Source organism: Bactrocera oleae, chromosome 6 (genome assembly GCF_042242935.1).
Source record: "Bactrocera oleae isolate idBacOlea1 chromosome 6, idBacOlea1, whole genome shotgun sequence".
In the NCBI taxonomy this organism is placed as follows: Eukaryota; Metazoa; Arthropoda; class Insecta; order Diptera; family Tephritidae; genus Bactrocera; species Bactrocera oleae.
Genome location: NC_091540.1, coordinates 64,019,855 through 64,091,943, shown reverse-complemented (window position 1 = coordinate 64,091,943; position 72,089 = coordinate 64,019,855). Strand labels below are relative to the sequence as shown.

The 72,089-nt window shown below is 35.7% G+C and overlaps 1 protein-coding gene across 1 annotated transcript; it reads left to right on the top strand.

Annotated features, from left to right (window-relative positions):
• Positions 1-49,996: 49,996 nt before the first annotated feature.
• LOC106627410 (uncharacterized) lies at positions 49,997-71,085 on the top strand. Its single transcript, XM_014247508.3, has 3 exons — positions 49,997-50,897; positions 54,950-56,139; positions 67,383-71,085. The coding sequence occupies exons 2-3, from the start codon at positions 55,491-55,493 to the stop codon at positions 69,035-69,037; spliced, it is 2,304 nt and encodes a 767-aa protein (XP_014102983.2). The 5' UTR covers positions 49,997-50,897; positions 54,950-55,490; the 3' UTR covers positions 69,038-71,085.
• Positions 71,086-72,089: the final 1,004 nt, after the last annotated feature.

Here is a 72,089-nt window from a genome sequence, read left to right as displayed (position 1 = left end):
ATACCCTATAATATATATATATACATATATATATATATATATTGTATATAAATGATTAGCATGACGAGCTGAGTCGATTTAGGCATGTCGTCTGTCTTTCCGTATGTTTGTCTGTATATACACAAACTAGTCCCTCAGATTTTTAGATATCGATCTGAAATTTTACACATGCCTTCATCTTCCCAAGAAGCTGCTCCTTTGCCGGAACCGTCGATATTAGTGGTCCTAGCCAACATATACCTGCCATACACTATAGCATATACTATACCATACTGAACGATCGGAATCAAGTGCTGGTATGAAAACCTTTTTAATTTGACAAGATATCTTCACGAAATTTCCAATTCCCGTCGAAAAGACATTAATAATGATATTTAGGAATTTTCTAGATTCTTGATCCTTTTTCCTTTTCTATTTATGGTAAGTGAGTAAAGCCTGTGGAGAGTCCAGAAAGTGTAAAGTTGCTTCGGAATGTCTTTTCTTTCGACAAAAGTTAGCTCGGAGCTTTGTCATTGTAATTGTAATGAAAAACAGTTCAAATTCTGATTTCAGATATATAAAAAAGTGTATATACATACATACGTATGTACATTGTAAGTATACGATAAAATATTCTCACTGACACTATTCTAATGACACTGTGAGACTGACCGTAACACCCTCTTCAAAACAGCAGCTAAATCGATCGTGCATTACTGTTACCTGCAGTAATATTACCTGCGATCTCGCTGCGTTACGTTTAGCGGGACAAGGTTTGATATGTGTATATGTGAGTGTGTGCTTGTGGTTAACACTTGATCGATGCCAGATGTTATGAGAAACACAAACAATTAAAATGCAATAAAAACATAAAACAACTATTTGAATATTGTTCGCGTGGCTTCGGAATTGAAGGATATGCCATACGCAGCAGGATAATTACGATTGCGAGTAGCCGAGTGTACAATATTTGCCTATGTTTAATTTAGCCGCAATGAGAAAGTGTTTTTTGTTTACTTTGAATATTAACACAAATAAATAATCGTGGGCATCGCTCTGTGCATTATGGGAAATGTTGAGTGGTACGAACAAAATTGAGTTTTCGTAAGTAAACAACGCAGAGCACGCCGCTCATTAATTGTAGCATGCAACATTGAGTTTGCTGCTGGTTTTTGAAGTTTTCGTTGTAATTTCGTTTGTGTTTTTTTTTTTTTTGATAACGGACAGGCGTGGGATAGAATTGAATTGAAAAAGATGTAATTTGATTGACACTTGCGCATAGCTACGCATTTCCTCGCCACTCTTCTCTGCTGTCCGGCTGCAGTGACCGTTTGTATCAATTTCACATTCGCTGTGTTGGCATTTCCATTGCTTCCACTCAAGTTTCCGGCGCATCACGCATTTTCATTTCAAGTTCATGGGAAAGCAAAATGATACCCGCCAGCGAGAAGCGAGTTCGTTCACATAGTTCGTGAGTCAGGCACTTGTAAGGACTCGTTACAATTTAATGGGCTCAAATTATGTTTTAACGATTGCTCTAAGTTCTGTGTAATTTGTATTTTCGTATTCGAAAAATTGGAAAAATTTAAAGAGCTTCATAGAAACTGCAAGATATTAATTTAAGTGCAAAACTTTTGAAGAAATTTGAAATTTGATCCAGAATATCAATCATAAAAAAAAAGAAATAATAAAAGAAGCCTTTCATCACACAATAGTCTGGCGGATGTCTAAACACTTCTTAACGCTGCTTCCAAAACTACTGGCACACAGTGGATTTCTACAGTTAGAGGCATTAGTTCTTTGTTACAGGAATTTTCCTCCTCAGAAGTCCAGAACCGATTGCCAGACTTAGGCGGCTATGAGAAGTTGGAAGTTACTTCCAATATCAGCTAATCAAAGTTTTAACTGTAGTTATTGGTAGTATAGTTCAAAATAAAATATCGGTGAGGTCTACTTATATAGGAGTCGTCTGTATTGTCGTCTGTCTGTATATACGTAAGCTAGCTACCCATTTGGCGGAACCGCCGATATCAGACCACTATAAGATATATCTGTCATCAAGTCCGTTGTTTTTTTTACAAAATATCGTCACGAAATTTGGCATGGCTTATTTTCAAAGCCAATGGTACAATCTTCGAACAAATTGTTCTGATCGGACCGCTATAAAATTCAGCTAGCTTACAAACTAATCGGTAATCTTACCTCAAACGACAAAATATTTTCCATGGAATGCAAACCATTGGGCGTCGAGTCTGCCCTTAAGAAACGGAGCGAATTTTTATTCGTCTATCAACCTAGCAGTATTCTCTGCAAATTCCAAATTATTCTGCTGTTATTTGTGGTTTAATGGTTTAAAACGACAAATGAAGGATAATACAGTGTTTAAGAGCTTCTGTTTCAACTTTACGAGATCTTTGTGATGCCACAAATTGTCTTGCCATCTATGCTGAAAAGATTTTAGACATTTGTTTATGATAGAATTTAAAATCTTTGGCACCGTTTTTTACTGTAAAATAGAACCGAAACATTATACTGATATATATAAGTATTTTCCAAGCATCGCCTAACAGAAAATAGATAATAAGTTCCATTTAGAGCATAGTATTTTCCCCTTCCGATAAACTAGAGCCAAGCACTTTACTCCTAAACTTTAACTGCTGCAATATAACACCGAAAATATAATATGTTACAATGGATTACCTCTGGTTTAATCACCATCCATGCCACCACACCAGTATAATCAATTAATACAACAGGAGACTGCAATGCGTTCGACATGACATTCGGCCGAAATTGGTCAACATAAATCGAAGAATCAGCCATTTCGCAACATTAATTTTACACATACGACTGCAATCTTACCTCCATCCTATGCGGCATGCAACACCTACGAGTATACCGTTTTATTGTACGATGATTTGTTGGTTGCAGACGCATAGCACAGCACCAAGCCATAAAGCAAATGTCCATAAGTCCCACTAAACCGAAATGGTAAAATTAAATTTTGATCTATTATGCAAAGTACCCAACTACACATATACACACATGCATTTACACATTTACATTTACATTTTCATTTACAATAACGGTGAATTGGTGTGTCTTGTGCAGCCGATTTGTTGCCTTTCGGAATCCTTCTTTTGTGGTGTTGCTTATATTGGCTTAAGCCAATCGACCAGCTCTCCTATTTGGCCATGCATTGATGTCTATGGTATTTCGGCCCATTCACCGTTACTGTATGTATTTGTTAGTGTTGGTTTTGCATACACTTGCGGCAAATATATGCATGCATACGTTTGTAGGTGTTGGTCCAATTCGCCACGCTTAACTGGCCAATTACTGATGCAATTCAAGAGTGGTTATGCAATAGCTTCATGCGACACGCACACATACATGTATATGCAAATATACATATATGAATGTACATTTGTGTGCATTGCTGTTGGGGACATTGCGTTGGTCCATTATTCAAAATTCTGCTGGCAATCATAACATTCCACTGCGAACGAACGAACGAAGCTCGGAAAAGGCTTTTGCTGGTGTTGGCATTGGAGCCAGTCAAGCGCTGAGCCTAGCAGGGACTGTTTTCTATTTGCAACGAACAATTTACTATTTATTGCTCTGATATTTGAAGGTGAAGGCTGAGCAGTATTTGGAAGCAACAGCTGAAACCCAAATTTTTGCAATTTTTGTTGAGCAGAGAAATTTTGTGAATCAATATTAGCTGTAAAATAAATTAGAATGCAACTCTGCATTTTTCAACTGGTTGCTATCAAGTCTAAAAGGCGTTATATTTGTGGTAAAAAAGTATAACATGAGACGAATATGAATGCTTTATGAGATAAGATCCACTTGTGCATTTCAAAAAAATATACTTATTTTGGCTTATATATCGAATGCGCATATATTTGAATATATTCACCGAAAATTTCGATTTATTCCGGTAAATAAATAATTTCGGAGCAAAGCATTTTTAACTGTGTAGTGTAATCGGCTCCCAACACCGTTTTTCTCGAAAAGTTGTTGTCAGAGCCGGTAAAGAAAGTTTGTTCGAGACAGCTGGACCGTTGAAATTTTAACGCGACCGTCTTAGATATATTTGTCAGGTAATAGTCGAAGGAATAGGAGTTTTAATAATGATTTCGATTTTTTATGCCACTCCGAAGTGCAATTTAACAGGAAACGCCTTTTTTTTGGGATGCCACTATTTAATCAAAAATCAAATTTTTACTAATCTCTTAGTTTTTATCTGTTTTCATCTAATGTATTTACATATATTTTTGGTTTTTGGATTTGAGATAAATTTGAGCAGAAAAATCTATCCTACCGCCAAACACCTCTTTTCGGAGGTGCTCCCGGGACGTTTTTTCTGACTGATAACCGCTTAAAATCGTCAACTGTTTCTTCTAACTCGACCCCAAAATACCCGATTTTATAACTAAAATATTTTCTATAGAGGTGACATTTTTCTGCTATTAGTTACTCAGATCAAAAATCTGCTCCAGCTACCCGATCTAAATTGGTGATTACTGAACAATAGAAGTAGCATTTGAATTTTACACTAGCTGAGACGATGCCAATCGAAGTTTCCGGTAGAGTAACTCCCTATCGTGCGACTTCTTCAATATATTTCTGGACAAAATAATACGAGCTGAGGAGCTAAATAGAAAAGGGACAGTCTACCATAAGAGTGTACAGCTGCTGACATTGATATCATTGACCTCAATAACCGCGCCGTTAGTTCTGCTTTATCCAAACTGGATAAGGAAACGAAGTGTCTTGGTCTCTATAAATTGTGTAGATATAAATGATCAGCGTGACGAACTGGCTCGATTTAGCCGTATCCATCTGTATTGACTCGAACTATTCCCTCAGTTTTTGAGATATCGATCCAAAGGTAACGATAAAAAGAAGCAGCTTGCGCCAAAAGCCGTCTTCAAACAACTATTTATAAGAATCAAAGAACCGCAACAGAGCTAAGTGATTTCATCTGAACGTTTTCAACGACATTTCTACACGTCATTTGTAAATAGACGTAATAGAAATTTCTTGGTCATCTCAATGCAGCATATGATGGTTTAGCAAGTCATACTATAACCGGGGGCTCTAAAAGTAAAAGCGTGAAACTTAGTATGGCGTTCATCAAAGAAATGAGAGCTATGTCACTTTATTATCAGAGTCTGAACGAGACTTCTCTACTTCCCAATTAAAAGCGATATATGACCCGACTAAAGCAGTAATAGCCAAACCTAAAATCTTTTTTTTTTACAGTAAAGAAACTGTAAAAATTGCTTTGCTCCAAAACCATAAAGAACTTCTCAACCTACCCTCATAATAAGTGTTTAAGAATATTAAACCTCCATCGCTTTACTTGATGCTGTCAACTTAGATCCGCCGACGCATCTAGGTGAAATTTATATTGCATTTAAATTTAAATAAACGGTATAAGATTTCAAAACAAAAATAAATTAAATATTTTTCCACAAGTGGAATGAGCTCATCAACACAGCCAAAAGCAACTGGTGCCGCCCGCGAAAAGTAGCACAAACGCGTCAGTTCAAACAACTGTTGCAGGTTATAAACAGTGAAACGCTCGGCTACGACTAGGTTATTGCGTAAAAATTAGCATAAAATTAAAAAAGTTTCGCTTACGCAAATAGTCAGCGTCTTTGTGTGTGTGAAAGGGGGGCGGAGGGAAGCGAAAGTCAAGCATTGAACTTGCATAAGTTTAGACAGTTAATTCGCATTTCAAAATGAATTTAATCACACTTTTGTAACGATTGTTGTCGGAGGTGTGTAAGCGAACAGATAATTGGCGTGAAAGCTCAAAATGTTGAAAGGAAGTGAAATAATGAAAAATACTTGACGCGCTTAACTTTCTTCTTCCTTTTTTCTAGCTGGCTTTGAATAGCAATACATAGGCATCAGACTTTAAAACTTTTCCAATTCTTTGCAAAGCTTCTGAAGTCGACGATTAGGTACCCTAAATGAAACAACTTTGTCAGATGAATGTTGAACAGATTTCCTATTTCATAAGCTGATTCCAAAAAAAAACCACAGTAATCAGATTTGAAACCGATTATATTTGGTTTGTTGAATTCGGATGTGACTTTGACTGCTTCAAAAACCCAGTAAGCTGCAACGAGAACTATCAAGGTTATTTTAGAATACTTAATCTAAAATTATATGTAGGAAAAACCAATCAGTGTGGTCAAAGAGAATTTGTGAGTTTGTGCAAATGGTAATTTCGGTATTCGTTTAATTTAGGGTTCGAGGATCCAAAATTAGTTCATGGAAATCCTTGAGAATAATGCTTTATGTCTACGAGTCGTATATAGTTGACTTCATGTTGAATGCAGGGGGTTAGCATGAAATCTATTAATAAAATTGTCACTCAATATTTAAATAGTAAGCAAATACTGACTAGGCTGAAAGGCCTTAGTCTTACAATGAAAGAACGATTTTTTTAAATAAATATATGTTTTTATTCTTTCATATAACTGTAATATAACAGTAATGCCTTTTTTGTAATGGTTTACCAACATTCGAAGATGCTCGAGATCTTTAAAATTCCTTATTTACTCCCTCATTTGAGTTACTTATAAATCTTCTTCTAATGAGCCTCTTTTTGAGAAAAATAAAACAGTAATTGAGGGGTCACATCCTACGTAAACGTTGGTTGGGAGGACTCTTTAATAAGACAATCCCTTAAATTTCTACAGTCGAATGAGCCAGAACATTGTCTTGCCAAATAACTTGGATGAAATGTTAGGAAACTTTTATAGAATTCTAATTATAGTTAGGCCATTTTCTATCGAGTACAATTCTCGACTGGCGAACTTTGAAAATATTACTTATTCAGAAACTTGCTTATGTTAGACCCAAACTTAGTTGTTCATACACTTTATATATATTTTTTTTTTCAGCTTTGTCGAACAAAAAAAAATTATCTAGCTTACTCTTTTAATATTATTTAGTATCATTTTACGACCGAAAGACTGACGAGATAAAAGGAGAAAATCGATGCCATCTACTAGTATGTCTTCAATTTTCTATTATTAATTCAAACATAATATAACTTGACTTGTATTGAAAACCGGTTTCACACCCACTGGTAATTATCGACAAGGCCTACAGATGCAATAGGAATCCCTATTTTTTACCCAGATTGCCTCCCGAAAGTGTCTTAAAACTAGAAGAGTTTTGGGTACCAATTCTTAATGTACATATATTTTTTCAAAGATGAATCTTCAAACCTTAATAAGTGATGGTTTAATAAATTTAGGACCATCAAAATTATATATTCAACACCGTTACCTTTCTTCTTTAAACTTCTGCAAAATATATTATATTCTTATTACTTATTTGTATAAGCACGTGCAGCATTTATATGACACTTTTTCAAATGTTTGCATGCCATGCATTCGAGCCTCGCGCAAGGACACTGGAAACGCAATACCATTTCGCATTGTCTGCAATGCTACGTGCCACATTTATCGCGTTAAATTCCCGCACAGTTACTCCATGCTGGGGCTGCATGAAACCCATAGCCACTTAAGCGTCCTATTATGTAAGTAATCGCTTACAACGGCTAAGTGACAATGCATTTTTCAAAGGATTTGCCGGCAAAGCATGTGTTAGCGGTACTTTTCACCCAACTTTCATGCAATCCAAGCTAAAGGTCAGCGCTATTTGATATTAGTGAACGCATTTAATTTAAAGGTGGGGAATTTCAAGGTCAAGGTTTTTTGCATATAAGATTTTCGCTGATGCCGAGTTATACAGTATCTACGATTTATGGAGGTTTTCAGCAGAACGTGTATTTTCTATAATGTAGTCTTCAAAAGATTTGTAGTATTTAATAAAATGAATTTTGATTTCGAAAACAACTTCGAAAAATGTCAGTTGCGAGTCTAACAACTCTAACTACTTCGACCGTCTGGTAATGTAGCCTGGTTGTTTGCTTAAAATAAGTGATTTAAGTCCACACTAAAAGCAAGTGACCAAGTAAGAAGAACTTTTCTGTGATCTAAAACTCTCACTTTTTTTTACTAGTAATACTCTTTTGAGCTAACTTCTTAGGTTCTACCTTGCTTGTCAAAAAGTTTGTGTTTCAGCGCCCATATTTTTGGAATTTTGCCGACTTTTTTCTGATAAACCAAGGCTAAATTTTTTGAAAGATGTCTACTGACGTTCAAAATATTAACCTCCATATACAAGTAAAAATTAAATACACTCGGGAAATACTTGCTCCACTAATGCAACTATTTTTTTATTTTTTGATTGTAACTTCATTCTTCCCAAGTAGGCGGAGGTTTTAAGATCGTTTCGAAAGAGAAAACTTTTTAAATATGTTTTTAGAAAAAAGTACATTAAAAATATTCTAAGTACATATAGCCATTCCATATCATCATCAGGTTGGCAATACAACCGGATGTCAGTCTTGGCCGCAGCAATAAGCTAAGACAGTCCTCAGTTGAGTCGTGCATCTGAACTTGGGTCAACCTTTTCTTTGCTGCTGGAGAACTGCAAACATTATCAGACGAGCAACACTAGAGGCAGTCTTCTCTAAGTAAAAATCAATTCGGTATACATGAAAAGGTTCCACTGGCCACGAGTTAAAAAACAGAAGTCACAAGAGCTTCTGAAATTGAAGAAAACACAATTCTCTGTGACCGTTAAAATAAATGAAAGCCACAAAATAACAAATATTTTAATATTTACATTTCGCTTATATAAAGCTTTTGATCAACTTTTTGTGCGGTCATGCTACACGACATCTCAACCTCTTTAATTCATCCTAAATGTAGGCATTACGTTTAAATGAAACATGTAGCCTACATTTAGGCGTACAATAAATTTAATTTTTAACATTGAATAAAATTTCTTACTATAATATACATATTAAAATCAAACGGAAACACCAAAATAACAATAAATCTTATACGAAAGCATATCCTTGCTCCCAAAAAAATTTACAAATATGTTTTTGTTGTTATCTTTTTAATGCAAAGCAACCTGCTTTCATTGTAATTACTTAGACAATGGCCGTCAGCGAATATTTTGACGTGTTTTTCACATGTCACACTTGTGGAATTTATGACAGCAGTTGACATAGAGCGTACGCAAAGTTCTTGAACACACACACATCTATATGTGTGTGTACTACTAGAGACCACTCAGCCATAAGCAAAAAAAACAAACGCGCTTATTTGTGCCTTTTGACGTCAAGCACTGCTCCACAATTGGCTTTGGCATATCTCCTTTTTACAAACAAGTGAAAAACAACAAAACAAAATGCGCACACGCGTTTGTCATTTGCATGTATGTGTGCGTGTGTTTACATCCTTACAGCGGATAACAGATAAGAAAATTAGTCACGGTAGTGGAGTATATCAGCCAATAAGCCCGACTGTCGCCTACAACGTCCAACCTCTACCCGATTGTCTGTCCGCCCTCCTGCCTGCCTGCCTGCCGTCGCCAGCAGTGAGCTCTTCGGCTTCCGTTAAGTAGCACAGCTTTGCCGATAATTAATCATTAGTTTTGTTGGATTTATAGCAAATACTTTCCGCGCCTTATAAAAGCCTGCCTGCGAGTGGAGTACATATGTCGGTGGAAGTGTAGAAAAAAAGATAACTTCTGATGGCTTACAACAGTTCGCAGAAAATAGAAAAACATTATAGCGATAGCTTGGCGATGGCATGTGGCAACAAGCAAGTCATTCTGATTGTCAGTGATTTTTTTTCGGTGTTACTGATGTGTACACCACTCGCCTATTGTTTAATATGTAAGTATTTCGACAGTACAACTGCGTATACTATTTCATATATACTTTAATTAGGGTGTGCCGATTTGTGTGCCACAAACTTTTTCAAAGATACACATTCTACAAAATCTAAAAATTTTAAAATCATTGGCAAACCACTTCTCTGTGTGAAAGTTCAAATTCTCTCTGTATTTCGTCACTTAGAAAATTTATTAAAACGCCCAAATGTAGGCAATATTTTATTTTTATTCTCATTTACTTGGAAAAATTGTGAGAAACAGTTAAGAAATTCTATGCTTTTAGAGTATATTCGATTTTCCCGTCAATCGGCGGCACGCAAGTCAAAGCCAACAACTCTACAGACTTCAAACAAAGAATTTAAATGTCTGAAGAAATTCATAATAGCCCACCCTAATGTACAAATACATATATGAAAACGCGTCTCCGCTACTATGTACGAAATGTATTTATAAATAAAATAACAACAATTTGCACACACAATTATTTGTTAGTAGTTTTTATATATACTCATATTATTTAGCTCTGATAACAACTCCGAGCCGAAGAACTTTGAAGAAAAAAATGAAAACGTGGAAATCCAGCAGTCGAGTGAAAGTTTCATTGACTTTGTCATAGAGCTTAGTGTGTGTGTGGATGTGTGTGTGTGTGTATCGAAATGAAGTATAACAGATTGGCATGAAGTTGCCTGCCACCAGACCAAAAACATCTTGTTTTTTCCGCAAATTACTTTGTTTATGGCGGTTGCGTCATCTTAAGCCAACTTAGAATTTATATGAGCGCTTATAAAGCTCGAGCGCTCGAAAAGTTCACATAATTTATGGCTCGATTTCAATAACTCATACCACTAAAGCATTTCCGCCACATTCATATCCACAATCTACAATCATCTCAAGAATTACATGGGACAGCGCTTAGACTATTGTTGTTACTGTACACGCTTAGGCTCGGCGTGAAATGAGTCAGAAATTAAACAGCAAAAACCAAAAAAAAAAACACAACAACAGCAACAAAACTTGTGAGTTCTGTGTTCTTTTGCCGCTGTCCCGTCTGTTATTGGCCTACAAATCTAATTGCTAACGAATTGCACTTCTCAAAACAGTTTCTAGCACTTTAATTCTTTTTTCTTCGCGGAGGTTGGGGTTGCTGAGCGCTTGCATCGCCTCTCGCCTAAGGGTGGTGGGGTACAAGCCCGCAAGCTGTTTCGGATATTTATTTCCTTCTTGCCTATTTTTGATAAGCACTCGTATTTTTTTTTTTTGTATTTCCTTGCCTTGGCAACCCAAAAAGCGTTTTATTAAATGACTTTCACGGTTTTTCTTTAATAATATTTTTAAGTTTGTAATTAACGTAATTGTTGTTTGGCGCTTGCTTGCCTTGCTGGCCCAAAACAAAGTAACAACAATAACTACACAAAACATGTGTAATAAATAATCAGTGTAACCAGCAGCTGTAAATGGCCAGTAATAAATGTGGAACCATTTCGGACAGGCTTTCTGACGTTTCCACTCGCGGATACATATGTACATACTATATATAAATGCAATATCCTATTTAGTTTTGTTTTTGGTTTCCGTTAACACGAGTAGCTGTGTGGAAGCCGAACATATAATATTTTTCCGCATTCAGTCGAAATCGGCACCAATCGCCATTTATATCAGAACGATTGGACAACCAAATTACGTTTTGAAGCCTACAAGATGTGTCCGGATAGAAAAAAAATTGAATGTAAACTCGCTCATAGTAGTTTTTCACTTAAGTGTTCAACTCCCATTCATATTATTTTAAAAAAAAACTTGCTTTCTGCTTTGGCGGTGTACTCGGAATCTGCCCTGTACAGAAAGAAGTATCGAACAAGCTTCTATTTACTAATAAAATGTTGTCCAGAACAATGATCTGAATAAATACGAACTATAGCAGTATTAAGACCATGAGTCTTAGAAACGTTTGATTTGTTAAAGCAAGAATTTTTCCACTTATCTATGCCAAAAAGATTCCTTAGCACATTTACTCTGAAATACCATAATAACAAAACACAGTACAGGCACCTAGAGTAGAGTAGAGAGAGAGAGAGAGAGGAGTTATGTTCACTCTTACTGAAATATTAGTAAAGACCCGGTTGAAGATATATTTTTTATACACTTCTAGGAATAAAAGCCTTCATAAGAATGGTTAAAAATGCGATATTTCACTGTGGCTTTTGTGGTTTAAGTTTCTTGATTTCGCCACCCTAATAAATATCGATCTACAGGTAGCCTTCAAAACCAGCTACAGATCATATTTAGAACCGTTAAATGACACTTTAAAGTAAGGAAGGGTAATTAACCTGTATTTTAGTAGCTTTTTTAGCACAAGAACTCAGCTATGCAACCCAAAGAAGAAGAAGTATACATATCGGCGGTCATTCTGAACAGTAGGAATGCGATTGGACGTTAACTGAAATTTGTGTGAACATTACTGACAGCCCAAAACATTTTAATGCAAAAAATTTATAAGAGGAGATTAACTCTTGTAGAGATTGAAATAATGGCAAATGGGGAGCTCCAGAGCTCGATTCGACTGTATGCAGACGAAAGTGAGATTTCGACCGAAGATGATAAACCTATATTAAACTCATTTGAATAACTAAGTAGGATCGATTTTAGCATTCGATCGTATAGAAGTTTTTTATACTTAATATGTGCCGCTGATGGAGTAATACTTTGCAGAAGGCGAGGCTTTGTCAGATGATTTAAAAAACCCGAAACATTCGTTGAAAATTTTTAGACAAATGCCAGTGTACTGATTGGTATTTAAGTATTTTTATAGCAAAATCAAAGAACAGTTTAGGCGCATAAACTTTTCATTTTAAGACAGGTCTTAAAAGTCTCAATAAAGTTTTCGTTGGTGGTTACAGATGGCTAATAGACTTCTGTAGTCAAAGTGTAGCTGTTGATTCTATATTCATCAAACGCAGCATTACTGGTGACGAGATGTGAGTTTATGTTATCAAACTATCCAACTAACTAGCGAATAACGCTCCAAAAATGAATTGAAACCGAAAACACCAAAATTCGCTGAAGCCACTGAAGGCCATTCCTAACTGAGGCTTATAACAAATGTATGGAAATTTAAGCGTTGGCATGCTTGTGCTAGCTTTAACGCAGGAGCCGATTTTGAAGGCGATAATAAAGATTTGTATTAAAAAAACAAACGTTAAAATATAGTTTTTTGTTATGTCAGTCCAGGCCAAATTTGATCAGATGGTGCATACCTGGAATAAAATAAAACTTAAATTTAGGCAAGAAAATGAACATGGCGTCTACAAGTCTTTAATAAAAATATGTTTTAGGCCGGCAATATTTGTAATATTTTTTCGTTTATTTTAAGAGTCAACCAATTGCCGTTATTGCGTTAAGACTATAGCATGACAATTTTTATTTTATTGTCCCCAACTTGGTCTACAGACATAAATACCACACACAAAGCAGAAAAGCCCTTAACACACACACACTGTTGCAAGTGCATATATACAGTTATGTGTAGTTTACCTCAGTACTATTTCGTCTTTTGCAGCCTATTTTTCGCCGCCTGTTTGTTTCCGCTTTCTTAGCAAGTTTATAGTGTTCGCTCATATTTTTGGCCAACTGTGGCATTTACCCTTTACGTAATTCGAATTACGCACACATTTCATTTCATTGTTTTCGGACCTTCATTCGCAGCCGATTCTCCGGTCCCTGGGGCGTCTGGTTGTAATGCATTTATCATTTCAATATTGAATTTATTTTTCTGCAACGGTCACCAAAAAATTATTTCTCCACATGTTTGATTTTCGTTAAGCATTTCATAGCTGTTATTGTTGTTATTTGTATTGCTTATGTATTTTATTTCATTACATTTAACGTGAATATGTGCAAATACAAGTGCATGTGTGTGTGTGTGTTTGTAATTGTAATTTGTTTTGTCCAATTTATTTTGCGACGCGCACATACTCATGCACACACACACACACGCACATAAATATGGCGTGAATTGTTGCTGCGTTACTGTTATTGCTGCAACTGTGCCCAAATGACCCACTGAACTCGATAGCCAAAAATGCCCAAATTCGATTGCAACATAATATTGGCCCATTTCGTGCCTTTCGGCGGCACCGCGCCTGATCGCCACTTTCATATTGAAATGTGTGTGCGTGTGTGTGGGTGTAACGAATGCGCACATGTTGCTGACAGTTTCAGTTTCAGTTTCAATATTTGCTGTCAGTAATGTAGATTTGTTAATATTTTTGCGCCGTGGAGAGTGAAAAGTGCAGTGAAAATAATATTATATTTGGTTGATTTTTTTTTTGGTTATGATTTGTATGTGTGTGTGTGTGTTGTGTCGGAAACGAATTGACACACGTAGCCGCTTAATACGCCTATAGTCATAAACGAACACTAATATTTATAAATTTATGTTAGTAGCATGTATGTATGTGTGTATATATATAAGCACCTAATAAATTATAGGTTGCTTATTATATGGTATGTACACTAGCACTCAATATATATACACAGGAAATAGTTACTGAAAATTCCTAAAATCGTTATGTAAGATTTCGACTATATCCACATGAGCGCTTATGCAGCTTTTATTCAGCTGACTTTTCTTCCTCTTCTTTTTGGAGTTAACGTTCAGCAAAATAACTAAGAAATTCGAAAATTATATATATATATTAATATTATTTTTCGACTAAAGCTCTAGTACCAGGTTTCGTAAATTTTTTGATGTTCAACAGAGATTGTGAGTGACTATATGTTTAGAGATGTCATTGAAAAAAGGCCTATTTGGACTACTTTGGAAAACTATTAAATAGCATATAACTGCCTAATATGCGCCGACCTTAAACTGGTAAATTTTCTTTCGGGTTAACAAGGCGGATATACCAAATACCCTGTTGCATGTGCTTATGGGATAGCCGAGCCAAGACAGAACACTGGACTAAAAAAGTTTGACCTTTGCGAGTGAATTTAGTACCAGGTAGTATCAGTGTGATGATAGCCCCTCTAGTAGCCAGAGACTGCATGATTCATATAAAATTAGGTCTGATAAAACAGTTTGTAAAATATCTAAACAATAAGTTGTAAACATGTAAGTAAAATATTTCCGAAGTTGTGCACAGAAAAAATTAAAGGTGGTATTTTTGTTGATCCTCAAATCAGAGAACTTATAAAGGACCAATATTTTTTGACAGATAAGGAGAAATCTGCATGGATTGAAATTATTTAGGCTGTGCAAAATTTCTTATGAAATAAGAGGAATAAGGAGGAACATGGAGAACGCTGGCATCAGGATACTCGCAGTATAGATATCACTTTTCGTCGACCCCACCAGGGTCGTTGGAATGTAAATATGAAAGCTGATTGCTGCTGGAGCATTCAAAACAAGACTAATGTTTCTACTCATGCAAGAAAAGCACGTAAAAACAGTTTTTTATATACCATATCATAAAACTGACTACAAATTTGGAATCAGCGTGGCAAAACAAGAAACGTCATAAAACGGAACTACTGTTTCACAGTGTTATCACTATCCTCTCCAAAGTTAACTATATTTTATACATTCACGTGCTTAACCTATCCATAACACTTCCACTTAGATATCTTGTTTTATATCTGACCATTTTCGAACTCCTGCAGAATGACTGTACCTACATCTTCTCTATCATCGTAATAATTTTTGACTTAATATTTCATATATCGACAGATACGTAACAAGTCTTATTGGAAGTAAGTGAGTGTATTTTATAATAAGACTTAGTTAGCAAAATATATGATATTTACCAAGTGTATTCAAGTAATAGGTGAATTTGCTTGCATTAGAAGTCAATTTCGATTAATAATTTCTTTTTGACAATAGAAAAGGTTAATCACGTTTTTGTGTGCTCTTCGATTTTTGATTTTTGAAAGAAATCTATCAAAGAATATATAATATATTAAATTTTGCGTTAAAAATAACATAAAGTGCTTTAAAGCATTTCAAATGTTGCCTGTGGCATTCGGTGAGTCCACTTTTTTTTTCAAAACAGTGTTTATAAGAGGTACAGGCGCTTTACAGACCGAGGCCGAGAAAATGTTGATGATGCTGAGCATCCTGGAGGTACGACCACATCAACAAGCGAAGAAAACATTAAAACAGTGAAACAAATTGTTCTTGAAAATCGTCGAATCTCTATTAGGGAAGTTTCAGAGGATGTTAGCATATCAATCGGATCATGCTATTCAATTTTCTCGAATGTTTTGGGCATGAAACGTGTGGCAGCGAAGTTTGTTTCGAAATTGCTAAAATTTGGGTTTGCTCAAACGAGTCATAGCTGGTCCCTGCGACTTTTTGCTACTCCCAAAACTGAAGAAACCAATTAAAGGAAATCGTTTTACCACAATTGATGAGATTAAGTCAAAATCGAAGAAAAAGCTGATGGCCATTTCAGTAGTACTTCGAGGATTGGAAAAAGCGTTGGCACGAGTGTATTATATTCGAGGGGGATTACTTTGAAGGGGACAAAATTGATATTGATGAATAAATAAGTACTTTTCAAAAAAATTCAAAATTCATATTATATTTTCCTTTGAATAAAGCTCGTATATCCCATAACAATATCTCCTTTATGACTTTTACTATACATTTTCGTTAGCGACAAGTATCGCAATTAAATTAATATTGTTCCGAAATTTCTCACAAAACTAATATGCTGAAAATATTGACAACATCTTAGTGCGTTTAACTTCAAAGTAAATACTTTGTATCGTAAGCAACCCTGAGCTAACTTTTTTTTGGAATGCCCTATTAATATTCTCTTTCAAATAAATATATTGACACACAATTCGCTTTAAAATGGTTCTAAAAAAAAGTTTATACACACAAAATGTTCAATAGAGTTTGGATCTATTTGGTGTATTTATAGTTACTAGTTACTAGTATATATGTATATGTTTTGTGCAGCAATTCACGCACATGTATTCTCACTCCTGCTTGATATTTGATATTTTTTTAAATTTTCACTCTTTTTTATTATACCTATATATTTGTTGACCAAAATCAATCAAGCGTCAGCAACAAAAGTTAAGCGTCCACCTATTAACCACTTCAGTTTCAACATTTGGGATTGAATAATTGAATGGGGTGGGGGTGTTCTTTCATTTTGCGAAATCAATCGATTCAGCAGATTGAACCAATGAGCTCCTTAACGTTCTCTGGTGACAACACATGCGTGCGTATGTACATATGTATGTGTGGGTGTATGTTTTTATACATGTATGTATGTGTGCCTACTCTTGCTGCATTTTTTGCTGTGGTTTTTATTAAATTTGCACTTGTTGTTGTGACAATGGCGATACAAGCGCAATTTAGGAGACGAGCGTACATATGTATAAGTATATATGTATGTATGTGTGCATATTGAATCATATATATGTAGGCGAATGCGAAGGTTACAAATATGAGCAATCTGCTCTGCTTCACTGCTGCCCTAAAGCGTATTAGTGCGTGTTTAAACTACACACTCATACATACATACATATGCACAGGCACATATTGACCAACTATTGTTGGCTAATGCACAGCGACGGACAGCTGTTGCTGATGTGTCATTGTGTGAAATTTGTTTGTTACGAACAATTTCCATTTTTATGCTTCTGTGACCAGACCGAAAATGAGCAAAGCAAAAACCCAGTCAAGTTAATAATACGCGTCAGCAGCAACTAAGTTCAGCAATAGCGGCGTGTGTGTGTGTGCGTGTGCTTGTCTGATGCGTGTGTTGGCTTAGACCTTGGCTCAACGGTGCGTATGAGTGAAGTGTGTGTAATACACTCGTGCTCGCCGCGTCCGTCCATCGCTGAATTGCTGCTCGTTGCGCTTACATGAGTACATGAGTGCTTAGGTGAGTATGTGTGCATGTGAACAAGCATTTTCCTGCCAAACTGTGCATAAATAATGCTCAACAATTTGTCAAACTAAATTGAAGGCAATTTTTATATAAATATGATTTTTTAGTGCCACTTAAGGCAACAGTTTGTCATTGCAGGCGAAACAAGGCCAAAAAAAATCAACAACAAAATAATGGAAAATATTGCTTAGAATCAAAATTTAAAAAATTAAATTACCATTAAGAGAATAAGAAACGTTAACGTTGGCTGCACCGAAACTATAATACGCTTCACGTGAGCATTTCTTATAAAAACTCTATGTACAACTAATACTGAAAACGTAAGCGGCCATCTAAAGGAAAACGGAAAACGTTTTGTTAGTTCTCTTTAGCCACGTTGTTTTATATAAAACAATTTTCAATAATTTCGAATTAAGTTTATTTAATAAGTACAAAATATCTTTAATGGAGATCTTTATCTGGATTTTGATCGGCCAGTTTGCATGGCAACTATATGCTATAGTGGTCCGATTTGTACAATTTTTTTGGGGATTGTAGGGTTGACTTGAAAAATAATCCATGCAAAATTTCGTGAGATATCTTGTCAAATAAAACCTTTTTTTTCCATACAATGATTTCATTCTGACCGATCAGTTTGTATGGCAGCTATATGTCATAATGGTTCGATATTGACGTTCCGACAAATGAGCAGCTTCTTAAGGCAAAATAGGACGAGTGTGAACCTGCAGATTGATATCTCAAAACTGAGAAACTAGTTCGCTTATATACCAACAGACAGAAAGACATGGCTAAATGGACTCAGCTCGTCACGCTTAACATTTATATACATATATATTTTTTAGGGTCTCCAACATTTCCTTCTGGTTGTTACAAACTTTGTGGCAAACTTAAGACACTCTTTAGAGTTTAAAAAAAATTTTCATTACTTTAGTATAATAGATAAATATTATTGATCCGAATAATTTTCCTGCTCTGCAGACATATATTACAATAGTTTAGATTAAAGTTTAGACATTTAAACTTTTCTAATAGTTTAGAGGTTTAAAATTTAATTTCAAAATTAATAAAGTTAGTAGCAAACTGTTATATTATTGGTTGTTACAAAATAAATTGCCTTTTGTATGGGATTTGGGCTTCAAATTCCAGCCGAAAAAATGCTATCCGAAACATCTGATAGGACTAAGCCCTAAACAGTCTAAGCAGACAGCATCAGCTTTCAAAAGCTTTTTACTTCAGTAAATTCCTCATTTCTGCCTTAACCTAACTTTTTTGAACGGGTTTCGAAATTTCGAAACACGGTGTATTCAAATTATTTAGTGTATGTATAGATAATTGTTTGATCCACATACCATTTTATGAACAAATGAGTTTTCATAGTCGCTATCACATTTGCGAACTTTGGTTTTTGTCCAGACTGAGATCCAAAAATCTATCAATAACTATTCCGAAGCCTGTTTTATATAAAAAGTTTCTAGCTTGGTAAGCAACAGGATGAAATCGCCACAATACCTCACCTTCGACATTGAAAATTCATTAAAATATACTAAGTTGTGTGTTTATTATTATAGCTTGCATATAAGTATATGGTTTTCAAGAATTAGTTTTGACCAAATATCTCAAAGTATTTTTAAGCATTTAAATATGGTCTCAAAAATAATGGTTTACTGGCCAAAATCTTAGTATTCACACAGACTGTGGCACCGCTTAAACTGCCTACAATAAATCACAATTTTAAAAAAGTCTCTCAATGCAATAAAATATTGGAAAGCGCAAAATCCTAACACAACACCACGGCTGGACCAAAATGGATCCAACCTGAAACAGCCGCGTGTGTGAGAAAAAACAACAGAATTGAAACTCGAATTCCGTTATGCGTACGAAAGAAAAAAGTTGGCAAATAAAAGAGAAAGTTGCCGGCACATTCACCAAAATCACCTATCCACCAGCAAGTGATGTTTGAAATTGGGTTCTGCGCTAAAAATAATAGCTTCAGCGGCAACAACAATTACAAAAGCGAGCCATGCTACCCCCGAAAACAATGACGCCGCCAACTACAACAAGTTGTGTTTTTTATTGGCGTTCATTTTAAGGGTCAAAACGACATCAATCAAATGGAGGAGAATGCACACAAAAGCCGAATAATAGAAATAAAAAAATAAAATACAACAAAAGAAAACTTAAATAAAATAGACGAATAAAGCGACGATAGCGGCGAGTGAGGGATAAGTTCAAAACGGAACGTGGAAATAGCCTATTATAAAGGTTAGACTGTTACGCGTAAGTCAAAGCTGCGGGCGAAATTGCAGCGATAAATAAGTGGCTAAGGGCTTTTGAAATGGAAAAATTAAACCGAGACGAAAAGCGAAGAGAAAGAGAAGTGTTTAAATCGTTTGCACGACAGTAAATAACTTATTGGTCTGCGCATTATTGTAGTGAAGTCGACAGTTGTACATCAAGCTGATATATTATATTATATAATAATCTCGAATATCCGAAGGAAGCAGACAAATGTCAATCAGTCTGGAAGATTTCTACGTTATACTTTTATTATACGTAATTATTATTAATTTATTATATAGTGTAACACGCGATTACCAAACTTCCCCTTCTTCCTCTTTCATCTTCAACGGGGTCTCTCAGATGTAACTGTTTGAAAGTGAAGCAATTGCATTTAGTTAAAGCTTTCAAGGCTTTCTTAGCTCAAATAATCAAATGACGAAATTCGTTTGATTTGGGAGCAACACAAATATGTATATCAATAAACGCTGCAATATCAACAGATGTCTTCGAAAGATTATGCAGGTTTCTGGCCAAGTATTGTCAGCAGTGCTAGCCTCTGGGCTCCAAGCAAACAGCTATCGGTTTATCTCGACGCCGTAAATAAGATTGAATTGGTTATACTTTGCGCAAATCACACGACGACATTGCCAGAACAGCGCTAAACTAAAACCCTCAAAGAAGTTGAAGACGCCGGTGACCAGACAACACATGGAGACAGGTAGTCGAAGCAAAAACGTAGAAAAGCGATTATTCGTGAAGAGAAATTAAATTTTTAGTGATAAATAATAATGATTGTAATTATTATTTTTTTTGTTGTGGTCCTATGTCCCATCTAGTGAAAAAAAATATCTAATATTCATATGTAAATCTAAATAACAATTCTAGCTCTGATGTGCATTCTAACTACATAGAAAACATATAATGGTTATACAATGGTTTGAAGTGCTATCTATGACAGCATCAAGAGCAATGATGTGTAGATAGTATTCTTGATTTTTTCAACTGGATAATATATCGATGGTTCTTGAAGATGTAGTTGATCTTTAACTACCGCTAGTTGTCCATAGCCAAGTTTTCTCTTTACATCTATCTTCCACAAAAAAGCGTTCGATGTACTGTAAAAAATTTAAAAAGAATTTCAGAGAATCACATAAGTTTCAAATAAGAATGCAAGCCCGAATCAGAACTTCTCATATATTTTCCTAACTTTTTCATAGATTTGGGAGCACAGTGAGTAGCGCCAGAAGATACGTCAAAATTACCAGAAGCTTCTTCCAACTGTTTGATACTAAACGAAATTTCGGATAGAACGACTCGCTGAAGAGATAAAAATAGTGCTCAACTTAATGAATGTTTTAAGTTTAGATTTTTACTTATCAACCGCGTACGTTACAACAATTTAATATACATTTTATTTGCGATAAATCGGCATTTTGCGACGTCACTTAAGCGAAACTCCTGCCAAAATATATGCGTGATTGTAAAGCATGTTTAAATTTATACATTCTACTAACCGAAAGGAGAGTAGAGCATTAAATGGGTATACGAATGCAGTATAAAGGTAATGAAAGGTAAAACATAAGAGCATACTATGCTGTGGCATTTGTTTATGACATCGTAAATCGTTATCAATGTGACGACACTTTGGTCGATGGAAAAATGATTTTGCAAAGGTAAAAATATTATACTCAAGTACAAATATACACATATGTGCATATGAATATATATATATATATGATTCTGTGTGTATGTTGAATTGTGGAATATTCAAATGTACGGTAACAGTTCGATGTGTACGTGGTCTTTTGAAGAAAATATTTTAAAAAGTAGTTGAAATATGTAGCCCTCATCTCTCAATAAACTCCATTTTAATACTATACTTTTACAAAAGATTTTTTTAAGTTTTTGAATACCTTCCAAACAACTAATTTTCAACAATTTTCGGGCACTCTTACTCCTAGGGCCATATCTATGAAACCTTCAAAGGAACTTTATCTTTATAGTTGGCGTCTGGATAGTGTTGGCTTAGTATTTCTCGCAGCAGGTTCAGGCCTCATCACGGAATTGTAAACATCTGTTTCGGGCAAAACCATTTTACACTCTAGTATCGTACAGAATTTACTCGCAATTTCAATTATATTATATAATTTCAATTATATTATAATATATTATTATTCCTATTTACCATACACTTTAACTATGAACCTCTTATCGAAATAAAGTATAACTAAATATACGTTTTGATTCCAGAGAGTTTCCCTGTCAGTTCAAATATCCTTAGTTATACTTAATTGTTTGGACTGATTAATGATTTCTCTATACTTTCATTGTTATACACATTTTTGTAGTACTTAGTCTTTCTGTTTGAAAAATTCTGTTGGCGGATGTTAGCCACAGAAAAGGCACATTTTGACTTGCTAATAAAAAAATTTAACACCAAAATGGCAAATTTGTAAAAATTTTGTGTAAAATTATTGCGATTTTCTTTTCAAGTCCTCAAGCTTTAATAGCTTCTTCTTAATGTTGAGTTTGTACCACAACTCAAATAAATCTACACGAATTTTTCTGCCGATGTACATTTTTCTAATCGTTGCATATATATGGCAACGCTTTTTACCGAAACAACCGTCTTTGTAAACATGATGAATGATCGATCAAAGTCAAGATAAAGAACTTTTTATATCCTTTTATGCTATAAGAAATTCACCTGTGAAGCGTATTACAGCTTCAGTGCAGCCGAAATTAACGTTTGTTCTTGTTTTTATAATATTATTCTCCGACTGCGTATTATTCCAAATAGCCCTACCCACTTGAGATGGAAATTAGTTATTACTTAAGAGTGGAAGTCACATGAATGTCTGATCGCAATTAGCCGCCTTTGAGCCAGATATTATTGTCAAATAATCTAACTGCAGATCAGAGGTCTGATCATAGAGAGGAATGTTTATAAGTTGAATTCAAGAATCGATACATTGACACTTATGTTGGAGTGAGTAAAAATAGTCATGACTTACAGTACCTGAAACGTTTATGCGACCACGAAAAGTTGTATTTTTTTCTCAAGCATATCTATCAGCTTTTAGACCATATTTTCTTGCTCAAAATTCAACGACTGTCAAATTAAAACTATTTTACTTTCTTAGCTGATTCAAGCTTTGATAATTGTTCAAAGCTGATAGCTAACAATCACGGTGTTGTTTTTGAAGTTAATCCACGCTTATTCTCAACAAATACCGACTTATCCAACTACCCACGTACATGTTTAACTTCTCACCTTCGTACAACAGATTTAGAGAATCCTTAACATTATCTCCCACCCACCGGCGATCTTTGCCAAAGCAATAAAACAAATAAAATGAAATTAAAAACGAAGTGGCAAGAAACAAACAAAAAACAAAAAATAAAATAGAAATCGTTTATGGCCACAAATCTTTTGCGGCTGTGGTGTTGGCAAGGTTGTGGAAATTTGCATGCGTCATAAATCCTAATTTTGCGCCAACGCCAAGGCGACTCGACAGCAACAAATCGCAAAATTATTGCCGACACAAGTTTTGAGAAGTGTCAAAATACGCAAAACGCAAAACGTGGTAACGCTCCGTGTTGCAAGCCTCATGATTTAGGAGTAATATATGTGCATATGTATTATATATAAGTTTACAACTATGTACTTGTATGTATGTGAATTCGAAGGCTTTGCCGTGGCATGGTTTTGTAAGAAGCCAACAGCGAAGAAACCACAAGAATTGTGGGTGTGAAGTATTGTGGCAAGATGCTTTGGTTGTCGGTCGGTTGGCATCGTAGTAATTTCATAACTACCAATGCAATATGTGCTCTCTGCCAACTGCCAAATGTGGCACTTATACACACACATAGATACTTAGGAAATTGTAGTTAAGTACACTCCTTCATGTGTGGAACATAACACGCTTTTGGCTTCTAGGCAGGCCGCCAGACAGTTTGTTTCCATTTCGAGTTTGGTGAATTATTCAGTGCAACACACTTGCTGCCTCATACCTTCGCCAAGCAAATACGAACCGGTTTACTTATGTATGAATGTGTGTGGCCACCATTTTGTCGCATATATATATGTGTGTGTGTGTGCGATGAAATGCCTTACTACTTAGCTACACCCACACAAACGCAAATATAATATTAAAACGCCGTTATTTATTGTAGCACCTCATTTCGTGACTGACGCCCGCTGCCCTCTGCGTAACCTCATAACGCTTAAGGCCGCTATTTATTCACTGCTTTTATGGTCTCAGCTCTCTAACTGCCGCCAGTAGTCGGCGTCATAAACATCTTCACTTGTTGTTTTTATTAGTGGACGTTGGTGAAAATTTTACATAATTTTGATTGCATTTTTTATTATTATTTATTTACATACATAACGGTAACTTGTTAATATTTACTTATAACATATATACTCGCATTTGCATTACTATCAATGTTGCTCATGCGATCGCCAAATTTTTAACCTGTCAGTACGCTTGACCAAGCGAAAGCGAGATAACAACTGGCTATTATTGCTATACCTTGGGAAATATAGCTGAGTCAATATTCTAATTTCCTCTTCTGGTTTTGTCATTGATTCTAAAGTAGCCTCACGGATTTTGCTCTAGTCCACAATGACGTACAGAAGCAGCCAATGAAACCATGTTCTTTTCTTGCTGGAAAGTCATTGGTGTTTTTCTCTGAGAAGATATTGTAAAGTATTTGCCTTAATTTTTAGTTCTGGCTCCTCACTCACTAAACCAGCATTCATATAACACTATTTAGTCCTTGCACAGAACTTTAAAACTAACTTAAGATTAGCATCAATAAGTCCTCTGAAAGCAAGTGGTTGCAAGGTTTACTTCTCTTCGATATAGAAGCGGATTTTCCAGGCTAAGAATCGACTATTCTTAATGTCACGTATACGGTTTTGAGAAATATATATGTATAAGTGAGTCATACTGGCGTAAATGCTGGTTAGTGCTGCTCCCGTATGGGGTTTCTTTCCGATGGAGGAGTCCCCTTCATGCGACCTCCGTCGCTTGACTGAAGGTTGGGTTGAACCCCCTCGCCCGCACTAAGCATCCTTCTAGCCCTCAAGTGTGCGGGCGTGCTGCTCAGATTCCTGAACAGTTTGTCTGCCACCGTCCTGAGCTATTATCATTCTTCCTTGCTGCCGACGCCAGCTTTTTACCGGGACTTTTAACGTTTCCTGAGGTAACCGAACCCCCCATGAATATAGCAACGGCTCTTCTGCTGGTTCGGGTGATTTCGTTTCGCAGCACAGGCCTACCAACGTTTCTAGCCGGCTTGCTTTAGCTAACTTACCATTCCCAGCACTTTTAAAATGTAACTTTCTTCGCTGCCAATTGTGGATGATGATTTCGTTGCCCCAGGTAGTGACCCACCCGATACAATATCCAATTTCAATGTCGGTTCCGGCCTACTTCCATCCACATCTATTTATTTATTTTTTTTCTGTATTCATGTCTGTTAACGGAGTTAACGCACGCCCTTATGAGCCACTGTGTACAGAACCAACAAGTTCCAAAGAGTTCTCTCAATCCATACCTACCACAACAACATAATAAGGAGTAACATACGCTGAGATCGTCTAGGTTTTTTCTGCAGGGTGTCAATCACACATACTCAGGTGGCAGAATAGCTTGTCCACCAGCCCAGGGCTCTGTCAAATCCAAAAAACTTTAGTCGTGAATTGTTTTTGATTATATTTGCGATATCTACCAACAATTCTCAAGATTAGAACTACAGCTACATTTATATACATAATATTTAAGCCATCATTTTGAGTCGAATACAATTACTTTGGAGTAATAGAGCGTATCTTATCCACTTCCAAAGACAACCCACTTCAACAGAGGGTTAAGTATACAATTAATTACATTTAGGGAAGAGACCTGTAGATAAATTGTGAGATTTCGTTAATATTTCAAGAATTTGAAAAGTGATGAGCTAGCTTTTTAATCATGTGTTCTATGGGGGGTTAAAAAGGCAATCCTACCATTTTAAAGTAGAAACCAGCTCAACAGATTTAAAACACTTAAAGCTGAACTGAATCTGAAAAATATTTGTAAATTATATAAACGATGGCTTCTTTTTAAATTCGCTTTAAGTCATTCGCATGTGTTTAATACTACTTATTACCTTTAATCACCCATAACTAGCGCAAAACCGATAAATTATATTTTTGAAATACAAGAACTGCAAGAACTGACAAAACCGGAAATTAGGCCACATGAACTTGCAACATTCAATGCCACACATACACACACACGCCGCCGACATACGGCTAACTGCACACAAAACCGTTATCCGAAATGTCCTTCGCACATGTAGACAAAGTAGAATTTTTGCGGTCGGCGAAGTGTGTTGTCTCACACTGCACGCGTCCGCCTCTACCCGCCCTCACTATGAGCGTGAAACGTGAAAACCACTTGATGTGGCATGTGCTATGAATTGCACACATCGCTGCTAGGTATGAATTTCTGTGGCATCAAGTGCCCATATGTTATTTCTCATTTTCAGTTTGGCGTCCCGTTCAAATGGTGGCAAACTTTCGGGTATTAAATTTCAAATTCTTAACATGTATGCAAGTGTAGCATGTGTATGCGGGTGTGTGTGAGTTCGTTTAGGTGAAAAAGGCATTTGTCTGACAAAAGCGGCATAACCAGCTAAATGCCTAACTGCCTAACGGTCTAAATGCCTGTGTATCATAGCTGATGGCATTTCCATTTACTTAAGAAACAAAAGTTGTTCTCCCGCCACAAGCACCTCAACCGCCACTTTCCGCTCTTAAGCTCATATATATTGCCGCATTTCATTTTCACCACCAATACCCCGCGGTCTCTCCGTCCGTCCGCCCGTTCGTTCGTTCGTTGCTGGGGGATCGCAATGGGTGCGCGTTGATTTAGGTGGCCTAGAAGGTGGCGGTATTGCGTGCCGCCTGATACCGTTCGGGCTTACTCATATCCAAATTCAAGTATGTATATATGTACATTTATATGTTTAGGGTATACTTTTGGAAGCAAGCGACTTTGTTTGTATGTATGTGTTGAGTTCGTGAGCACGTCGTCTCAGCGTGGCTTGACTGTTTGTGGTTTTCCTGGAAATGAAATATGTTGCCGCTTAAGGTTTATGCGGCATATTTTTTGTTCAAGTAATTGTTGTTTGTTGCAACTTTTATTCTGACATTTGCTGAGAAGTGCCAAAAAGATTTGCAATATTTTTTAGGCTTATGTGTTTTAGGTGGAGACACGACAATTGCGGCTTAGTATGTTTGTGTGGCACATTTGTTAATGAGAACTTGGTTCCCATTTTCTCCCTCGTTGGAAAGGAAATGATTGAGGGAGTGAAAAATTTAAACAAAGCGGCCCTTTATGGAACCAATAGTCAGTTTCATTGTTCTAATTGGTTTTGATTTTTTCTGAGGAAAAGAGTTTAACTCTTGAAATCGCCACAGAAGGTTCGCTTTAATTAATTAAGAACTTTTGATTAGGTTGATTTTTAAAACTGTTTACCGGAACGTAGAACACTTGAACAGTTAAAGACAAGCCTTTTGTGATACCTAAAACTCCCGAGGAGGGATCTTAATTCTCATGTGTCACATGACAAAGCACCTTTAGCCCATCACATATCAGCAAAAGTGCTACATTTCGATTACAACTAGTTTGTCTCGATGGCTAAAGATATAAGACGTGCTTTAACCTTAGCCTCGCAAAGCGGTACAATCAAAAAGTAGTGTTTCCATGGTTTCAGGTCGTCCGCTTCCAAATAATAAATAATGACTTCAAGCAAGTTTTTTAGCCGGACCGCATGAACTCTAATCTTCCGAATAGATATTCTTACAGTTAGAGAAAGACGAAACTCGCTGAGGCTAAAAAACTCTCTTGACATCTTGCGTTTCACTGTCGCACCAAAGAAAATTTAGACCACACGAATAATAAGTTGGACCGGTCTACGCCAAATTTATGCGAGACTGAGCAATCCAGGTAGTAAACCGCAAGAAGGCTGCGGATTACTTTTCCTTACACGCGCATCAGCTTTACAATTCCTTCAGTTTCTGCTAAGGTCAGCCAGCCATACTAGCATAGTCCAGAATGCTCATCCATGTCAGAAATACTAAAACTTTAAGAGCCACGTGTTTAAATCAAGGTTTTCCACGGCTATGATGCATATTAGACTTTTTGGAGTATTCCATGCTTTTAAGCTCATAGAAGGGTTTCTAGAGTTATGAAAAACTCATTACAATTCCAAGAATTAAATAAAAAGTGATTACGGCAAGTTTTTACCGTTATTTTTTCGGTTCAGACTGCGACAGATGTGACCAAAAATAACGAAAACAAAATTACACCGGTGACGTCATAGTCTATAGAAGTGTTAACAATTTATAGGCGGTTTTTCTATGTTGCATCTTCTCATTCTATAATCTATGACATCACTTAGGCGCAATCTTGTTTCTATCATTCTTGAGAAATGCCTATAAAGAGTAGCAACTAAGATTTTTGATGGTCTTTATATTTTTAGATCAACCCTTATAAGTTTCAGCCAGAAGTTAAAGCGATTTTTCCAAATGGGACCCGACAAGAACAGAAAGTGTACCGAGTCCGTTTAACCAATGCCATCTTCGATTCGCTAGACATTGAATAGTAGTGAATCGAACACCCAGCTGGCATAAATGCAATTGTCTGGTATAATCTAATAGAAATTGAATAGTAAGCAATTAAACCCCTTTAAAGAGGCCTACTGTATTCATTTCATCTGGATAACTTTGTTCCTCGTGCTACTTTCGCATATACATTTTACGAGAACAGAGGTCAAATATATAAAGCAACAAATCGAGGCCTACTCAAGCTAGTTCTACTTTGATACAAATTGTTTCACCTTAGACAACTTAGTATCTACTCTACAAAGACTTTCGGCTGAGAGAGACTTTGTTATATTTCCACTTTGTACGCATTTTTCATTTGCAAAGCTGCAAAGCATACCAAAATTCACTTGTGAGGCACTGCAACAGTGCAACTCAAATTTTTTTTTTACTATTTCAACAACAACATCAACCTGGACTCCCCAACATAAATAAGAATGATGGCTATGCGCGCAAATATAAATTTCATCAACTCAGCACATTCGGTGAATTAAAATAAGTGATGATCGAAAAGATGGTCTTTGCGGCAGCATAAAAACAACAATGTTGCAAGCAAATATAAACTGTACACAAATATTGGTTTGTATGTGTTAGTATGTAGGTGCATGCAATCAATGCGTTGGCCAAGAGGCGAATAATGGTAAGCCGGTGAATTCAATGGTGGCATATTTGTGTTGTGCGAAACTATTACACACACATACATACGTACATGTGTATGCTCTTATATAGCGATAAAATGATGCAATTGCCCGAATGTGAATGTGTTTAGTTATGGCATGGCTGTGAAGTGCGCGCGTTAAAAGCAACAAATCGTAACAAGCGCAAACAAAGAATTGCTATCGCAATGGCAATCGCTCATAAAAGCCAAGCAAAGCTAACAAGCTTACGAAGCCGGGTGGCGGCACTAAAAGCAATATGTGTTGTGATGAAATGGGGCTCTATGGTATGGTGCGTTTTTGTATACATACGCAGTGCAATTGTAATAATTTCGTCAAAAAGGCGCATATATGTATATACATTAGGGTGGTTCTAAAAATCAAATACATGATTGTTGTCAACTTTTTCGGCTTCGTTTATAAAAATCTAATTAACGCATTTTAATGCATCAAAATAAACATATCTGTATTAACATTAGGGTGGTTCTAACAATATAAAGCAATTAATCATTTGCTGTGTTGTCACCTTTTTGAGTTTTCTGCCGTCAAAATCAAATATTGGCAAAAAAATTGCGGTAATTCATAACAAAAACACAAATAGGCAAATTAAGGTGGTCCTGAAGAGATTAAAAGAAGAGAAGAAAGAAGTGCCATTTCTTTCGGCATCTACTGTCAAAAATCAATCATCACAACTTAATTACGATAATTTTGTCAAAAATACATATATTTCTTTACTAGGGTTATCCTAAAATATCATATGAACGATATTATTCAGGATTAACATCCCTGTGGATTTTACTACTGACAAATTCAAATCATCGCAACGGAATTTCAATAATATCTTACAAAGACACTTACATTTATATTAGGGTGTTTCTTAAAAATATTAGAATACATAACAAATTTTTGCGAAGTTTAAAAGCGATTTGATATCTAATTTGTTCTAAATATGGCCGTGCAGAAGCAGAGAAGCTGTTTCAGCACCTCACTATTACTAATGCCTTCTTCCATTACTATGTGATGCCAACGACCTATGTGTGACCTATCACACAACCAACAACCGTCTTGCAGTCTTTTCGAGACCATGTGAGCAAAAAGCATACGTATTTTAGTTTGGCACTCTTGCACATGATCTTGGCGATCCTGCATGTCCTTACGGCATTCCACCTCACTCTGATCCGTCTGTTAGCCCTTTCGGAAATTTCATTGTGTTTCGTTTTTAGCGACTTGCATATTTCCTGTACTGATTCGGCAGACGAATGGCACTTTTAAAATCTCATCAGCTTTTTCGTTTCTCGGAATGTCATTCTAGACTGCAACCCAAAATATTTGCAGCCAACACATCGAACCTCGTTGCTGATAAAGTCTTTAATGGTTATACTAACATACATATGTACATCATGTCTATACATGTTCAAATGTGTCTATAACAGTATTAAGACTGCTATTGAGGTTTTGCTCATAATATATAACTTTTATTACACATTTGAGAACCAACCTAATGTATATACTATATATATACATATATTATACATATATCGACTCATATATATGCCCGCATATGTGTTGCTTTTGTGAGCTTTTTTGATTGCGGCTGTTACAATGATTGCTATGACTACCACTCGAATTTACAGTTAGCGTTAAATTTGTTAACGATGCATACCGTTTTATTTTAGCCTTAACCTTTTCCGTGCATACACTTAACCGATTGCCAAAAAAAAATTTACCAAACTATTTGCCAGCTAACGTATTTAAGAGCGCATATACCACACACTTACAAACCCATACATAGTATGTAAAGGTACGTAGAGCGGTTTGAGCGGTAGGCGGAAAGAGGGCGTTTTGCGATAGCGGAGTTATGACCAGTAGGTGTCGTGTCGAAATTCACCATTGTTGCCACTTTGGTGTGAGTGTGTTCTTTTCAAATGCTGAATTATATTCTTGCGCCATTGTTGTTACTGTACGCGTGCATTTGTGTTGTTGTTATTTTTATTTTTGTAATTTTTTATATAGGCACGTGTTAACTTTTGTGTCGCACTTATAGCCAATAAACTAACGCGTTTGCTGTGTTGTAAAACGATTATGAATAGTATTTTGTATGTTTTATAGTTCTTGCGGCTTTTAACGGCGTTTTACTCATTACTATTATTACGTGCTTGCGTTAATAAAGGTGTGTTGTATAAACGAACAATTTTTTTATGTGTGATATAAAATTATATTTAAGACTTATTTAATGGACTAATGGTCGCCACAAATGCACATACTTCATGCATATTTCAAACACTCTCACACACACAAACACATACGCAACGGCTGAAATCTAATAAGAATATGTGCATACGCGTCGAATTTAGTACTGTTCTGACAGTATTGGTACGCTAATTGTAGGCACCCAATATATCAACGAGTCTTATATATGCAATAATGTATATATGTGTATGTAGTTATGTACTCCAATGATATTCTTTTTTGTTGATCGATAACTTTTGGTATAAAATTTTTTAAGGCAACGACTAATTTTTCAACATGTCTTAAAATATATTCAGACTCCTTTCTGAGCCAAAGTAACAAGTAACACTATCTTTAAAAAATGTCTGAGCAGAGTTTAAAAATTATTTGTTCTATTAATATACAATAAATCAAGCTATAGTCTAGAGGACTGCATTTCTTACCATATGTTTATTCATAGTTCAAGAGTACACAAGATATATTAATACCCTTAACCGATGCATTTGTTACAGAATAGAGGATAATCTTTAGCTTGATTTTGATCTAACAGCTTTAGTGACAGCTTAATGCTATAGTAGTCCGATTCAAACAATTTGTGCGCAGATTGTAGCACAGCCTTGGATAATAATCTACGTCAAATTTCATAAAGATATCTTGTCAAATAAAAAATTTTCTATACAGGGATTTGAGTATGATCGAATTGTTTGTTAGCAGCTATACCATATACTTCACTAATTTTTTAACTTTCTCGAATCTTTTAAAAATATTACATATTTTAAAAAAACTAGTCGATTTATGAATTTTAAAAATATTTTTGAATATTTCAACTAGCGAAATATGAAAGAAAATATTCGATATTTTCGAATTTCTACACTAAAATACCCCTTTCAAGGCTTTTAATTTGGAAGTATCATATTCAATGACTGGAACAGAAGAATGTAAGAAGGTCTATCTATCTTTTCCGATGGGGTATACTGTGCTTTACACTCACTCCCACTATTATATAACATTTCAGTTAAAAAAACAGTTCATGAAGAAGTTTAATGGGGCTTAGTTTAACAAATCGAAGGTATGAACACAGAAACTCTATAATAATTAATTTATCTTAAATATTATATGAGAACGCTATACGAGGAATGTTTCAGACAGTATGGAATATAGATGAAAAGAGAATTAGTTTAGGCAACCTTTTCACCTAAATATATATTAGAAATCAAATTAGAAACACAGTTTTTAACGAAACTACTGAGCTCTATACAGATATATTAATTAAAATTGATAGAGAAGGAAGTCAAATACAAAGGTACCTTAAATATTAAGAGAGTTCGATTTGTGAGAAGACCTTCCTTTCAACAATTGATTTTGAACTACTTTCGGAGTAATATTCCCTAATAGTCCAGACTATCCTCAGTTGAAGTAATAAAGGCAAATCATATGTCGACAATCCTGTATGTACTATTGTTCACTCTCTCCATCTCTTGTTAAAAGAGTTTTTTTTTTTAACTCAAACTACCACTATACATTCCTGGAGAAGAACAAGAAGAATGCCGGTCTGCTTAAAGCCAACTTCGAGCTTTTCTCAATATAATCAAAAGATATAATGGACTAAAGCTTAAAACTTTAATAATGAAAAATTTTAGAGTTGAAAACAAAAACAAAGTATTGGTAGCCTAGAGCTTTAAAAGCTCAACTCCATGCCAGTTTTACTACTAATTTTGAGTTTAATAGTTTAATTAATTAGGTATGTATGTAACAAACTCGAATTATCATAAAAATTCCAGCTAAACGCGAAAAATTTTCGAAAGCTCTAAAATGATAGATGAAAGCTTTAAGCTTTTTTTTTTTTGAAAAGCCATTTTATTTAATACATAATTAATAAAAAGTAGTTTTAAAGAATTTGTTCCTGATACATTTTGAAAAAATGTGAAGTGCCAGTTATCGTGTAGCAGATCTCTAAGAGGATCTAAGAAAATAGGTGTCTTGCGGTAAGGAAGATGTTTCTGGTCAACTCCGAAAACCAAAAAAAAACATTATTATTGTACAATACATAGATGAATACAGGTAATGATCGAAGGACTATTCAAAATTTTAATTTTTGGTTAAAAAAATAACAGAGTGGCTTAAAAAACGAAATCATTATAAAAATATTTTCGGAAAATATTCTCTAATATATACATATAATATATTCGATATATGAAAAAAAAAACAATAACGGTTTATTGAAATTCACAAGTGGATATAACATGGATTCTGCAGCATGCTTCGTTTTCCATTTTCGTCACTTAGTCACATAGGAAGTCCACGAGAATTTAGAAACTTGAAAACCAGCAAAGTCATTCAGAATCTCCAAATATCTAAAAATTTCGAAATTTAAATATTTTGCAGCGAAAAATTTTCAGAAATTTTAATACAATTTAATATTTAAACATAATTATATTAATAAGGGTGCACTAATTAGCTTCCCAGCGCTGTATGCGGTATACTTGCAATATATGTATGTATACATATATATGTATATGTTATTTAAAAAATAACAAAATCAAGCAACTTCATCTCTGTCAAGCTGAATTTTTCGTGGATCTTAAACAGTAGTACCCTTCCACGCCTTGTTTAAGCGTTTTCATTTTTTCCTTATTACTTTTTTTATTTCTTTGTTTTTTTTTTTTTTTGATAACAAACACATGCGTAAGCACAACAACACAAATAACAGTAGAAGATTGGGGCGCTGTTGTTGACGCGCCACACCCGCCAACAACATGGTACAACCGCCAGAGCACTGCAACAACACGCCAGCCATCCTTCAGTTTGCTAAATTTTGTGTACAAAGTTGTAATTTACTTGCGCGTACCCAGGAGGGTCGTTAAAGTTAACAGCATCGCCGGAATCTGAAGTGCATGGCAATTGCTACGCGCTTATCAGAACAGCACTCGGCGCACGGCACTCAGCGCCAAGCATACGCCATACGCACCACTACAATCTACACACTACAATACCAATATATGTTACCGTTACTAGGCTCAACTCGCCCTGCATGCGAATCAGAGCGGAGCAACCGAAAACGAGTACGATGCGTTTGAAATTGCCATAATGCCTCTGTTGCGCCTTCAATATATTTCACTCCTTAAAATTTTTTTTTTTTTTTGTTTTTGCTTTTGGGTGATGATGACGTTGATGGTGGCAATGATGGGTTTGCTTCCGCTTAAATTGCTGACAGTGATGCCTACTTGATGGATGCAGCAGCAACAGGAACGCTGGCAGCAGCATGGTAGGCGGCAGCAGCGCCGTCGAGGGCAACAAACAATGTAACATAAAGCTAAGCTAAATAAATAACCAAAAGAAAATAGCAACAACAACAACTACCACAGCAAGGGAGTAAGAAAAAATTAAATGTTGCAAAGAAAAGTTTGTGTGGCAGCAAATGGGCAATCGGCAACACCCATCAGCTCATATAACCACTATTAACATACATATTTGCCAACACACATACTCACACATACTTTAATTGCATATGTGTGGGTGTACTTCCACATGTGCTGGCATTTATGTCAGTGGGTAATGGTTAAGTGTGTTAGTTCATACAAAGACACAATTTAGCATTTTCTGGCAATTTGATCAGTCCCCTTCATCATAAGTGGAGAGAGTAGAGGAAGTTGGCAAAGCAATACAGAAATCATATAAAGCATGGGGTGCTAAGACTTTAGTTAAATAGTATTATATTATATTAACAAGCTGGTGAGTTGTTGATTAAAACGCAAGATTTTTTTTTACAATAAGTAGCATAGGCGCAAAGGGGGAATAAATCAAATTTAGATTTTCTACACAATATTTGCTCCTGAAAAATCAAAAATAACCGAAAATGTGTCAGAAAATATTACTTATAAAGATATTTCGGATTATTAGTGTTATATCAGGACTGCTGCAGTTTCTAAATCATCCAAACATATAGCTTTAAGGTGTAACGTAAATGGTAAAACTCGTACTAATTGTAGTTAACCTCGCTTCAGCTTTCTTTAACCTTCAGACCAAGAAAGTAATTTTCTAAGCTATGCCAATCTATAAGTTCATTCATATGTTTTTTACGAGACTGAAGCAGCATTAATACTTATCTCTCAGTGTTATACTTTTTGTTCTTTAATATTAACCCCCAGCCGTCATGAACCGTCCTAAACGATACCACAGTCAAGAGTAGCATGTAAGACGTTGAAAAATTCCTCGGTCTCCTCATCCAAAAATAAATAAGATTTTTTGGTATATACATATATTTTCTTATATATTTTATACCGTGAACAGGGTACATGAAGTTTGTCAGGAAGTTTGTAACACCGATAAGGAAACGTCGGAGACGCTATAAAATAAATATATATATTATATATATAAATGATTAGCATGACGAGCTGAGCCGATTAAGCCATGTCCATCTGTGTGTATATATGCGAACTACCCAAGAAGCGGCTCATGTGTCGGAAACGCCGATATCGGAATACTAATAATATAAGGCTGTCATAAAAACTGAAGGATCGGAATAAAGAGCTTTTATGGACAACTTTTTCATTTGACGAGATATATTCACGTAATGTCATGAGTTATTGTCTAGGACAATGGTGTAATCTCCAGAGAAATTATTCAAATCGGAACACTATGTTAAAGCATATAGCTCTCATACAAATTGACCGATCAAAATCAAGTTCTATTTCTGAAGGTGCAACAAAAGTTAATGTTTTTTTCTTGTTTTTCCTTAATATTTTGTAGTAAATAGCTCGAATAATAAGCGAAGATATATTTAGACCTTTAACCCAAAAAAAGAGTTGTTAACTAGGTAATATTAGAAAATCGCCCCATCGCTGTATTCTAGCTATATTTAGCTGAATACAAACGCAAAACGTTTGAAAGAGAAGGGTATTAATTTCAAAACGATTACTAGATTTTTTATTTATAATTGCTGAATGACATAAAACCAAGAAGATAATGAGAGCAAAGTTGGAATGCGAATTTGCCTTCAAGTCTATAAAATATCAGAAGACATTATGTGTATTTGAGACCAACTTCAGTTTATTTTATGGCAATCACGAAATTATCTCTTAAACTGCTGATATATATATGCCACTTGATAATCCGATATGAGCTAGAGGCCACGAAGCTATTTCAGAAAATTATCAAAGTTATTATATAATATTTCAAACTTTCTCGCAGCCTGTTGCGTCCAAATTGCATAATAATAAAAGCAATAATTTGTTATAACCTTAAAATCATAATATTTTTTGCTTTTAGGGATTAAAAGACTTAAAATATGTATTTTTTTGTTTTTTGTTAAAAAAGTATTAAACTAATATTTCTTACAACAGCACCTCTGTTTATGCAACAGACATGTGCGGAATCAATTACTCATATCTAAATGATAATGTGGTTAGAAAAATGTTTTAGCTGTTAACTACCTTCCGTTGTAGTATGTAATTGTGGGAAGTCGTATTGGATGAAAATTACACGAAGATCTGCTTACCAGCATGTCATTATAATAAATTTGTGTAATATGACCATATATGTATATACATCGGCGTATATTGATCGTTATTTGGTGCTTGATCGGCAATGAAATTTCTTTCCATAATTCACATGGCAGAAACATGCTCATATACGACGTTCATATGATATATACAAATACATACCCACATACATTATATAACTATAGGAAACCTTCTAACGTATTTCCTTAGCCCTACCTTAACTATAAGAGTTCCCCTTACACAAGTATTAGCCAGACAATACATACTTACAAGCGAACATAGCTAACGTTGCGCGATCGATCGTGTCACTGATAGCCTGTAATTATGATTACAGCAGTCAAACAACAGAACTTGCAGGACATGCGATAAACGTCAATAGCACACATACATACAAATGCGGGGTATACAGTTTTGGTGGTTTACTTAATTTTTACGTATTGCATGTTGCAAGATGTTTGCTAATTACACTTTGTTGTATAGAAAGCAGGAGAGAGACTTGTGAGTTATGGGAAAATATTTCTGGACAACTGTAATTATAGGTAATTGAAAATTGACAGTTATTACGTCAACTGAAAAACTTGCTAAACATTGAACTGTGAAGGACAAATAACTTCAAAATTACACGTTTTTCAATTACAACGGGTTTTTATACCGCGACATATAATATAAATTTATAATAGGGTGGAACGAAAAAAACATTTTTTTGCTTAGCCTGGGAGTAAAATAAGTGGATTATAAAGTAAGAAAATTTTGGAAAAAACCAAAAATTTTTTTAACATCTAGAGTCGGCCTCAGTTTTAAAGTAAATTTCGAGTTAAAATTTCATTTTTTGGACAAGAAAACGTTTTTTTTCTTTGTTTAAACCCTATTTTCCTGGTCGCTATAGGAATATATGCTATAGTCGTCAGATCTGAACAATTTATTTGCTGACTATAAAGCTACCTTGGATCTGTGCCAAACTTAGCGATGATATCTTGACAAATGCAACATTTTTCCAATCCAGGGCTTAATTTCGATCGAGCAGTTTGTGGCAGCTATATCATATAGTGGTCCGATATCTGCGGTTCCGAGAAATGAGCGGTTTCTTAGGGAGAAAAGGGTATTTGTAACATTTGAGAGCGATATCTAAAAATCTGAGGAACTAATTCGCATATATACAGACAGACAGACGAACGTGGCTAAATCGACTCAACTCTTCACGCCGATCATATATATGCATATATACTTTTTAGAGTCTTTACAAACGTCATACTAGTTATAAGAATATATAGATTTTCGTTCTTACCAGACGCTCTAAAATGATTAACACATTTTAGTTGGAATGGTTTGATGTTAGATGGAGAATAACTAATACCGCACTCTACCTACGGAAACCTCATCCTCACTTATTTTATTTTGGAATTTAACCTCGCTATGCGAGCAGATCTTCGGGCTCTGCTCGTCTGATATTTTATAAAGCTGATAATGAAAAACTTAACTGTCAGTACCTTATGTTGCATGTTGAATATAAATTTGTATTAAGGGTGTTCTTAAACATTTGCAGCTTTATAAAAATCGAAACTGCTGCGAAACGAATAAAAAATCGTCAAAATCTAGCATGACATACTAAAAAGTGGAGAATGATTTCTTCCACAAATGCATACCTTTCCACAAATATACAAATACAACAACCAAGCGAAAAGGTGCCGCAATGCCAAAGTAAAGATGGCGAGCGAGCTAAATGCAGTCATGAAAAATACATTCAAAAGAAATTGCGGGAGACAAATGTGCCATTTCATTTTTATTAGATTTGGCCATAACGCGTTGCAACGTCGAGTTGAATGCTCCAACGGCAATGGCACTGGCACTGGCAGCGCCAGCTTAACGCTCGTTTTGCGTGCCGCAGCGCCGCATGGTTGCAAATTACGAGTATATGGGTAAATGAGGAGTGTATTAGTGTGTGTGCGTGTATTTGTTGAATGGCGCTGCTTCTGTTCGCATAAATTTTATTTGTCAATGATGGCTTAAGTGGCGGTGGTGCGGGCACGGGTACGGATTGGTGCACCTATCCATTTTGGCAGCTCAATTTTTTACCGTTAGCATAGTTAACGCCTTACGAATGTTGCAGCGCCACATAATAGCACCTGCCACAAAAAACAGCTGGGCTGCTGTGCGCAAAATAAAAATGTCAGCACAGCAAGTTGTACCGCCTGGCAGGCACCACCAACCCATTTCGGCACTCAGAAATGATGGATGCACTTTACCTTCGAACATGCAAATTCCATTTGAGTCACGTGTGGTAAACGAACGACTGATTATTACCACTACACTGTAGCTAAAAAGAAGCAGTTCATATATCAATATCTATGTGTAAGTGTGTGTATATGATTGGGTTTAAATAAGTGCGATTGTGGCTCAGACAAATTTACTATTTAATATGTTGGGAAGTACCATAGTACTCTTTAACTTCCTAAAATATTTGAAACATTTAGATAAAATTTGGTTTGCATCTCACCTTTAAATATTAACAAGTAAGCGAGGCAAAGTTCGGAATGAAGAGAGTTCGAAAGAAGTGAGAAAATTTGTTACAAACAACGTTTAACTGTAAAATAAGATAAAACATTAATTTTGGCTGTACGAAGTTTTAATTTCTTTATTAGATACATTTGTCCGTTCTAAAAAACCGATCGAAAATTATAGCGTTGTTATGGACAATAACTGAATTTCATGAAGATATCTTGTCAAATAAAAAAGTCAAATGAGCAGCTTCTTGGAGAAAAAATAACGTGTGAAAAATTTCAGATCGATATCACAAACACTGAAGGCTAAGATCGTATATATACAGAGGAACAGACAGATAGACATTGCCAACTCAACCCAGCTCGTCAAGCTGACCAATTATATTTACACCTTTTAGGTCTGCTATAATTTGTTTTGCTTTTTACTAACTTCGTCACCGGGAATAACTAAAATATTTTATGGAACACGTCGGTAGAGTATAGAAACATGGAGATTTGAAAATTATCACATACTAGCGACAAATATACCAAACACAGAAATACTTATGGTTTTTGGGAAAGTTTAGTAGCTCCTGAACGTGCTTGGAAACCAAAGGTTTCACTTTCAGTTGCCGTCATCTTTAAGTTTTAAGAATTTTATGATTTACGTATTGCTTCATCTTGGGGCGATTACAACTTTGCTAGCTGTTCAGCCAAACTTCTACTGCAAAGGCCTACAGAATGCGGGCTCTACCAAAATTATAACTACAGTTTTAGGAAGTATCAGAAGGTTTACAAGGACTTTGTTTGTTAATTATATACCTAAATAAGATTAATTTTGATTTAATATTATCTTTGCTCATATTTGCATAGGCCTGGTTTCAAATACAGCACACAGTACTTTGAATCGTTCTTCAATGGATGTATCAGCATGCGGTCCTTACTGCACGGAATAATTTAAGAAGAGTGTACTTTGTACTTTATAAAAGTATGTAATTTTTATAATTTGAGTAGAAAGTAGACTTAAGTACTTTTGAGTCAATTATACGCTGAATAAACACTGTCGATGAATCGATTATTATTTATTAAGCGATTAAATACACTTTAAAATTAAAAAAAAAAACATCGATTACCATATTTTTTGCCTATACTATGTCGAATATACATATTTAAGAATATTCTGCGAAAGTTTTAAGTTGAGCTCGCAAGTAGTTTCGGAGGTATGAGCGTATTTATACGAATATTTTAACCTCGTGCAATCGGCGCCCAAAACTTTAAGCGCGTTTTTCTCGCTGTCTCTAGACGCGTTGAGGAAAATTCCTCCGACAGTGCTGAACTGATTTTTACACGACCTATCTTTTTCAAGTATTGGTCGAAGAAATACGACTTTTGATTATAATTTTAAAATATAATAACATTTTAAAGTGTACATTTTTTCACAAAAAACTATTTTTTGGCTTTCTCTTCCATCATTACCCATATTAATTTAATGAAATAAAAAAAATATTTGGTTTTTGGATTTAACATTATTTTAAGCAGCAAAATCTTCCTCACCACCAAACCCCTTTTTTCATAGGTAATCTTGGAGATCGGCTACGCGATCAAGAAAATCCAACGCTTTTCGAAATGAATTGCCAATTATTAAAGTACATTAAATGCTGCAAATGTATATTATTTGTATTCATTTATGAAATAAACGATAAAAAATAAAATTGAAATAAACAAAAATAAAAAATAAATTAACAAATCCGTAATTAAATTTTACGTACTTTTAGTTACTTGCCATACTATATAGTACTTTTATATGTACATGTTAGTTTTCCAAGTTCTTAGTACTCTTATATGTATTCGATGCTTCAAAAAACCGCGTACTCCTGCACCTTGTAAATATCAATTTTTGCGTATTTTTGGTTTCGCAACTGGCCAACACTCACAACAACAACCGTTCCACAAGTTCAACGCATTTAATCTACAACCACAATTTTAAACTTATTCTTAGAAAAAATTTCAATTAGCCCGTTAAGACCATTACGTCCTGCACCCATCATGTCTCGCACTTAAACAATCTCAATGATTTGTTACAACTAATGGCATGCATTTATTTAATTTACTTACTGATAAAATCCCCGCAAGCAAAGAGTAAATGTATAGGCTGCTGAATACCAAAGGCTACTATTTTTGGTATATTATTCGACAGAATGGCAAGAAAGGACAAAAATAGGCTGCTTTAAAGTATTAACTACAACAATGGGGCTGGGTGCACTTACTCATGCGGTGTCACATTACTAAATCACTAGTTACTTTGCCGAGTTCCAAGCTCCCGAGTTACGCTACACTAAATCTTGCTGTGAAATATTTAATGTACATATGTACTTTTAGTGGTGTACAGCCCCCACCAACTATTACTGGCAACCGCAAAAATTTCTCAACTTGAAATATGTAACTTAAATATATATGTGCGTGTGTCTGTGTGTGTGTGTGGAAAGCTCATTCATTGTTTACCCCCTTCATTAAACCTCAGCTAGCGTCAACTAGTTCATTTGTCCTCGCCCCTCTCTTCTTCTCTTACTCTCCATTGCCTACATGTATTTATATTTTATGTATGTACCGGCCATTTCCTTCCAAGCAGGCCATGTTGCATGTGGCACGTGGTGTCATAACAACAAGCAATCGTAATCGAAAATTCCGGGTCGTCGGGGAGTCATGCAGTTCCAGCAGCGTCGTTGTGTTCGTTTGCTTCGTTGGTTAGCGAGTAATCAATTTGGAATTTGTCATTGTCAGTCGCTTAAATACTAAACATTTATTTATTTAAATTTTCCACTAGAATGCGGTAACAACAACAGCAACATGACGATACGAGTATAAATAGCGGTGCAAAAGCAAGAAAACAACAAGTATTACAACAAAAACACGAAGCAAGACCACAAGCTTTGCAAATGCCACAGGTCTTTGCTGTTGCACAACACCTCCCCCTTACCACCGTCACAGCGCCACAAGTCTAATGGTCGAGCGCGCAACATTCATGCAACGCCTTTACAAGTACACCCACACATACATACATACACACAAACACCATGTAGCGCCACATTCGTGCGCTGACGTCTCGAGTTGCCTAATATCGCTGGTAATTACAGCAATTAGTCGAAAGTGGGAAGCGCGAACGTTAGCACACACATATACACCTATATATATAAATGAGTGTGTGTGTAAGTGTCGGCATTATGCGGTAATAGTTGTGCGATGCCTTCAATGAATGTTGCCATTATTGTTGTAATTGTTTTTATTACAATATTAATGTCCACGGTCATCAGCGACAAGTATACGCCTGTGTTTATGTGTGTGTGTGGTGGCGCTACTCGCTTTCGTGATTACTTAGTTGTGCAACTACTAAAATACCTTGATAGTAGGCCTAAAAACTTGCACTCTCCCCCTTCCACCCTCTTTAATCGTTATTAATTTGCGTGCAGCGCGCACAAGCTCTAACGGAACTAACGTCAAGCGTCGTCAGGCACCTCGTCCTTCTCGATCTGCGCCTCATACATTTCCTTATCACCGCCATATTTTCTTCAACGCTGGCCGAGTGCTTGATGATTTCTTGTTCCTTGCGTGAATTTATGTTGGCCCTTGCTTACACCTTCGCTGTGATGCCGATGAGCGTCTATGTGTATGTGTGTTGTTTCGGTTAGTATTGCTTAATTTATGGGGGCGAACAAAGTTTTTTACGCCTTGTGCACTGCTCGTAGTTGCCTAATGCAAACACTGCTTAAATTAAGCTGCGTAAGCATGCTTCATTCCGAAATAGATATCAGAACTTACGATTAGGTAAGCTTTCTAATTACTTTTCGTTTATCGACTCTCTTCGTTGCCGAATTGCGTCAATTATTTAGTTTTATAAGCAGAAAGTTTCTTTAGTGGTTTGTAGCTATCTACCAAAAAGTGAGACTTCAGCCATTCGTGAATTCATTAACCATTTTTAATTCTCCGAAAATATTTTATTCAAACTAAGTATAGTGCTGGAGAAACACATTTAGTGCTTTTGACATTGTTTGTGGTAGGACGACCGAGATCGTAAATTGAACTGAGAGGGTCTCAAAACTATAGGGAACGCATATATTGGAAGAATGATAAAGATTAAAGTATTACAGTTGTCAATAATGGTCACTTAAGCAGTGTATGAAAATTGAGATATCCTCACGATAATTGGCGCAGTTTACAATGCACCTATGTAATCGAGATTTATTTGAAAATAAACCTACTACGAGGATTTACGCTACCGCCACCAAATATATTATACTATTACTATCTGAAAATATTAATGCACTGCGGAATAGAACACAAATAACGATAACTGACTATATAATAACATAGGCGTAAAATGGCAGGTAAGAATGGCTGTTTGGGCTGAAAAGTCGTTGGCCTAACTTTTATTTCGTCGTTCAATAACATGTGCGAGTCAGTCGATCAAAATAGAACACCAAGAAATTGTGGCTGAAAACTTGCAAGACGGATGTTGGGTTTTCGGGCGCTTTGGAGGACTTTCAAGGTTGGCCAAAGATATGACTGCGAGATGTTGTAACCGCAGTCTTGCAAAAGCTGGACACTGTAGGAGAAAGTGTATGGATATTTCCACCTAAACTTCTTCCATACAACTTTGATAGTTAACGTCCGGCAAGATTTTTGAAGCTTACCGTATGCACGCCTATTGGACAATGTCTAGTAAGAACTTCAACAATTCCGACAAGATGAGCACTGCTGAGAGCAGAAAGTTCAGTGAGTCTCCTGCCTTCGACTCTATGCCAAAAGGATCGCGCAGGCACACAGGAGCTAGGTGTTGACCAACGTCTTTTAAGCTGATGAAGTCCGCCGGCTCAGTGTTAGAACGCAAAAGCAAAACGGTAACCCAGCTTATTTCTAATCCGATGTAATCATGATAAGTATGCTCTCTCTTGCAAGCTCATCTGCTTTGCAGTTTTCAGCAATTCCCCTACGACCAGGCACCCAAACGAGTGATAATAAAGTAGCTTAATTCTATCGATAGTTAGGACAGACACTCATTTACTAACATCGAGTGCACAGTGAGAGAGCTGCCGTAATAGCAGCCACTCTGTCTGTAATATACTGTAGTGATCTTGCAGCCTAAAAATAAGTTTGACGGAGAACTACTTGTAAGAAGTTCCTACTACAATCTTTCCTCCGAGCTTCGACACATCCGTAAAAAAGTTCACTGCGCCTCTTTTGCATTGACTTCGCTCCGTCCACATATCTTTTAATAGCATGTCAACAGAGGAAAGGCTCTACTATACGGGAATCCAACATAAGTTAACAAGGGTACGGTAGTAGAAAGAGAATTCTGCTTTCCCAAGTCTTATAGAAACTTTCACAGGAAATCACTTGCCAGTTATATGGGTGATATGAGAAAACACCATTCAGTAACATTGTTGGTGTTGTTCGTAGTGCACCACGAATGTTCGTGGCAATGAAAGTCGCTCTAAAAAACCATCGCGGATTTTGCCATGACAAATATGGTCACCTGACTCTAGAACATCCCCCGTTGACTGTAACATTATGGCCGTCTTCATTTTGAAGAAATATTGACCAATGATTTCCTCTGCCCATAGAGCACACATCAAACAGTGTCTTTTTGAGGCTGTAATTGCGTCTCAAAGATAGACTTGTGGATTATCTTCATTCCTATTGCGACAATTTTGTTCCATCATTCAACCAAAGCTAAGCTTCTTCGCTGAGCAATAATATACTTATTTTTTTCAAACCATTATTTTGGTAATAAATTTGCACGATTTGCAAACGTTGTTCCGGAGCAAAGTCTAAAAAAAGTACTCGTCACCAGTTGTTAAGAAACCTGTAAGCTGTAGAATTTAAATTTTTAGCTCATTTAGTACCTGGTTGTTGTAGTATTTTTTTTTTTTGTGACATACAATGTTCTATGGATGTGACAGTATTCTAATTCCTATCAAAGACATTGTCTGGCTCCTCATATATCAATGCTACCCACAGTTATTGTTTGCAAAGAAAGACGGGCAGATGTACGGACAGACAACAGGAGTCATTTTGATAATTTAGTTATATAATATACTAGCGGACCCGACAGACGTGTTAGCATATTTATGTAGGTTAGGAAAATTTTATGAAGAATTATGTAAAATATGTACTTCGAAACAGTAACAAATTTCAAAATAAATAGTTTTAAGTAATATTCGTAAGAAGAAAGTAATGGATGTACCAAAAAGAAGAAATGTGTTCAGCCAAACTACCCTTTATGAATCTTCTTTTATATATGTATCGTATACAGTAGCAAAGCAGTATGAAGTATGTTTAGACACTATACACCATACACATGTCTATAGTCTTCATAGTTTAAACTATACCTCTGCTATCTTAGTGACTGAAACTCAAATATACTTTTGAATATCTGACACCTTCTTCCCGAATTCTATTTAAAACATTTTAACATCAACAACAACTTATAAATAAATAAATTCTTTGTTAAAACATTATCTAGTTGATCGAATTGTGAATCTGAACCATTCTCAAACCCCCTCGAATACACACAAAAAAAATTTCATCAGATCGGTCCAGCCGTTTAGAAGGAGTTCAATTACAAACACACGTACAGAAGATTTATATATATAAAGATAGAATATATATGTAATCGTTTTAAAATATATATAAATTTTTTTTTGATGGGACTGATTTCTTAAACCCTTTAATTCGACTTTTTAGTAAAATACAGAGTGGCTCACGGATCGTGCTACAAAAACAAATCGTAATAACTTTTTTTCTGTGCGAGTAATCGATTAACTTCATTTTTTATTTGGCAGGTTATTATTAAAATTTTTTTAAAATTAATGCTTGCGTTACCGAAAAGCGTGTTTGTATAGTACAGCGGTACCATGCGGTACCATGCTTTGCAGTCCGTCATTTCCGTCCAAAGGGAATTCAGACGGGATTTTGACGGCACTCTACCGTGTAGTTTGACCAATATACTGGTAAACATGTTTGTCGAATCTGAAAGTATCGCAACAACGCCGTACCATCGAAATCCGGTTAAACCCTCTAGATTTGCCAATTCGCCTGGAATTTTTCCAAAAAATTATTGAAATGGTCGAAGAAGAGAATAACTTAATGAATTGCCTGTTTATGTCTGATAAGGCCCATTTAGATCCGAACGAAAATATAAACAAGTAAAATTGCCGTATATAGAGTGAATCAAATTCAGAAATAATCCACAAGACGGAACTTCACCCAGAACGAGTCAGTATGTATTGCGCAGTTTTATCCAGGTGTATTGTTGGACCATACTTCTTTGAAGAAAACGGTGTAAGTGAGTTTTTTTAACCAGAACTACGCCGAAGACGTATCCCTTTCAATAGCGTTTGGTTCCAGCACGATGGAGTAACTGCACACTTAACCAGACCGGTTATTGCGGAGCTCCAACGAAAATTTGAAAACAATGCAATATAAAATAATGTCGGAACCAAAAATATCACATTGCATTCACCAAAATATTCGTTCGTCTAAACACAAATTGCGTCGATTTTGACGCGCCATTGCTGTTTGCATTTATTTTACCAGTTGCTGTTGTTGGCCGTTTGTGGCTGTCATCATCAGCATTACCATTACCCATTACCACTATACAATTACCGTCACCATAGTCACTGCAGGTGCGCGCATACTTCAAGCCAGTTTAGACGACTTTCGTGCTGCAAACTGTCTGCGAAAGCACAAAGCGCCATGGAAGCACAAAAACAAATTCTTTGAATTTGAAAACCCTACAAATACAAGCACACCTACATATCCATAAAAATGTTTGTATTTAACTAGCACAGAGCGAAGCAACACGTCGCCTCTCGTCGCATTGCAATAGCCAACAGGAACTCGGTTCACTCGATGCATCCCTGCGCCTGCACTCCGGCGCTCCATCGGCACATTGAGCAATTCTTACCGCGCTAAATGATAGTTACACAGGAAGGAAAAGCCGGGGGCAGACAACGCGAACGCGTACGTCAATGTGTATGTATGCCGAACGATCCACAAGTGTGTGTGCAAGGCTTTGTTTGGCATAGTGAGCGCTGCACTGCGAGACTCACACTGCGGTTGTGTCCTGTTGTGCGCTTTGTTCGTTCGCTCGCCGCCCACCACCTGTTCGACAACCCTCCGCCCCTGCCTTGTTGTACCATTTGTAGCCATTCAACACTACCCGGAAGCACACAGGTCGCCATTTTTATGCGCAGAAGCAGTCTTTCAACGAGCACTGGTCGTTTAACGAGCAAACATACAAGAGAACGTGAGAGTGAGAGCGCGCTTCAAGCAACGAAAAAAGATGTACACGAAGTGATATAAATAAAAGCATAATGCCACGAATAACCACTTGTGAGCGCGACAAAGTGTTGCTCCTCGGCTACTTGTTGTGCCAGTAACCACACACAACGACGACACGATGAGGTTTCGTTAGACCGCTTGGAGGGTTGCTTCAAGTCAAACTGTAACTCTGTGATGCACTGTGGAAAATTCAAAATGTTCTTTATTTTGACCATCATTTTATAAATTCTTAACGAATAAAATCTTCTTAGAGAATGTTGCCACCCAACTAAAAATTGCAGTTGAACTTTTTATGTCATATAATATAGCAACTATGCAATACTTCATTCAACAGTGAGAAATTATTTTAAAAATTATACCGCTGAAAAACGTATTTAAAAGGGTTGCCACTTTCGAAGTTGATGAAAGAAAACTATGATATATGCATTAAGCAAAAAGTTATAATAATGACATAAAATTAAACGTTCACAAAATTAATAATATATAAATATTAATTTTGTTCATAAATAGAGTTGCCAGCTGCCTAAAAAAGTTTTTGATTCATAATAATTTACAAATTTTAACCAAATAACTAAAAACATTATCAATTCCATTACTATATACATATATGTATTTATAAGCCATTTCTCACTTTCTAACAGAGCTGCCACTATTCGAATTTCTAATTGAGCAGCAAATTTTCTAATATATAACAAGTATATAGCTTATTTACAAAAAATATAAATATTTGAGCATGTTTTGCTAAACATGTATTTTTGAACGGTGTTACCACCTACACGGGAATTGGAAAGAACAGGCTTATCAGAAGATAATAATATCCCTTATTTTACTTTTATTAAAAAATACTTAAAGAAGTTGCTACCCTACGCCAGAAAAATTTTAGGCACGTATAATAGAAAAAAAATATTAAAAAGTTATATTCGCCAACTTCAACAAAATGATTTTTAAAAGTGTTGCCACCTTCTAGAAAAATAATACAAAATTATAAAATATGGAAATATTTTATCTAATGCAAAGACTGATAGAGAAATATAAAATATCGTATTTGATTATACTTTTATCAAAGAATTCTTACAGCTGGTTTTATAACATTGCCACCTAGTCGTATATGGAAGATATTTTTTAAGCATGTCTAATAGAAAAAAAAACTATTAAAAGAATTAAATTCGTTACATCGAATGAATTAATTTTTATAGCGTTGCCACCTTATAAAATTAAATAATCAAAAATTTTAATATAAAAATATTTTATTTAAATGAAAGACTGATGCGGAAATTAAAAGATTGTATTTGATTTCATTCTTGTTAAAAGAAATCTTTAAGGAAATTTAATAACGTTGCCACTTTTTCGCATATGGAAGAAATTATTTAAACACGAACTAAAGAAAAACAAGCTATTAAAAAATGTTAATTCATTAAATTTAATTAATTTTTATAGTGTTGCCACCTTTTAAAAATAAATAAACAAAAAAATTGAAATAATAAATAAATTATCTGAATTGCCACATTTAAACTAAACCAATACAAATTCAATTTATAACGGATTAGTGTCTGAAGTAAGTTTTAAAGACCTCGCACATAGATATTTCTCTGTTGATATGTGTTATGGCAGATATTTTAACAATAAAATACTTTACTTAAGGGCTGCCATCTTTGTATAGTTTTTTAAATAAAAATGTATATCAGTGACAATTAATATAGCGTTCAAAAGTACTGTGTACAATTTTTTTTTTTTCAAAAATTGATCCACGACCTCATTTAGGAATCGTATAATTTCAAACAATAATTTCTTGCCATGTTACTCACCGTTAAACGCTGGTGTTTACAGCAACACCATACGCCGCCATTTAATCACCTTACCACACAGACACCCCACCCAAGCGCTCTCAGGTAGAGCGCACCACCCACTGGCGCATAGCATACATTTAGCATGCTACCTACAGCTCGAGAGTGACAAAACTGGCACATTTAATCTACATGCACACCAATAGTATTGTATGCAAATGTGCTCTGAGCGCTTTTGGTACAGTATATGTGAGCACTTACAGAGAGCGTGTGCCACTAAGAGCGGCTTGATATGCGCCCGGTGGTAGGCAAAAAATGTACCGAAGGAATAAACGTTTCGAATGTTTTTAGTTTCGAGTTTGGCGAACATTAGCGACGGCTTGTCGCACCAGTAGAAGGGAGTGGTACGTCAAAAACTGACGCACATCAGTAGTGTATTGTGCGCCAACGAAAATCTCAAATATATTATTATTCAATTTCTAGATTTTTTTTCCTTCAACATCTCATTTTGTGAACGCTAAATAATTCAACTTAACTCAACTCAACTCAACTGAACTGTACTTAACTTTTGTGCGTTTCTCAACTTGAACTATCTGCAAACTTTTAACTTTTAATTAAACTCTATGTGAATAGTGAATCTTCCGCCAACGAGAAGGTGGCGAATCTGTCACATACGGTACTGACCTGCGTACGTGTGCATGCGCGTGTGTGTGTATGCGTGCTGGCAGCCTATAAAAATCGTTAAATTACATGATGATGAAACTCTTCCGCGTCGTCTCAACTCTACTCTATTCTTCTTTCAAAAACTGCTTGCTACTATATCCTGCACTAAATATATACTATGTAACCAAATCATTTGTTAAATAGAGAAAAAATATAGAAAAACACAAAAAAAAAACAAAATAAAAATCTACCGCAATATAGTTGCATGGAACTTTCGACATTACGCTGTTGCTATCCAAACAATTTTCGCTGATTTTGCACTTAAGAAATATATACTTAAAGAAAGGACGAAAAAAAAGGAGGCTAGCGTGTGGAAAAATTGCAGAAAAACAAGCATATAACATAAAACATTAACAATTGTGAATAACGGTGGAAAGAAACGAACAAAGCAAGTCGTGGTCGCAGCAGTTGAAAAGAGAAAGATACCGTCGCAACGGAAGAAGACGACGCAGAACGTAAAATGCAAACAAAAAGCACAAACGCAATGAGGCATAAGTAGTAATAGCAAGTAGTTGATGATGTAGTTGTCATATTGGTGTAGTCAAAACGGTGGCCAAATATTTAGCGTGATTTAAATGCAAAGTGAGTAATTAAGCGCGCCTAAATATAGGCAACAAATAATTATTTTAATGGAAAATATTTTAACTAAAACTTTAGCATATCAAAAACGACACAAATATATGCTGAGCGCTAACTAGCGATTACTTAATACCCAACTATATTTTTTTTTTGTTGTTTACCTTAGCGCTTTTGTTGTGTTGTTGCGGTTGTGTATGTGTGTTTTCCTGTTGCCGCAATTTAGGCGCAACACCGCAGGCACAGCCGTGAGTGTCACTGCGAGAGAGTGTGCTACGAAGAGAGCGTATACCACTGAGCGCGTAAAAGTGTGCGAGCACAACGTTGCGAACGGCGCACTTCGTGTGCTTGTTCGGCTCGTAAAGTCGCCAGCACAGCATTGCCATTCATTCAGTGATTTGGCATGAAGCCAACTTGTTTCGAAATTATGTTTGTGGTATGTGCGAAACTGAAATGTAACAAAAAGTGACAGAGAAAAACGCAGGCAAATTTTAACTGTTTATTGGCATTCGGTGTGTGTTTAAAAAGGATTAGTATGTGCTATAAAGTGAAGTAGTGGAAAACTATTAATCATACTGTTTTAACGGTGCGCCTTGTGCCGGGGGCGGTGTGCAGTGTTCCCAGGATACTCCAAATACACACACACACATACACAAACACATACAAGGCATATAAATACATGTGGCAACATATAATTATTTGAAATGAGCTCTAATGCAAACAATGATTTCAATAGTTAGTGTTGCCAACCAACGAACGATTTAGTTTTGTTTTCTTTTTTGTGTTCATATATGCCGTTATAAATAATATATGGCTTTCAAGAGCAGCCATTTAATTCATATTTAACAGTGTCAGCACATATGTGTCCAACAAGTGTATAAATGTGTGTGTGTTTATGTATTGGTAACTCAACTAATTGCAGCGCTAAGATTGCTTGGACTTACTGCGAGCTTCACGCGATGTACACCACACATACACGCACACACACATACTTAGAAAAATATACTTCATGCAAACTATGAGTCGCATACCGCACTGTTGCTCTTCTCTCGCCGCACAACCACCTGAAGAGTAATGACGAAATTTGTTGCTTTCACACACACACACACACACACATACACCTACATATAATATATACAGATGTAGGTTTTCAAAAACATGCACACGCTCATACTATGTTACTTGAATTCGTGCCGTGAAATCAACAAATGTCGATATAAATAATTGAAAGTGGAAGCCTTAGTTTTTTCATCGTCCTCTATTATTCCATGAAGGCATATGTGGCGTTAGGCGCATTTACGTAGGCAGCTTTATGTGTATCATAGGCCCGTAACAGGTACTTATCCACAAGGTATTCGTCGGCGCAGATAGGCGGGGTATATACCTAAGTGTTTTTGTACACGTGTTTCGTACGAAATAAATATATGTTATTATGCGAAGGCAGCCGGCTCCACGTAAACCTCCAACAAGTATCGCAGTAGCACGTAAATTTTGATTAATGAAGCAGTTGTGTGCCATACACCATTAATGCCTTCAAAAAATCTGTAGAGGTGTGATGATTTTTACCCTTCATCAAAATTATTGCAGTGAAGAAGAAATTTGGATAGCCGTTCGAACACGTTTGTATGTTATACCCTAATTGAGGAACAGCTAAAGCTAACTGGCGACCAATAAGTAGTCCCAAAAGAACACTTTTCAAAGAAGCGTTCTAAATATAATACTCCGCCATCAAAATAGGTTTTTAGAGTTTACGCTCTGTCAATCAAGTTAAAAATTGAAAAGCGGATCAAACAAGAAAAAATGTTAACTTCAGCTACACCGAAGCCAAAACACCCTTCGCAAGTTATAACATAAAAGGATACAAAAGATTTTATTTTGATAGTGTTCAGTCAGTTTATATGCTATAGCAGTTCGATCTAAACAATTTGTTTGAAGATTATAACTTTGTCTTGGACAATAATCCATGCCAAATTTCGTGAACCTATCTTGTCAAAAGAAAAAGTTTTCCATACAAGGACTTGACTTGGAGTGATCAGTTTGGATAGCAGCTATATGCTATAGTGGTCCGTTATCGACGTTTCCGACAAATGAGCAGCTCGAACAATTGAAATAAACGTGTGCAAAATTTTAGATCGAAATCTCAAAAACTGAGAAACAGACATGGGTAAATGGACGCAGCACATCACGCTGTTCATTTATATAATGGGTGTTTTTTTTTATACGTGTAGTTTCTAATGAGGCAATACTTTCTTCGGACATGGTCTTTTATGGGCCCAAAACGAGATGACCACCGATCACTATTTTCACAAGAAAATTTTGTTGAGCGATAAAGCTATGTTTTAGTGGATCAAAAAATCACTGTTTGGTGCGATCTATGGGCAGGGGTAATCATTAGAATTGGAGGATGTTGAGGTAGATGTTCTTTGGTTCCGACAAGACTACATGCCATACAAGCAAAGACACAATCAATTTCTTGAAGGCGACATTTGGTGAGCACATTCTCTCGCGTTGTGGACCTGTGGCGTGATCTCCAAGATCGTGCGATTTAACACCGCTTGACTATTTTTTATGGGGCTAATGAGAAGTCACTTGTCTACGCAGACAATCCCGAGACGATTGACACCTTGGAAGATAATATTTGATGTCACAAACAATTCGCTTGGATGACTGAAAGTATACATAACCTCCAATATTTTCCACCTTAGCCTTGCATTAGTTGGACCGTCCCCGGATTGTTCCACATAACTTCCTGCTCTTCAAGTACAACATATAACCTCACCAAATGTCTCACGCTAAGCCAACAGATGTTTTTAAAACCGGTACAGCCTTTAGTTCCTGAAGTCTCTTCTTTTCTTGAACTCTTGTGCTTCATGGAGTTTTTCCGAAAACAGATATTTTAGTTTCAGGAAACAAGAAAGACACACGTAACTAAAACAGGCGTGTGATATAAGGAAAATTCAGTTTATTCCATACATTTATTTCAGAACTGGGTATTAAAGCTCAGGTGTTCATGAAAGAACACGTTCTGCAATGTTATTAAACGAAAGACATTATAGTATTGGCAGTTTATATACATATGTACGTTATCTAATCTTCTTGGTATACCCCTTAATTTCATCCACCATAACAAAAATGATAATTCTTTTTCGTGAAATAAATACAGGCCGAAGTTCTCCGGAGCAACTCCCTCGAAAAAGTTGGTAATATAATATAATCTTTGGCATGCCTAAGTTTTGACATGAGAATACTTGAACACATATTTGATTTTGTCTTGAACTCAACGCAAGCAGCGACATACATACATAAATATTCATATAGACTGAAAAGAATTCTTAAGGGGCATTTTTGGAAATTTAAAAGAAACTATTGTATCAATGATTTTTTTTTTTACTTTTAAAGGTATACATAGTTTAAGAATCCACAGTAAAATTTGTAAAGAAAAAAAAAATTAAATAACAAAACTCCTCCACTGCCGGCCTTCTCCGTGGATAAAACCTAAAAAAAATCCCTATTAGCAAATATTGTCCGTACAATAACGAACGTTGGAAAAAGTTAAAAATTGATAAGATGACGACGTTTAAAAACAAAAATTTAATTTGCCCAAAATTTTTGACGTTTTTGGTCTGCCAAAATTCGTAAATGGTTGGTCAATGTTTTGAAAACTATATACAGAACAGAAATATATTTATAGTGATCGGATCATTTATCTCTAAGTAATCACTCCGGCAAAGCTATGTAATTTTGAGAAAAACGCGTTTATAGATAAACTGTTTGAGCTGAATGAACTGAGGGGCTACACTTTCGAAGGCTATGACACAAAAACTATTTGAGATATCGATTTAAAATTTTAGTATGTTATATTGAAAAGTATAGCCCAATCGAATTATGAAAATCGATTTTTTTTTTAATATAATAAAATACAAGAGTGAATTTGGAAACAATTTTAAACGCATCAAATAAAATCTAACTTATTTTATAGTAATAGCATTCTATTCAGAAGATACTTATTACAATTACTTTCCGTAAACATTTTTAATTAAATTTGATTCTATTTTCAGTGCAACGACAGAACACAGAACAGTTATATGTCAACATACCAATCCGCAAGCTAATGAATCACTCGACTTACCATCCACTGGCCGCATTACTCATACAACAAAAACTATGAGAGAAAAAGTTTCAAGAAAATTCAGCTCATTTAATATAAAAGAAAACTAACACAAGCAATACAAATATAAATAACGAAAAGCAACAACAACAATTATGTGTGAAACAAAATTACGTCAACGATACAACGAAGCAATACTCAACTGTGAGCAAAACCACAAAAACAAAATCAAGTAAACAAAAAGCATAAATAATTAAAATTTTAGATTTAGCATACAACATTGAAATTAAAACATTAGAGGCGTTAAAAACGTTGGAACATTATAAATTTACAATTAATAGCAAATTCACACTTATCAAATAAGTATTTGGCAATTACGATACACCAAACAAAGAAAGCGCAGAAGAAAGAGTTTTAAAACAATTTTATGTGAGTAAAAGCGAGTTGTGACCCCCTCACTTGAATGGTGCAAAGCAAACTTCTCCAACAAAATGTCCGTCGATTGCATGCGACCAATGAGCAATAAGATCGTCATCACGCCCGGTGCAACACTATGCTATGCTACGAACACTACGGCACGAGCGTCACAACACCAGCAAACACGATCCACAATACGACAGCAGACGACGGCAGCTGTGAGATCAGCGCGGCCACAACAACACGCAAATACAGCAACATGCAAAGGCAAAGCACTGGCAACGGCCAAACCAACCGCGTCGCTTCCGAAGCAACAGTCGACGATAGTGGTGGTTAGAAAGCCTGCGGGACCAGTTACACCGCCGCCCCTACAGCCGAAAACTAAATATGCATCACTTGTACCGTTATCGCGTAGCACAACCAAGCGCATGCGCAGTGTCGGTAATCAGAAATCGCCAAAAGATCCGCTTACTATGGACCGCATTGATATGGAATTTGAGGATGGCACAAGTGATTTGGAGGTATGCAAGCGACTCGAGTGGTCGGCCGCACAATCGTTAGTCGAAATGAATGCGAAAGAGAAACAGCGACGTAGCGTTGCCGCAGTACAGACGACAATAGAGCGGAAATCATTACCGTCGGTGGCGACTCAAGAGGTTGCAGTAGTGCAGAGCCCGGTCAATGGAACCGTTTTGAGTGACGCAGGTTCACACTGCAATGGTGGTAAGTGTGCATGTATTAAAATAACTTGAAAATCGATTGTTGATTTTCTTTTATTGTAAGATCTCCCTGCAGATCAGAGTTAAAGAAATTAATAAAATAAGAGATCCGGACACGTAGCTTGAACTGGAAGGGGTTATACAATCCCCCACATATTGTGTGTATATGAAGAACCTTCCAAATGAGCTAGATCTCTACTTTTCCTGTTTTCTTTGACCGATTGATCGTTTAAGATCAAAAGCAAATTTAATTCCAGAAAAGACTAACCCACGAAAAAGCAAGTCATATGACTTTTCCATTTTTAGCACGGGCTTATTCCTTGACAGGATTTATCTATAAGTCATCTTCTAAAGTTCATCAAAAACTCATTGAGGTGTGTGAGAAGTATAAATCCGTAATCTTGTGAATTATTACCCTGAAACTTCGGACCTGAAATTCGACGTAAAAGTTTTGACCCAAATAGGTATCATTATTGTTATTTCATATCTGATTGAATCAGAGAGTATAAATTCAAAATCAAAATGAATATTTACAGTTATGAGACGATGTATGCTTAAATATCAGATGTGTTTTAGTCGAAAAAGTTATGTCCTTGCATTATCTTCCAACGAATGCTTTTGGGTAAACGATATGGTAAATCTGAGAATTTTTTTTTATTTTGTTTTACTTAAAGGAATAAAGCTTCCTGGATAGTCTTTATTTAAAATATCAGCTAGTACGAAAAATTTCTGAAGGCACTTTGAGTCACTTCAAATATCTATTAGAAAAATAGTTTCTTTCAACGCGGAATGATCTTAGGGATACATATTGTATTTCCTTTAACCCCAGTTGAAGCGTAGAGCCAAACCTTTGGAACTCCGAGGTCAATTGTTGCAGTTTTTCGGTATCATATAGTGTCTGAACATTCCAGTATTCAATTCAGGTAACCAGACTAATGCTAAATAACTACGGTCGTCAAAGTTGTTTTCGGATTTTTCTTCTTTACTTTGTTATTGATTTCTGTAATACCGTATTTTTAGAAAAATGGGTGATTAGCCCAGGTTTCATACAAGTAGTTCGTTGGTATGGCTGCTACCTTGGCTTACGAACCTGCCATAAAAATATACACGTTTATAACGCGAGTCGCTTGCTCCAAGAAGTACGCCCGTTAGTCACTATTATGTGAACAGACACTACGAAAGAGAGGTTTTCTTTCATTGATCTTTGCCAAGGAAAGACTAGCTTCAGTGCTATTAAGGATGTTTTAATTATCCGTTATTAAGGTTGAAGATTACATACCGAAAAAGGCATCGATATTTATTTCGCCTCATCCGCAGAAAGTTTATTCAAAACTGCTTTGAGAAACTTAGTACCAGTTCCATACTTTACCAAGCGTTGGCTAGAGTTAGAGGTTAATGGATTTAATTTCCTTGAATTTTGTTGAAGAACTATCGGAAGGATTGTACATTGTACAAAACAATTTCATTAAAAATTAATAATTATTATATACACTCGTATAGCCTTTGCGGATTAGGATTACGAAACGGCTAGCTCGGCAACAGCTAAATAGTTAATACCACTTTTTATTGATTTGTAGATTTAGAAATAATTCTTCACTTGAATAAAGTAGTTATCATTCATATACACATATAAACATAACTAAAATTATGCATACGCTTGAATCCACATACGCCAGACTGGCGACTAAGACAAATTTTTATTATCATAGAAGAGTCTCAATCAGTTGCTCATAACACATGCTTAGAATAAGAGCCTCTTCGCAAATAACCCATTTCATACGTGTACAAATCGTAGTTGGTGGAAATGACCAATTGGTTGGGCGCTGTTAATTGCACTGCATATTTGGATTTAAAACTTTTATGTGCCTTACTTAAATCCTTAAATGGTCCAGCCAAGAGAATTACCCCGAAGTGAGCATGACCGTATCCAATGAGCTTAAAAACTGTGTCCATTCATCTTCATATGCTTTAGCTTATTTTTTTATGATAACTACCATTTCGAAATTGGTCATAAACGTAAATGTTCAAAAGTATTTGAAAGCAATTAAAAGTTGAAGTGCTTATGGATTAAAAAGATATTGAAAATGCAAAATTTGGAAAATTGCCATTAAAAGGCATTTTATTATGACATTGCCGACAATGTTCACCGTAAAAGGGGTGGAGTTAAGTGGCGATGGTTTTAATTTTTTAAATGAAAGTACAAATAGAATTGTGCAGCAGCCATTTTATACATTATAGTCCGTTAACTCACATCTAGAAAGACCTTGTGTGCTTTGGAAAATGAGAACGAATCTTTCTTTGTATGGAAGCCCCGACGTGTAGGTTAATAAACTGGGTATGAATATTAAAAATAACCAACTAAGAATATTTTAAGTTATTATCATGTTTATATTGTACAAAATATAGAAATACTAGGCAGGTTAGTTGTGGTAATTTATTTAACCTTTGGATGTACGAAGTCATTTATGTATGTGCGAGTGGGAAAAAATGTTCAGCTGAGTTAAAAATTTGCTGTAAGGATTTAACAGCATTTGTTCTAGAGGTGATCATAGCTAAAGTTAATTGAAAATGTTTCTATACTTTTTTTCTGCTACCTTTAAATATTTTTCTAGGGTTCAAAGCCATTGGAAGTCGGTCTTATTTGGGTAGCTGATTTGTATGCATTCGATTATTTAATCGAGTGTTCTTTTTCTGCCCTGACAAGAGAAAGAGGCTACATACCTTAAGTAATTCAACAAAATTAGGGTTCTAAAGAATTTTTGGGGTTCCAACTTCAACTGTTTTAATAAATTATTAGTCAAAAACAAATAACTCTTTACTGAATACTCGTAATCTAAAATAATCTGCAAATACTTACAAAGTTGGGCATTTATGTGTATATGATTCAAGTAGCAGGATTATTAATGGCCCTCATCTTGATAATAATATTAATATTTACACCTTCCATAAATTAAGCGATTTCTTCCCAATAACAATTCTTCTCTCTTCATTTGATCTGATAAATTAAAAAATTATTTATTTTATTAAACCACCCATAGCTACACCCAATCAAAAAAATTATTTATATATTCTACAACAACTATATGATAAAAACATCTTGAAATTTTAGGTAAAAAAGTGAAAGTGAACAGTCAAACTGTTAGAAATTCTTTTTCGGTGAGATAAAAAAGCAGATCAACTTAATCTTCAAATGAAAGTTATTCTAGATTATCCTCCTAATAAAGGGAAGAAAGTTCTAAGCATAATAAATGTGAATTAAGCAGAGCAATCCTACAAAGGTGAACGGTATTTTTTTGTTCTAAACCCTCTACGGTTTTTAAAGATCAGTTAGAACTTTCTCTTTAAATTTTTTTAAAATGAGGGGCGAGACAATTTTGTTTAAGATCATAGCTATGCAAGCTCTTACCTATAAATAGTCGTTGAATGTCAAATGCCGAGCCAAATTATATATAAAATTCTGTGTAAAAATTAATGAAAGAAATGTGGAAGGTGTTTGAACCCTCTTATGTTCCTAGAGATAAGTAAGACCTTTTTCTTTGCATATTAGGTAAAATTACGGATTAAGACATTTTAGGTCATGAGAATGTAGTCACTTAGCTTCATCGTTCACTATTTCTAATCGAACTGTCATGGAGGAAGTAAGCCTAAATTAAGAAGGTTTTTTATGGAACTGAATTATAAGTGTCCTAACTTCATCACATTTTTTTTTATTTATTTCAAAGAAAGCTATAATCCACCAGAGTTCAGTTAAACCATTTTTGAAAAGAATTATTATGCAAGAAAGACCAAGGGTTAATATTACTCTATTTTTTTAGGAAATATAAATGTTTGTTGAAACCATTGAAAGACATTAAATGTTCTGCAATCCATAAGATTAAATGTTAATTAATTTTTCAAAATCTTCTCTTTTTTTTGCTTAGCCAGAAGATTATAAAAAAAAAAAACTTATTTATTATTTTTGCTCGAAAAATTACTTTAAAATTGAGTGAGCCGCCTCAAGTTGTTAAAAAAAAAATTTTCGCTCCACCCTAATAAGCATATTACAGCTTCGGAGGATCTTTACGTTATCTAAATTTTAATTGGTCAATTTGAATGTCAACTACATACTATAGTTGCCCGATATGAACAATATATTCGGAAATTATAACCTTGCTTTGGAACATAATATTTACCAAATTTCGTGAAGGCATCTTGTGAAATATTTTCAATTGAATGTGATCCGACATTTCGATAAATGTAGTAGCTTGTTCGGGAGAAAAGCATGTGTGCACAATTTCATCGATCGATATCTCAAAAAACTGAGAGACTAGTTCCTATATATACAGATAGACGGATAAACGGACAGGCTAAATCAACTGAGCTCATCACACTGATCACTTATATATATACTTGTACATATTTTTTATTGGGTTTCCCACGTTACCTTCTGGGTGTTACAAACTTCGAGACAAAGTTAATATACCTTGTTCAAGGTATAAGTTAGGTTATACTGACCAGCTGTCATGCCATACATGGACCTATATAGACCATCTAATTTTGATACTTCAACTAGTCTTCTGAACTGTGCAGCTCATAGATATCTAAGACGAGTTCTAGATAAGGCGGAACAGCAGCACAGGAGGGGTTCCAGCGTTTCTTTCATGCCTACTTCCCTGCACTTTCTGCCTGTATTGTCGTTACTAATGCCGTTTCGGATCGCATGTGATGCTAATAAGTTGTGACCTGTCATTACCCAAAAACCGTACTGCAGTCCTTTCGAGACCGTGTGAATAAGAAGCATGCGTGTTTTTCTTCAGAACTCTTGCACACAATCTTGACGAGCCTTCATGTCCTTAAGGCATTCCATTTCACCCTGATCCCTTTTTATTGTGTATCGTTTTTAACTCTAACTTACATAGGCGAAATTTGATTTTGAGACTTTTTTTGTTGGTATTAAGAACTAGCTATTTGTATCATTTAGCCAAAAAAAAATCAATTTAATAGTTTTCGGCACGTGGATCTAATTTGATTACACAGGAATATATATTGATATGTACATATTATTGTATGGTATGTATCCATATGCATATGTATGACTCATAATATAAACTTTTAGACGAGATATCATGATTAAAACTGCAGTTGTATTGTGAAATTATTTAAATTAAGTGCTCAACAATGACTAATAAACTGCGCCATTTTCATCAATTCACAAACACACACACATGTCGGGTATATGATTTCATCTAGCCACCGCGCAATAATGATTTCATCACATCCACACACAAATAGTTATTAGTCGCATGCAATTTGGAGCATGAGCAGGGAGGTCGGTGCTTTTGGCAAGTAACCGCGCGTAAGAATTATTTGCTTTGACACGAAGCGCGTGCGTATGCAGATTAGGCCACTCACACACCCACACCAATGAACGAGGGGGGTACGCGCATGGCCGCTAACTGCATAAACAATTGGAACAGTGTGCGCCATTTTAATCGCTTCGAAATTATGCGAAATATTCGCATACACTTCATATTTTCACAGCTGCACAATAGATAATCGCCCGCAAACATAGTGCGCTTACCCGCGCATATGCGTGTGTGTGTGTGTATTAGTGCGCTCGCGGTGTAGTCGCATAGGCTTAAGCCTGCATAAACACACACACTTGTGCAATTTTGTATATTTTTGAAATTTCGCACACCTTAGATGAGGCTTTCAAAAACTCGCAACCAGCTGCGGGCGCCTACCAGCCTATGTTAGCTACAGATGGCCTCTAGTGGAGCCTTGGAGCCGCACGCGCAAATCCAGTGTCTGTGTATGCGCCTGAATATTGCCGCATATGCAACAGTAATCGCACTGATGACACAGGCACGTGGTTATCGGCAGCTATCACAGCGACCGCGTCACGCACCAAATTGACTTTGAACGCTTCGAGCGCCCAATTCCGCAGAAAAGCAACAATGAAACGTTTATGCGCGCGGAGGCGGATGGGGGCATTGCAGTACAAGACTGCTTTCGCATGCGAATTGGTGAGCTGGGCGCGTTGTGTAAAGCAACAGCCCAACAGCGGTGGCGTTTCACCGCCTTGTTGTTGTCGTATATGTATATGTATACATATGTATTGTATCTATATATCCACCACATTCATTGTATGTGTCTATTAGCATCAGGGGGTTGGTTGGCAGCACGGCCGATATGGCATATTAAAAAGATGTAGAGCCACCCGCATACGAATTGCTTTATTAACCAAATTTACCACCGATTCTAATCAACTTGGTATGGGTACAAAAGCCATAATCTATGTAGACAATACCAAATGTTGTAAAGAAAATTGCCTACCCCAGTGTGTGCCACCCACAACTTTAATTTGTCTAGATTGCGTGTGTATTGACGTTCGTGTTGCAGGGTTGACATTCGTAAGATAACTTCGCTCGCTCGTTTCAACTATACGGAAACTCAAAATTCGGGTAGCTCACTTGCCTCCCCTGTGAATCACTCATGTGTGGTTCTAAAGCGTTTTCATTTGAGAATTTGACATTTATGCCAATCTATTGCATCCTTGGCAATGAGAGCAAGGCGTCGAAACATTTATTAAAAATGTGTGTCGAATTAGAAACTTCTAGAAAAGTTTTTCTATCAAGAAGTTATTTAGAATTCACACTAACCTTTTTTTGAAAGTTATACGTCGCACGAATCTAAAAGAATTTATGTGTGTGAGATTAGTCTTTCTGGCCTCGGATCGGCGTATGAAGACTATGGAAACTTTATTACTCGAAAGATGTCAAAGCAGCTAATGATTCTAAGCAGTGTTTAGAGCTGTTCAATCGTAATAATCCAGAATTTTTCGACCATATGTAACAATAGATGAAACACAGTACCATCATTCTATTCTATGTAGAGTCCAAACGACAGCTATCTGAAACTCTGAATGTTTCCAAAATTTTTAGACTTAAAATTCTAATAGATTTTACATATCATCTGATCAAATTTTACTCGCGCTCAAACCGAATCAATAAAACATTTGTTCTTAGATTGGTACAACATTTTTTATGTTCGTGAGAAATTTGAACTCTACAAGTATATATCAATTTGTGTGTGCTTGGCAGCTGTCAAAAAATTGAGCAACGTGTTTCCATGAAATTATGTGTTTCCAATGGAATCACGGCTACGGAATCATTGCAAGTATTGCCGAAGTGTTTCAAGGAGTCTACTTTATCACGAACCCAAGTGTTTGAGTGGCACAAAGCATTCAGTGAAGGTCGTAAAGTCATCAATAAATTTGCCTTATACGAGTCGTCCATCCACTTCGGGGAATGCCGAAAGTTAGAGAAACAGTATTTTACACTCGTCGTGTTGGCATCAAAAAGATAGCAAAATATCTCGACATCTCTTATGTCAATGCTAGACTCGTACAAAAAGATCTGAATCTTTTTCAAAAACGGAGTCAAGTAGAAGTCGCAAAAGAGATGCTTAACAACGTACTTGAGAACGCTACTTGAACTCATTAAACGCATCATTAGACGTGGGTATATAAATATGTTGTCCAAACTGTTTAACAGTCTAGCAAATTGCGCTCCAAAAACTAGCTGGACAATAACATTTCCGAAAATTACTTACAAAATAATCAAAGATTGTTAGTGAATGTTATCTAACTGATTGACTGGTTACTCAACCCATCAACATGCGGGGTCTCACGGTTAAGTAATAAGACAAATATGTTGCAGAAGTCAATCGAATAGTACATTATCTGAAATTTATTTTGATTTGGACATAAAAATATAAAGGCAAGAAACTTCTTAACAAATCATATAGAACATGAGAAGACTCAAATCCATATTTACAGTATACAGGCTTTCAGACAAAGATATAGCCATGGAAGATTTACCAAACAGTTCTTCGTAACTGTTTATGTATTCAGCTTTGCCAAACAGGCCGACGTATCTTACTATGCATTATTTCATAACTGCAAAAACAAAAACCATAAGTATTAAAAAATTTCGACGAACCAGCTTTTTCGAAGTTTTAAATATGGTACAAATCACCGAAGTGAATATCCATAGTTAGCATAACCTCTAATATGAGCTGAGAGTTCTAATAGAATACTACTTACATTTACATTTGTCTACATTTCAATATTTAATACGTCACAAAGGCATGGATATCTCACCAAGCTGCGTCTGGCAAGTAAGAAATATCTTAGAGGACAAAAGCTTCTATTTCATTAAGAAATCTCTTGCAATGTATCAACCAGCGGTTACTATTTATATATACCTAGTACGTATGCTTAAACACACTCGTGTTTGGACATCAATTGAAGTGCTCCAAATTTCAGCAATGCATGCGCGCCAATGGCAAATTGCCTTTAACAACAACAACAATGTAACGAATTTATTTTGAATTACGGCATAATTTGCGTTTATACACACACATACACTAACACACTTATATATGGTACTTACTTACATCCACCAACAAAACTGCGAAGAGGACATTCCATTCGATTTGCAACAATGGCAATTCACAGTTAGGTATTCCATTGAAGCTGTTGATTACGTGTACGATTTGGCTGAAATGGCAGTCCGTCTGGTCGTCGCACAGCTCAACAGGAATAGTTGTTTCTACAGCTGTGTGTGTGTGTGTGTGTTTTGGACGAGAGGGGGACTGACAAACAGATGGTTGACTGGTTGGCTGATGAATTATTGCGATCACGTCCATAGCTCATATGTATGCATGTGTTTTTCCGCAAAACGGCCAATTGTAAATTTAAATCAGTTTGACATCCGCGTCGGCAACAGGAAATGAGGACGCTCTACGCTATTCTGTCGGCCGCCGCAAAATGTTTGATGTGGCTGCAGGATTTAGCGACTGGTCGCTGGCTCTTTTACGCTGTTTTTTTTTCTCTGTTGTTGTTGTTTCGGTTTTTTCTTTTTGTATTTCAATTTTTGTTCGCCTGCACGTGAGTTTCATTTTTGGCCTTGAGTGATTTCAGCCACACTCAACACTCTGACATCGGCTTACATGCATAACATATTTACCACTCTCTTAAATGTGAAATGCCGCAAAATGGTGGTTTGTTAAAATTATTCTCATTAGCATTGCGTATATTCGTATTTGTTGTATTTTATATTTTTCAAAGTATGGAAGTTATTAACCTGAGGCGGGGGTTACTTCGTTGATGGGTTTCCTTTGTCTACATTTTATGCTCGTTATTTAATTTAAGTCTCATTTTGTAAATTCAACACAAAAAGTAAAGGCAACTAGGAGTAGGAAAATGATGGTTTTGTTCAGCTAACGGTTGCTTGTAGCAGTTTAAAGTAATCTAGTTCTAGTATTCCATATCGGCGACTGGACACATCGAAAGGAGAATTAGTCGAAGCTCCACTGTCTTATTGCGGTTTACTACCAGAAGGGTAGCTTTCGTGTGGACTTGACAAACTTTGATTAAACATCAAAACTTGCCTTCCAAAATTCACCCAATTCAAAGTTTCATCTAACATTCGTAGCTCACAACTACAGGAGCCATATCATGCTAACCTACAGACCAGACCTCCTACAGCTTATGGCGAGTCACTATCTAAGTCTGTGGTCTGGCAATGGTCTCTGGAACATAATTCTTCTACTATTGGCCAAAGTTGTCCGCTTCTAAATTATTGATGCCTTCAAACGGGTTAATTGCTGATAGTACAGGCTCGAATTAAGAGTGCGGTTCGCAACTGGTTTTGCTTGACGTTTTCGTAAGTGACCCATTTTCTTACAAAAGCATCCACAGATTCGCAGATGGGAATTCAGCCCACTCATACATCGAGCCTTGTCTTTTATCTAGCATTTTTAAATGGTTCCAAAAGGCTTCATAAAAACTACTCTCTTTGTCGGTGTACATCTTGAACGCGTACTCAGATAATACTGGGTCAAGCAATTACAAAACTGCCTGTGGAGTTTTTTTAGTATGACATTTTATATTTTTTACCTGTGCGCTACACGTTCTCCAGCTTTGTTAAATTATACGTACTTACGGGTCACACCACAGGCCCACGATGTGAGATAATGCGCTCTACAAAAGTTTCTCTCAATAAATTGATTGTTTCGTTGACAGTATGACATGCAGCGCTATCTTGTTCGAACCAAATGTCATCCACATCAACAGCTTCCAATTTAGCCAAAAAATTATTGAAAACCACACCTCTAAATAAACACCCGTTACAACCAATATACTAGAATAATATATATTATGTATCATTCATAATCGTAGCTATACTAACGCTCATTTATCATACAGTTTGAGATTCATCATTATTGTCTGGTGTGATAAACACCAGAGAAGATTGAAAAAATTATTCAATAATATTCAAAGACCGGATAATAAAAACTCATTTGGTGGTTGGATCTATATCATCGAAACAGATAGCAGTTATTGTCATAACAAAGTTTAAATTTTCGATTTCTTAAACCATTATCACATTACTAAGATTTCTTCAGAACAAAATATCCAAAGCGATATTCAACATTTGTATGAATACACTAAGTACTCTTCATATATATGTTTATGTACCTGCAATTTGCTCACTGTCATTTTTTCCATTTCTTTTTCCATAATCAAAATTCAGTTATGCTTTGCAACACGCTTAATACCTGCAATATGCAATGTAGCAAATTTGGTTGTCGCGCCATATGTGCATGAATTATGGGCCGCCATGGCGTATGCGCAACACATTAAGACATTTAACACGACCCTCTCCAAATAGTATACTAAGAGTAAATGTGTATACATTGAAATGTATAAAAACATAATGCCTTATGCATGTAGGTGAGATAACCACGACATTTAAGTGGAATTAAGTGGAAAAGTAATTATTGAAAATATTTGCTTTTAAAGTGTGAATCTGCAAATTTGAACTTTAACGTATTGAACTTGGATTATGGTGAAAGATAGAAGTGAAGTATTGGTATACAGGCATCGGTTGCCATAGTACATACGAAGTGTATACGAAATTTCTCAAAATCTAGAAAGTTTGGACGAGACTTTCAATGTACTGCTTAAAGTCTTTGCCCTGAAAGTTGAAACTCACCCTTACCCTCTTAGCTGCTTAAAGTTCATTTCGAATATGGATCACCGCAATCAGAAGATGAGCAACATTCTGCAACAAATTTTAAAGATCTCAGAACAAAAGTTTTCAGGGATGAAAGAATATATGAATTTACTTAACATAGAAGCTTTTTTTCTCATACCATAATTCACAAATTTTCTAAATAAATATTTACTCTCTTTTCCAGATATAAATAGAGTGGAACAACGGCGCAATGTTGTGAAGTGGAATACCAGAAATAACAACAACAACTACAAAGCAACTACTAATGAAAACACAACCGTAAAATGTGTAGCACCATTAACAACCATTGGTGGAAGATCACCTGCTGAAGATGGCAAAGTTATATTCTATGCACCACCAGCTGGTGGATTCAACATCAATCAAACATCCACTCAGGCGCCAACCTTTACGATCAAACAAGAACCAACATTGCCGGCGTTTTATCGCGAACGCAGTATCGAGGAGACCGAAGCCGCCCACGATCTACTCTCACTATCACAAAGTCTACCGCCACTAACACCGCCTTGTGTCGTCACCATACTACATCAGCAGGAGGCGTCGACTAACCGCAACCACAACAACCATAACACCACCAACAACAACAACAACAACAGCACAATACAACACCAAAATCAGTATCAACCACAAATACAACAAACCACAGGCATCATGCATGAAATATCCAGTGCTTCCAAACAGCAAAGAACCGCCGTCGTATCACAACCACAACCGCAGCTCGCACCACCACCACTTTGTGCGGCAACAATTAATGCTGATAACTTTACTATATTTACGGTGGAAGAGATCCAAACGTCCACACATCGGCCAACCGCACACGGACAAGGTCCCCCAAAGATACGTTACATTAGCAGCGGCAGCAGTAGCTCGTATGATAGTCACGCAGGCGCAAATACACCAGATAACTCAGAGAACTGTTCACCACTAACGCCACCAAATTCCGATCATTCATCCGATATAGACATCGATATGTCCTCCTCATCGGAGTCGGGTCACTCCAATTCGAACTATCAACCTACGCTTAAGTTGTGGATCGACGAACCGATGGCAGCTTACAAAATGCGACGCACTTCCACCAACGCAATGGCAATTGATGAAGTGATCGATGGAAAGACCAGTCACACCGCCGCCAAGCTGGGCCTTAATATACTAGATGGGCGCACCAAAGCGAGCCGTTGCCACAAGGAGCCAATCGAAACGCACACAGCTGGCAACTACGGCGCGAACGCCACAGATACGGACGCATATGTGAAGAAGAAACGCGGCAGTTACAAGTGCTCCGAATGTGGCAAACAGTATGCGACATCGAGTAATCTCTCGCGTCACAAGCAAACGCATCGCTCACTTGATTCGCAATCGGCGAAAAAATGCAACACTTGCGGCAAAGCTTACGTCTCGATGCCGGCACTAGCCATGCATCTACTTACGCACAAGCTCTCGCATAGCTGCGACATTTGTGGCAAACTATTCTCACGCCCTTGGCTACTACAGGGTCATCTACGCTCACACACCGGTGAGAAACCGTACGCGTGCTCACACTGCGGCAAAGCATTTGCCGATCGCTCCAATCTGCGTGCGCACATGCAAACGCACTCGATTGATAAGAATTTCGAATGCAAACGTTGCCACAAGACATTCGCACTGAAGTCGTACCTAAACAAGCATCTGGAGTCGTCATGCCTCAAGGATATGATGGGCATGTCTAGTGAGGAGGCGGCCGACTTGTACGGCGGGCATGGTGAAGGCGAAGGCGATGGTGAAGGCGAATCAACGACAGCGCAAAGTAGTGATGATAATGACGAAGATATAGTTGTCGCATAGATGCCGATAAAAATCTGGTTAGAGACGGCAATATAAGAAAGTTGCAATGAACAGAATGTGTGACAGGGTAAGTGCAAAAGCTAAGTAGTGATGTGAAAGTTTCTTTTAAATGCGTAAGCTTTTTTCTGAAAGCTCTTCCTAAACAATGGAAAGCATAAAATTTTTACCAATCGCTATTGTAAAGTAGTTTTAAAAAAATATTGTAAAAGTAGTTTTCTATAGTAAGAAGTTTGATAGTTAAAGTAAAAGTAGAAAAAAAGTGAAACGGAATGATATATGAGTAAAAGGAAGAGACGTGAAAGCTAAAGTGAAAGCTGTAGATTTTTTCGCAAAAACGCAATTAAACAACAATACAAAACCTACCAACTTTAAGTAAAAATCCCATGCAACGAATATTATGGAACATAAGTAGAAATTCTATATATACATACATATATAAATATATATATACAACAAAATTATTATAATTATTATTATTGAAATTATTATGAAGCAAATATTATTAGGATTTATTAATAAGAAAAAATTTAAATTAGAAAGTGTGTTATGTTGGCACCTGAGGCAAGTGAACATTTGATATATTCGTAGTGGAAATTACAAACAAAAACCAAAAGAACAACAAAAAAACATAAAAAATTCTTAAAATAAGTAAAGACATAAAAATTAGAAAAGCAGTCAGTAGCGCCATCTAGTAAAAAAGAGAGTGAAAAATATAGCAACTTTCACTCTTCAAGCAAGCAAATAAGCACTGTAAGTGCGCTCAATCTAGCTGAGCGAGTAGATAAGCGCCATTTATTTGAGGTTATGAAATTCTGCGTTTAAGATCAAAGCCCATACAGAGGCATGTTTTATATATATAAAATCATAGTTAAATATGTTTATGCATTGACATATGCATACAGACATGTTTATACGATATACATACACACATTTATATATGTATATATATACATATATATATATATAATATTAATAAAAGGCATTGAGCAGCAGTTGATATTTTTTTAAAGTATTAGTCATATACATATATTTTACTTGATGAAGTGACATATTAAGCAAAAATGGCGGAAAATTAAAAAAATTTAATTACATTGAATTAAAATACTCTTAAAGTACTGCATTCTAAAGCTTATATGCTTAGAATAGTAATTTACATCACTAAGGCATGCAGTCCAAACCCAAAGGAAATGCAAACTCATTAAAACGTTCTGTAGAAAATCTGGCGTAATAATTTTTAAAATTATTTTAAATATTTTTTTATAATACAACAACGAAGCTTGACAAAAAATAATAATTTGTATTTCACGCATGGCACATTTATGGTTTCAATTTAATAAGAATTCAATTATCCGATACTCATTTATGTGAACCTCTCAAACCATTGAAATAAATATTTCTAAAATACTCCAAAAAAAACGTATTTTTCAGTATAGTTTACATAAATTTGTTTATATAAGTTTGGAATTAACTTATTTCTACATTTAATTGTGAAATGTTAATATTTTTAATTATCAAATAATCGGGAAAATCCTTTAATCGGATATTCAAAGATTCGAAACAATTAAATAATGAAGCAAAAACAAAATACAATAAAAAGATTCCAAAGCTTTGCAAGCATTTTATTTACGTAGAATTGAAGATAATATACTTATGGAAGTATATTAGTAGTTACCGTCCAGACCAAATGTCAATTCGCAAATAAAAATATAAAGATCAAAAATAAATATTTGTTCTTAATTAATTATTCCTTTTTTGATATTTTTTAAAATTTATTACAACCGTCTTTTTGTTTGAAAAGTACGTACAGAAACGTCTTTTCACCTCTCTTGTAAAACGAGATCTCTTTAAGGTTCTCTTTATTTTTAGAAATAAGAAAAAGTCACTTGAAGCCAAATCTGGCGAATGTGGAAGCTGGGAGACATCGTTACAGTATTGGTTTTGTTCAAGAATTCACGAACAAGTGTGTGTGTGAGCAAACGAAATTCGACAAGCTCATAAAACCACGTCTAACCTAATTGTTAAAATACGTAATTAAAAAGTAGCAAATACTTAAACGAAAAAAATGCCTATCGCCTTTTTACAAAAACCAGATATTTTGAAGTGTGAATTTTCGATTTAAAATTTTATCTTTTTCGATATTAACTCAAAATTATAAGAGTGAGAGAGCGCGAGAAAAAGTGTTGTCACGAAAGTTGTAGATCTTTTTATTACCGACAACATTGTCATTTGACTTTTTTCCATAGGACTCGGAATTTTCCGGAAATCGATTTAAACTGTTTTTAAACCTTGCAAAATTCTGACACGCCCCTACCCTTACTCTTCGTAATCTCAGATACATTTTTTTTCTTCCATTTTCGTTATTTTATCTTTATATTCCTATGGATTTCATCTTGCTATGATTTTGTTTTTATTTTACTTTAAAAAATTATCGTTCATAAACCAAACAGAATGGAATAAGATGAGAGGGGAATTTTTTCTTTCGTAGGATATTTGTGCTTTAATTTTGCTAAGAGCAATATTTGCTTTGCTGAAACTCTATTTTATGTTTTGTAGTAACCAAAGCTCCAAACTGACTAATAATTAAAAAAAAAATTTTCGCTAGTCCAGTAAATATCTTTGTTCAATTAAATTATTCCATATTATCATTGCACAGAAGTTTCACAACCTAAAATTAGACAATTAACTTTTAATTGTCAATTTAAAATATAAATTTTTTTATCTAAATTGAGTCGTTATGAAGAATGATGACATTTGGAATTTGTTTTTTCAGCAAATTGAGCTCAATTAGGCGTATTATTATTGCTACTACAATACTTTCTTGTATTATCGTAATAATTTTTGTATAAATAGAAGTATTAGTATTATAGCAATTGTTGTTATTGTTTATTTATTTAAATTTTAGTTATAGTTGTTTAGAATAACGAAACAGAGGCGCTTTGCATTTATATAAAATCCGTTAAATTTTTAAAATCCTGTTTAATTACCAAATTAACCTAAAAATTACTCAATTAATATGTCTTATTATTACCGACATGGGCTTATTTAAATTTAA

Coding starts and splice junctions, on each gene's coding strand:
- LOC106627410 (XM_014247508.3), top strand. CDS start 55,491: ATGTCCGTCGATTGCATGCGACCAATGAGCAATAAGATCGTCATCACG. Junction 56,140..67,382: donor AGGTTCACACTGCAATGGTG/GTAAGTGTGCAT, acceptor TCTCTTTTCCAG/ATATAAATAGAGTGGAACAA.